The sequence below is a fragment of the Pseudophryne corroboree genome, chromosome 1 (genome assembly GCF_028390025.1).
Source record: "Pseudophryne corroboree isolate aPseCor3 chromosome 1, aPseCor3.hap2, whole genome shotgun sequence".
Classification (NCBI taxonomy): Eukaryota; Metazoa; Chordata; class Amphibia; order Anura; family Myobatrachidae; genus Pseudophryne; species Pseudophryne corroboree.
In genome coordinates, this window is record NC_086444.1 from 296,476,719 (window position 1) to 296,548,807 (window position 72,089).

The 72,089-nt window shown below is 46.2% G+C and overlaps 1 protein-coding gene across 1 annotated transcript; it reads right to left on the minus strand.

Annotated features, from left to right (window-relative positions):
• Nucleotides 1-476: 476 nt before the first annotated feature.
• MYL2 (myosin light chain 2) lies at nt 477-38,119 on the minus strand. The gene is made up of 7 exons (XM_063964371.1): nt 38,032-38,119; nt 19,989-20,078; nt 18,339-18,414; nt 17,282-17,386; nt 8,692-8,770; nt 8,560-8,608; nt 477-835 (listed from the first exon to the last, which is right to left on the minus strand). The coding sequence occupies exons 1-7, from the start codon at nt 38,032-38,034 to the stop codon at nt 734-736; spliced, it is 504 nt and encodes a 167-aa protein (XP_063820441.1). The 5' UTR covers nt 38,035-38,119; the 3' UTR covers nt 477-733.
• Nucleotides 38,120-72,089: the final 33,970 nt, after the last annotated feature.

Sequence of the window (72,089 nt, forward strand, 5' to 3'; positions counted from 1 at the left end):
CAAGCCCCTTGCGGGCTCGCTGCACTCGCCACGCTGCGGGCTCGGTGGCGACCTGCGGTCGCCACGGGTTCTATTCCCACTCTATGGGTGTCGTGGACACCCACGAGTGGAAATAGTCCCTGTTGGTCGGCATGCCGACCATCGGGATAGTGAGCCGTCGGGCTCACGGAGGAGGTCATGTGACTGTCGGTCAGCCGACCGGCGGTCACATGACTACCACCCCTTAGGCCACCCCTGCCTATATTCCATTTCTACCTTCCAGGAGATATTAAAGAGGAACTCCTGTTGGGAGGTGACAGGGCAGCCAATCTCGATATTGTGGCCCTGCTGCTTAATACTGACAATTGTGACATGAGCTGCAGAGAAATGGGCTACAGTGAGATAATGTCCCCGCAGTATCTGGGAGGCTGGTCTTCTCTCACAGGACTCTGAAATGTGTTTGTAGGTTATTATTACATAAAATATTGGCTAGCAAGTATAGAAATAACATTTATTATCATACATACATAGATATGCACATACTGTTTTTTTGAGTCATGAAGTCACTAACAGAATCGTGGGATGTTCCTTAAGAAAAAATGGTGTAGTAGTACAATGTAAAACACCAAATAATATGGAATTTTATGGTGATGCTTTGTCATAAGGGTTAATCTGAATAATACAAAGAATTGAGGCAAAAATAACTTTTTAATCTGATAAAATATCAGGAATTTCAGCAAATGTCAGGATCACTTTACTCCTCCTTCTCTTCTCCATGTGTGATGATGTGGACAAGGTTTTTGTAGTTCAAATTTCCTGTAACATCAGGTGGGAACGCTGTGAACATCTGGTCAACCTACAGTAGATAAAGGAAAAAGACACTAAAATGTCACACTACTACAAAATACACTTGCCTGTCTTTTTAGATTTCCTAACTTTTTTTAAAATCTTATTTTAGTGCCGTATTAAAGGTATTCTCTGCTCTAAATGTACATACTGGACTGGACTTGATTCTGGAATCAAGGCACCTAGAGTATCAGCATTTTTTTCACAGCACCGCTAGGATATGAGTTTTTCATTGACGAATTTCGGAAAAAATATTAAATTAAGTAAATTGTTCCTACCTGTCATCCCTAGGTTCTGTTATGTGGTAGTGCTCCAGTGTGTTTTTGATTGTCCACGTGTTTTATGATTGGCAGACATCAGCACTGGTTTTGTCTATCACTTTGACCATAAATAATTTGATTTGGTCCTAGACCACCAACCCTACAAGAGCCTCGTGGCACCGCACAAAGGCTTAGAAGGCACTGGCAAGTACCAGAGCCATATTTACACACAATATATGAGCCAAAGGGTTCATATGGGCATTATGCAAAGGTACAGCCAGTGTTTAAAGTAGTCCTGGAGAGGTGGTGGAACTCACCCGCCCCCGCTCTAAAGGGTATGTGCGCGCCGTAGGCGTGCATTGCAAAAAAGGTGCGTGGACTCAAAAAAAGAAAGGGGTGTGGTCACCCAATAGTATCCCCAATTTAAATTATGTAGAGATGCCCCCAGTAGAGCTGCCCACTGTAGTTATGCCCCCAGTAGAAGTTGCCCCCTGTAGTTATGCCCCCAGTACAGATGCCCCCTGTAGTTATGCCCCCAGTACAGATGCCCCCAGTAGAAGCTGCCCCCAGTAGTTATGACCCCAGCAGAAGCTGACCCCAGTACAGATGCCCCCTGTAGTTATGCCCGCAGTAGAAGCTGCCCCCAGTACAGATGCCCCCTGTAGAAGCTGCCCCCAGTAAAAGCTGCCCCATGTAGTTATGCCCCCCAGTACAGATGCCCCCTGTAGTTATGCCCCCAGTAGAAGCTGCCCCCAGTACAGATGCCCCTAGAAGCTACCCCTGTAGTTATGCCTCCAGTACAGATGCCCCCTGTAGTTATGCCCCCAGTAGAAGCAGCCCCAGTACAGATGCCCCCTGTAGTTATGCCCCCAGTAGAAGCTGTCCCCAGTACAGATGCCTCCTGTAGTTATGCCCCCAGTACAGATGCCCCCTGTAGATATTCCCCCAGTAGATGTTGCCCCCCTGTAGTTATGCCCCCAGTACAGATGTACCCTGTAGTTATGCCCCCAGTAGAAGCTACCCCCTGTACAGATGCCAATAGTAGAAGCTGTCCCCTGTAGTTATGCCCCCAGTAGAAGCTGCCCCCAGTACAGATGCCCCCTGTAGTTATTCCCCCAGTAGAAGCTGCCCCAGTAAAGATGCCCCCTGTAGTTTTGCCCCCAGTAGAAGCTGTCCCCAGTACAGATGCTTCCTGTAGTTATGCCCCCAATACAGATGCCCCCTGTAGATATGCCCCCAGTAGAAGTTGCCCCCCTGTAGTTATGCCCCCAGTACAGATGTGCCATGTAGTTATGCCCCTAGTAGAAGCTGCCCCCAGTACTGATGCCCCCAGTAGAAGCTGCCCCCCAGTACAGATGACCCCAATAGAATCTGCCCCCTGTAGTTATGCCCCCAGTACAGATGCCCCCAGTACAGATGCCCCCCGTACAGATGCCCTCAGTACAGATGCCCTCAGTACAGATGCCCCCCCCAGTAGAAGCTGCCACCTGTAGTTATGCCCCCAGTAGAAGCTACTCCTAGTACAGATGCTCCCTGTAGTTATGCCCCCAGTAGAAGCTGCCCTCAGTACAGATGCCCCCTGTAGTTGTGCCCCCATTAGAAGCTGCCCCCAGTACAGATGCCTCCTGTAGTTATGCCCCCAGTACAGCTGCCACCAGTAGAAGTTGCCTCCAAGTAGCGCTGCTTCACACACACAAAAAACAACAACACACACACACAATACTCACCAGCCCCGCTCCTGCTTCCAGACCACTGACCTCTGCCTGGCCGCTCGCTCCTTGGATCTATGGGAGAGACATCAGAACCTTCTCAGGAGACAGAAACAGCCATTGACTGTGTGTGTCCAGCAGTGCCCCCAGGTGCATCATGCCAGTTGATGAGCCACCCATGGGCTTGTAGGAAATTTTACGTCAGTTGTAGATGACTGAGGAGGACATCGTGGGACTTTGCAAGAATCAGCAAGTCGTCCAGATACGGCAGGATCCTGACTCCCTGACGATGGAGATGAGCCGTCATCATGGCCATTACCTTGGTGAAGATCCGAGGGGCCGTGGCCAGTCCAAACGGCAGAGCCTGGAATTGATAGTGAAGATTGCCAATAGCAAACCGCCGATATTGCTGATGCGATATGGCAATAGGTATTTGCAGGTAAGCATCTTGTATATCCAGGGATATCATATAGTCTCCGAGTTCCATGGCCAGTACAATTGAGTGCAGTGTTTCCATACGGAACTTGGACACTCTCACAAACTTGTTCAGTGATTTGAGGTTAAGTATAGGCCGGAAAGACTCATTGGGTTTCGGGACTAGAAACAGGGTTGAGTGGTAACCTCTGCCTCTCTGGGACAGTGGTACCGGCACTATTACTCCTGTATCCAGGAGGGAACGCACAACCAGTAGTAGAGCTTGCGCCTTCAATGGACCTGAAGGAATAACCGTTGTGCAGAACTGGTGAGGGGGACATCTCTTGAAAGAGACTGCGTACCCGTGAGAGACAGCTTCTCGCACCCATGCGTCTGAAGTGGTCTTTAACCAGACCTGGGTGAATCACAGAAGTCGGCCTCCCACCCTGGGGTCCCCCAGGGGGAGGCCCGCCCCGTAATGCAGCAGGCATGTCTGGTTTAGAAGCAGGCTGATGGGCAGCCCAGGATTGTTTTGCCTTGGGCTTAGTGGTTTTGGGAGCACGAGATTGTCTCGGTCTGCCTGACCTTTTGCTCTCGTGAGAAACGCAGTCTTAGCAGTCACTAAGTCAGTCACAATCTTATATCTTCCCCAAATAGGATGTCTCCCTTAAAAGGGAGTACCTCCAAGGTCTTTTTGGAGTCCAGGTCCACCTTCCACGACCTCAACCACAGAATACGGTGAGCCAGGATGGACGTAATTGATGCTTTGGCCGCCAACACACGTGCCTCAGAGGACGCCTCCTGAATGTAATAGGCGGCGGTGGTAATATGAGACCGGTATTGTCTGGCAGTGTCAGATATATCCTGAGGCAGCTCTTCCTCTAATGTCTGAACCCATGCTTCAGTTCCCTTTGCAGCCCAGGAGGCTGCTCTAGTGGGTCTATATACAGCACCTGTAAGGGAGTAAATAGACTTCAGGCAACCCTCCACATGCTTATCTGTCGGTTCCTTCAGTGAGGTGACAGTGGTGACAGGTAGGGTAGATGACACCGCGAGGCAGGTGACGTGAATCCACCGGGCAGTGAATTTTCCCATTTGTTACACAACTCAGAAGAGGGAGGATAATGAGCTACCATCTTTTTAGATAGGGAGAATTTCTTTCTTGGTGAAGACCGGGGTTCTTGACTTATGTCTACTAAATGGTCAGAATGCAGTAATAATGTTTTAGTTACCTTCGGACGTTTAAACTTATCAGGTTTCTTAGACACGGTAGTGGTATCCACATCATCATCTATTTGTAGGATTTGCTTAATAGCAACCACTAGGTCAGAGGCATCAACCTGAGTTGTAGATTTCTCATCAGAAGCAGCTGTATCAGTGTCTGACGGGTCAGTATACTCCCCATCCTCATCAGAAGAATCTTCCGAGAGATTAGTGGATTGTGAGGAGGAAGTGGGCCGCTTAGATGACCCCTTGACACGAGTGAGTTGGGGTAGGTTTATTTCTAACCAAAGATTGATTCAATTGCTGCAACTGGGTAGACAAATTATCCGCCCAAGGTGGGTTCACCATAGGGACAATATGTGGCTGCAATGGCACAGGAGGACCCATAGGGGGCGTAAGGCGTGCCACAAGCTTATAGAGCATAGTTGAGAACACCACCCAAGGTGGCTCCTGATTGGTTACAGGAGCTGCGGACTGACTGGGAGATGTATGGCACTTATTACACAGTGCATCATTCAAATCTTCCCCCTCAGGTAAATCCCTGGCACATGCACGCTGCATGATACAGGAGCATCCGTGGATTTCTCGCCCTTTGTGTTAGACATTTTTGTGAATGCAACCACAGAGCGTATGAGTACGATACAGACAGAGTACAATACCTGTGAATAAATCCCCTAGCATGTGACAGCGTACAAAGTACACAACACCAGCGTCTAAATACGGTATTATGTGACTGCGTACACAGTGCACAACACCAGTGAATAAATCCGGTATAATGTGACTGAGTACACAGTAGAATACGCTTAACGGTAAATACTGTGCAGCACTATATATGAGACCCTGACGCACCTAGTCCTAGGGTACAGAATATAGTGATAGATGTAGCTGGGATACACTAAGTGAAATTCACACAGCAGATACAGGCACACACAGTCACAGTGACAATGCAGATAATTATTTTAGTAAGACAATAAAACTGCACTGGACTAGTATGTGTATATATATATATATATATATATATATATAAATAAAACAATGTGCGGTCGGAGACCAGATGTATATATCAGAATACTCGTACAATATATTCTGGCACAGGTACACTTGTTCTTAACTAACGCTGTCTTATTATTGATATGTAGAATACTTAAGTGTCTGTAAAATCACAGCGCTGATGTACAGGGGGATTTACAGAGGAGACCTTGCCCTGCAGTCCCGGAGACCGGTCGCAGCTAATTATAGAAGATAGCGCCCAGTGTCTTAGTCAGCGAGTGAGGGAGAGTGTGAGGCAGCTCCAGGGTGGGAACACCAGCAGTAGATGGCGCCTGGAGCTGGGGGAGGGGCTATAGGTCAAGCGCCTTCCTTATGCTGGTCCTCACCACCTGTATTCCTATGCCCTGGTGTATATAGTGGGGTCCCTGCTCTTGTACAGTGTCCACGCCAGCATTGCAGTCCGTTTCCCTAGACTGCGACAGGAATGCAATTTCATTGCGGGTCCCGTCTGGGGGACCCTCTTACCTCCCTTCAGTAGCAGCCACGCGAACCTGGAGAGCGTCTGCGACCGTGTGCCTAGAGCCGGAGCGTCTCCGCGCAAGTACCCTGGAACAGAGCCAGCGAGAGTATGCGACGCCGCTGGGGAGGTGACGGAGCCGTAGCACAGAATGTCACCCTGACATGTAAGTGCTGCAGCCCTTGAAGTCTTCTAAAAGCTTTTTCAGGGTTGCCCTGTGCAACCCCCCTGTTAAGTCACCTGCGTCTGCAGGCACCAACTTGAAATTAAGCTCACAGTGCCTGGAGGCAGGGTTATTGAGGAAGCCCCAATGCATCCTGGGACAGTCTAAAGCTTTAGCCTGTTGGTGCCTGGATCAATATCCATCGCTACACCCCGATGTTTCCCTGTGGAAACCAATGTACCCCACTGCAGAAAAATATTTAATCGGTCACAGTGGAGGCCATACTCAGATGGAGAATCTGCACCTAACATAGAGCTGTGCCAGTTTTCGATGGTGCGATCAATAGTGGCGTCGAAAGACATACTAAGCAGTATTTCAGCATCTAAAGACGCTCAAAGTGGGTGTCTGAGTCCATGCACATTTGGGCGAAAGGCTTTACACCAGGAAGGGTTTTGTAGCAAGATGCAGGTACAGAGACGTGACTGTGTGTAACTGAGAATCAGCCCATCAGTCTTGAAAACTAAAATGGACTCAAAAGACTTCCATGTAACATTCACACATTATATATATCGGTGCCATTGCTTTTATGGAATGTTAGATATTGGCTGTTAAGGGAGGTACATACGAAGAGATCCGTGCTTAATTTCTAAGCAAATGAAGCAAGGATCTCTCCGTGTGTATGCCCACAGCGATGCGCTGCTCCGTGCCGGCTCTAGATTGTGCCTGAATGCATCTAGTCAGGTCGCTCACCTCATCGCTGTGTGAAGTGAGCACCCACCCCTTCCCCGTTCCCCCCACCGCTCATCACATATTGCGCACTGCTGAGTGGGGGGAGAGATGTGTGCTGAGCGGTCTGTGATAGATCGCTCAGCACACATCTGCCCGTGTGTACCCCCTTTACTTACTCCTACATTTGCTATGCTCTGTTATCTGCTACAGTATCTCAAGACTGATTTTGAAATATGATATGTATCCTGAAGTTCTAGTGACAAAACAACATACAGTAGGATCGAGACAAGGGGGGTCATTCCGAGTTGATCGTAGCTGGCTAAATTTAGCACAGCTACGATCATCTTCCCTGATATGCGGGGGGACGCCCAGCACAGGGCTAGTCCGCCCCGCATGTCAGTCCGCCCCCCCCCCCCCCCTCCTGCACAAATACAAAAGCATCGCACAGCGGCGATGCTTTTGTATTTGTGGAGTAACTCCCGGCCAGCGCAGCTCCTGTGGCTGGCCGGTAGTTAACTGTCGCTGCCACTGGCTGCACGCAGCCACCGCGGCCCACCCCCCCAATGGTCCGGCCACACCTGCGTTGGCCAGATTGCTCCCCCTAAACGGCTGCTTAACGCTGCTGTCCAGCCCCCTCATGCCCAGCGGCTGCCACTGTCTCAGAGGCAATCACTGGGCAACGACGGCTGCCATGCGCCGGCACACTGCGGCGCATGCGCAGCATCCTAGGATGTAGCACTGGATCACAAATGCATGCAGGCGGCATCTACTCATATCAGATGCCTTTTGCTGCATTGCCATTCTAGTGCATTGCTGCTGCTTCCAAGTAAGCAGTAGCGATGCACAATCCAACCATATCTGATTGGGTATGGGTCATTAGGTCGACCATTATTGGTCGACATGCATTAGGTCGACATGGTCATTAGGTTGACATGAACAAGGTCAACATGGAAAAAAAGGTCGACATGAGTTTTTTTTACTTTTTTTGGTGTAGTTTTCTGTGTAAAGTGACGGGGAACCCAAATTAGTGCACCATGTCTCCTCGCATGGCTCGCTTCACTCGCCATGGTTCGGGTAAGGGGTACCATTCCCAATTGTGGTCCACGTGGATCATAAAGTATGAAAAGTTATAAAAAAACAATTTTTTTTAAAGCTCAGGTTGTCCTTTTTCCATGTCGACCTTGTTCACGTCGACCTAATGACCATGTCGACCTAGTGACCAAGTCGACCTAATGCATGTCGACCAATAGTGGTCGATCTAATGACTGTCGACCTAAGTCTTGTCAACCTAATGACCGTAAGCCATCTGATTAAGGCCCAAAGTCAGAAATCTATTTAGCAACTAATAAATATCTATTTTAGTCACCTATGACATCCAACCCAGGCTTTGTTAACTCAGACAGTGTAAGGAGAAATAGATTACTGATTAATTGATTATTGTCAGTTACAAAAACTTGTACTGTATCTGTCCCTTTTCTTTGCTCCAGAATTGCAGTTCCATGAACCAGATCAGTAAATGGAAATGTCGGCTGCATGCCAACTACTGTATGTTGCTCTGAACAACACTGCAGATTGTATTGCTTACTGAATCATTTCCCCTTTTTCGTATCTCTCCTTCATTAAATCAACCACATTAGATGCATTTTAATAACACAAGGATCTGAAGAATATTACAGATAACGTTTACTCTGTCACTCTTAAGTGGAGTAGATGAGTTGGAAATTGTACCTCTTCATTTGAGAACCTCTCAGCCTGAGTCATGAGCATTTCTCTGATACTAGAAAGAAAACATAAAATGATCAGTCAAGAGCACCTTAAAATAGGAGCAAGCATAGCAATCATTCAGGCATGTCTACTTACTAATCTGATTTTAGGAGTCCACTGCCTTCCGGGTCAAACACTTTGAAAGCATTTAGAATTGTTTCTTCCGGATCAGCTCCTACAAGTTAAATCAAACAATCAAACACAATATAGTTTTGTAACTATATATATATATATATATATATATATATATATATATACAACACCAAAGAGAAACGGCACTGGAGGCAATAAATTTCCAAAAATAGTACTGTGTATTGAAAGCGACAGCTGTTTCAGGGCGATAGCCCTTTTCTCAAGCAATCACACCAAATGCTGGACAAATATACATACATATACATCCAACGGTGCCACTCGTTTCTAGAACAAAAGCACACTTTCAGTGGCGGAGTGCACAATCCCCAGCTCCAGAGTGCCGGAGCTGGGGATTTATATAAATGTGTGTGTGTGTATATATATATATATACGCAGAAATCCTGCACTCACATCAAATAGAACATATCAACTGCGGGGTGCTCCCAGTGGTATCCCACTTAACGGGATAGGTCCACAAATATATCTATCATGTCCAAATAAATTGGAGGCGCCAATGAAATTCTTACATGTAATGCAATATGACAAAGATTTAATTCAGTCCAAGTCGGGCTTATACAGGTCGACGTTTCGATCCAATTTTCTGGATCTTTTTCAAGACAAGCTTCCATGGTAGCAGAAAACATCCACAATGAATAACAATAGCAACCAGCAGCAACTAGTTCACAAATTGTTAGATGAGATTTCTAGGTGCTCCATTGATATAGAGTACATACATCTCATTTAAGTGAGTCAATGACCTCTAATTATCCAAGTAGGACAACGAAAGGAAAATATATAAACAGAATCGTAGATCACCACCTAGACCATACTGGAGCATAATAACAATGCAGCATTTCGGGCCACAGCGGGTCCCTTCATCAGGTTCTGCAAGTGCTCACAAAGGACAGACTGGGCAGGACGTCTATGTCTGTCCTTTGTGAGCACTTGCAGAACCTGATGAAGGGACCTGCTGTGGCCCGAAATGCTTGTGTTGTCACATACTACCATATTGCATGAGATGTATCCCTGAATTTGCCACCCTGGATATGTATGTATTCATGCTCTAATGTTGTGGACATAAAAGTGTTTATATACCAAGACCTGGAGTGCCGTGTCCGTTCTGAATGAGTTATTATTCTGAACCAGCTATGTGTGAAATATTGGCAAAAGGCACACAGGCGGATGTACTTGCTCTTTGAGTGCCGGATTTTGCAGTGACTATATATATGTATGTATATATATATATATAATAAGATTTTACTTACCGATAAATCTATTTCTCGTAGTCCGTAGTGGATGCTGGGGACTCCGTCAGGACCATGGGGATTAGCGGCTCCGCAGGAGACAGGGCACAAAAATAAAGCTTTAGGATCAGGTGGTGTGCACTGGCTCCTCCCCCTATGACCCTCCTCCAAGCCTCAGTTAGGATACTGTGCCCGGACGAGCGTACACAATAAGGAAGGATTTTGAATCCCGGGTAAGACTCATACCAGCCACACCAATCACACCGTACAACTTGTGATCTGAACCCAGTTAACAGTATGACAAACGTAGGAGCCTCTGAACAGACGGCTCACAACAATAACAACCCGATTTTTTTGTAACAATAACTATGTACAAGTATTGCAGACAATCCGCACTTGGGATGGGCGCCCAGCATCCACTACGGACTACGAGAAATAGATTTATCGGTAAGTAAAGTCTTATTTTCTCTGACGTCCTAGTGGATGCTGGGGACTCCGTCAGGACCATGGGGATTATACCAAAGCTCCCAAACGGGCGGGAGAGTGCGGATGACTCTGCAGCACCGAATGAGAGAACTCCAGGTCCTCTTTAGCCAGGGTATCAAATTTGTAGAATTTTACAAACGTGTTCTCCCCCGACCACGTAGCTGCTCGGCAGAGTTGTAATGCCGAGACCCCTCGGGCAGCCGCCCAGGATGAGCCCACCTTCCTTGTGGAATGGGCCTTGACAGATTTAGGCTGTGGCAGGCCTGCCACAGAATGTGCAAGTTGAATTGTGCTACAAATCCAACGAGCAATCGTCTGCTTAGAAGCAGGAGCACCCAGCTTGTTGGGTGCATACAGTATAAACAGCGAGTCAGATTTTCTGACTCCAGCCGTCCTTGAATATATATATTTTCAATGCCCGGACAACGTCCAGCAACTTGGAATCCTCCAAATCGCTAGTAGCCGCAGGCACCACAATAGGCTGGTTCAGGTGAAACGCTGACACCACCTTAGGCAGAAAATGAGGACGCGTCCGCAGTTCTGCCCTGTCCGAATGGAAAATCAGATATGGGCTTTTATACGATAAAGCCGCCAATTCTGATACTCTCCTGGCTGAAGCCAGGGCCAGTAGCATGGTTACTTTCCACGTAAGATATTTCAAATCCACCGATTTGAGTGGCTCAAACCAATGGGATTTGAGAAAATCCAAAACTACATTAAGGTCCCACGGAGCCACTGGGGGCACAACCGGGGGCTGTATATGTAGTACTCCTTTTACAAAAGTCTGGACTTCAGGAACTGAAGCCAATTCTTTCTGGAAGAAAATCAACAGGGCCGAAATTTGAACCTTAATGGACCCCAATTTGAGGCCCATAGACAATCCTGTTTGCAAGAAATGTAGGAATCGACCCAGTTGAAATTCCTCCGTGGGGGCCTTCCTGGCCTCACACCACGCAACATATTTTCTCCAAATGCGGTGATAATGTTGTGCAGTCACCTCCTTCCTGGCTTTTACCAGTGTAGGAATGACCTCTTCCGGAATGCCTTTTTCCCTTAGAATTCGGCGTTCAACCGCCATGCCGTCAAACGCAGCCGCGGTAAGTCTTGGAATAGACACGGTCCCTGCTGAAGCAGGTCCCGTCTTAGAGGTAGAGGCCACGGATCTTCCGTGAGCATCTCCTGAAGTTCCGGGTACCAAGTTCTTCTTGGCCAATCCGGAGCCACGAGTATCGTTCTTATTCCCCTTTGCCGTATAATTCTCAGTACTTTTGGTATGAGAGGCAGAGGAGGAAACACATACACTGACTGGAACACTCACGGTGTTACCAGAGCGTCCACAGCTATTGCCTGAGGGTCTCTTGACCTGGCGCAATACCTGTCCAGTTTTTTGTTGAGGCGAGACGCCATCATATCCACCTTTGGTTTTTCCCAACGGTTCACAATCATGTGGAAGACTTCTGGATGAAGTCCCCACTCTCCCGGGTGTAGATCGTGTCTGCTGAGGAAGTCTGCTTCCCAGTTGTCCACTCCCGGAATGAACACTGCTGACAGTGCTATCACATGATCTTCCGCCCAGCGAAGAATCCTTGCAGCTTCTGCCATTGCTCTCCTGCTTCTTGTGCCGCCCTGTCTGTTTACGTGGGCGACTGCCGTGATGTTGTCCGACTGGATCAACACCGGCTGACCCTGAAGCAGGGGTTTTGCCAGGCTTAGAGCATTGTAAATCGCTCTTAGCTCCAGTATGTTTATGTGGAGAGACATCTCCAGGCTTGACCATACTCCCTGGAAGTTTCTTCCCTGTGTGACCGCTCCCCAGCCTCTCAGACTGGCATCCGTGGTCACCAGGACCCAGTCCTGTATGCCGAATCTGCGGCCCTCTAACAGATGAGCACTCTGCAACCACCACAGAAGAGACACCCTTGTCCGTGGCGATAAGGTTATCCGCTGATGCATCTGCAGATGCGATCCGGACCATTTGTCCAGCAGATCCCACTGAAAAGTTCGTGCGTGGAATCTGCCGAATGGAATCGCTTCGTAAGAAGCCACCATCTTTCCCAGGATTCTTGTGCATTGATGCACAGACACTTTTCCTGGTTTTAGGAGGTTCCTGACAAGTTCGGATAACTCCCTGGCTTTCTCCTCCGGAAGAAACACCTTTTTCTGAACCGTGTCCAGAATCATTCCCAGGAACAGCAGACGTGTCGTCGGGTTCAATTGAGATTTTGGAAAATTCAGAATCCACCCGTGCTGTTGCAGCACTACTTGGGTTAGTGCTACTACGTCTTCCAGCTGTTCTCTGGACCTTGCCCTTATCAGGAGATCGTCCAAGTAAGGGATAATTAATACGCCTTTTCTTCGCAGAAGAAACATCATCTCGGCCATTACCTTGGTAAAGACCCGAGGTGCCGTGGACAATCCAAACGGCAGCGTCTGAAACTGATAATGACAGTTTTGCACCACGAACCTGAGGTACCCTTGGTGTGAAGGGCAAATTGGGACATGTAGGTAAGCATCCTTGATGTCCAGGGACACCATAAAGTCCCCTTCTTCCAGATTCGCTATCACTGCTCTGAGTGACTCCATCTTGAACTTGAATTTTTGTATGTACAGGTTCAAAGATTTCAGATTTAGAATAGGTCTTACCGAGCCGTCCGGCTTCGGTACCACAAATAGCGTGGAGTAATACCCCTTTCCCTGTTGTAGGAGGGGTACCTTGACTATCACCTGCTGAGAAAACAGCTTGTGAATGGCTTCCAATACCGTCGCCCTGTCTGAGGGAGACGTTGGCAAAGCAGACTTTAGGAACCGGCGAGGGGGAGACTTCTCGAATTCCAACCTGTAACCCTGAGATACTACCTGCAGGATCCAGGGGTCCACCTGTGAGCAAGCCCACTGCGCGCTGAAATTCTTGAGTCGACCCCCCACCGCTCCTGAGTCTGCTTGTAAAGCCCCAGCGTCATGCTGAGGGCTTTGCAGAACCCGGGGAGGGCTTCTGTTCTTGGGAAGGAGCTGCTTGCTGCCCTCTCTTACCCTTTCCTCTGCCTCGGGGCAGATATGACTGTCCTTTTGCCCGCTTGTTCTTATAGGACCGAAAGGACTGCGGCTGAAAAGACGGTGTCTTTTTCTGTTGGGAGGGGGTCTGAGGTAAAAAGGTGGATTTCCCGGCAGTAGCCGTGGCCACCAGATCCGATAGACCCACGCCAAATAATTCCTCCCCTTTATACGGCAATACTTCCATATGCCGTTTGGAATCCGCATCACCTGACCACTGTCGCGTCCATAAACTTCTTCTGGCAGATATGGACATCGCACTTACTCTCGATGCCAGAGTGCAAATATCCCTCTGAGCATCTCGCATATAAAGAAAAGCATCCTTTAATTGCTCTAAAGTCAATAAAATACTGTCCCTATCCAGGGTATCAATATTTTCAGTCAGGGAATCCGACCAGACCACCCCAGCACTGCACATCCAGGCTGAAGCGATGGCTGGTCGCAGTATAACACCAGTATGTGTGTATATACTTTTTAGGGTCGTTTCCAGCCTCCTATCAGCTGGATCCTTGAGGGCGGCCGTATCAGGAGACGGTAACGCCACTTGTTTTGATAAGCGTGTGAGCGCCTTATCCACCCTAGGGGGTGTTTCCCAGCGCGCCCTAACCTCTGGCGGGAAAGGGTATAATGCCAATAACTTTTTTGAAATTAGCACTTTTCTATCTGGGTTAACCCACGCTTCATCACATACATCATTCAATTCCTCTGATTCAGGAAAAACTACAGGTAGTTTTTTCACACCCCACATAATACCCCTTTTTGTGGTACTTGCAGTATCAGAGATATGTAAAGCCTCCTTCATTGCCGTGATCATATAACGTGTGGCCCTACTGGAAAATACGTTTGTTTCTTCACCGTCGACACTAGATTCAGTGTCCGTGTCTGGGTCTGTGTCGACCGACTGAGGTAAAGGGCGTTTTACAGCCCCTGACGGTGTCTGAGACGCCTGGGCAGGTACTAACTGGTCTGCCGGCCGTCTCATGTCGTCAACTGATTTTTGTAATGTGCTGACATTATCACGTAATTCCATAAACAAAGCCATCCATTCCGGTGTCGACTCCCTGGGGGGCGACATCACCATTACCGGCAATTGCTCTGCCTCCACACCAACATCGTCCTCATACATGTCGACACACACGTACCGACACACAGCAGACACACAGGGAATGCTCTATTGAAGACAGGACCCCACTAGCCCTTTGGGGAGACAGAGGGAGAGTTTGCCAGCACACACCCAAGCGCTATAATATATATGGGAACAACCCTATATAAGTGTTGTATCCTTATAGCAGCTTAAATATAATAATATCGCCAAAAAAAGTGCCCCCCCCTCTCTGTTTTACCCTGTTTCTGTAGTGCAGTGCAGGGGAGAGTCCTGGGAGCCTTCCTCACAGCGGAGCTGAGCAGGAAAATGGCGCTGTGTGCTGAGGAGAATAAGCCCCGCCCCCTATTTCGGCGGGCTCTTCTCCCGGAGTTTGTGAGATCTGGCAGGGGTTAAATACATCCATATAGCCTCAAGGGCTATATGTGATGTATTTTTAGCCATAAGAAAGGTATTATACATTGCTGCCCAGGGCGCCCCCCTCAGCGCCCTGCACCCTCAGTGACTGCTGTGTGAAGTGTGCTGACAACAATGGCGCACAGCTGCAGTGCTGTGCGCTACCTCATGAAGACTGAAAAGTCTTCTGCCGCCTGTTTCTGGACCTCTTCAATCTTCGGCATCTGCAAGGGGGGTCGGCGGCGCGGCTCCGGGACCGGACTCCATGGCTGGGCCTGTGTTCGATCCCTCTGGAGCTAATGGTGTCCAGTAGCCTAAGAAGCCAATCCATCCTGCACGCAGGTGAGTTCACTTCTCTCCCCTAAGTCCCTCGATGCAGTGAGCCTGTTGCCAGCAGGACTCACTGAAAATAAAAAACCTAAAAACTTTTTCTAAGCAGCTCTTTAGGAGAGCCACCTAGATTGCACCCTGCTCGGACGGGCACAAAAACCTAACTGAGGCTTGGAGGAGGGTCATAGGGGGAGGAGCCAGTGCACACCACCTGATCCTAAAGCTTTATTTTTGTGCCCTGTCTCCTGCGGAGCCGCTAATCCCCATGGTCCTGACGGAGTCCCCAGCATCCACTAGGACGTCAGAGAAATATATATATATATATATATATTGTCTAAGACTCTCAGACCCTTCCACATGCCCCTATACGCCATAAGATCTGAACATGAACCTTACATTTTATATGTCACCAACCCTTATATGCTGTAAGACCCCTTCACATGCCCTGAATGTGTCATCACACTATTCCGCATGCTCTTTATATGCCATCAGGCTTTTCTACATTCCCCTGATATGCCACCAGAATCCTCTACATGCACCATACAGTATATGCCATCAGACCATTCCACAAGCCCTTTACATGCCATTACACTACTCCACAAGCTCCTTATATACCTTATATGCCATCTCAACATGCCCCTTACATGCCATAAGAATCTTCTACATAGACTTTATATTGCCACCAGACCCCTCCTCATGCCCCTTATATGCCATCAGATGCCCTGTGTATTTCATCAGACACTTCCACATGCCCCTTTTATGCCATCAGACTCCTCATATATGCCATAAGACCCCAATAGGAACCTTACATTTTATGTCACCAACCTCTTTATACTGTCAGACCCCTCCACATACCTCTAAAAAGACATCAGTGCCCTCCACATGCACTTTACATGTAGTCACACTACTCCACAGGCCCCTTATATGCCATCAGAACCTCTACATGCCCCATATATGCCATCAGACCACTCCACATGCCCTTTACATGCCATAACACTACTCCACATGCCCTGCATATGCTATCAGACCCCTTAGAATGCACTTTACACCCCTCCACATGCCCCTTACATGCCATCAGAAAATTCTACATGGCCCTTATATGCCATCAGATCCCTCCATATGCCCCTTCTATACAATCAGACCTCTCCACATGCCCCTAATATGCAATCAGACTCCTCCACATGTTCCTTAGATGCCATCATACCTTTGTAAATGCCCCTTATATGCCATCACAATCCTCCACATGCCGTAATATGCAATCAGACTCCTTCACATATTCTTTAGATGCCATCATACTCCTCTGCATGCCGCTTATATGCCATCACACTCCTCCACATGCCCATAATATGACATCAGATCCATCCAGATGTCCCTTATAAGCCATCAGACCCCTGCAGATGCATTTATATATATATACCCTTTAGAATTCCCAATCATTTACCTTTGAGACTGGAGACCATGCATAGAGGTGAGACACACTTTCCTCCTCTGGCCCTCACTAGAGTGCACTGACTGTGAGTAGAGTTGGCCATTGATCATTGATGGTTTGCAACCATCAATGGTTCACTGACAATGCTCAATTATTATTATTTTTTTACATTGATAGGTAGGTCCAGTAATGGATATACCTGTAGGTGGTGGAGGTTTGATGGCAGAAGTTTGTGCATTTGTGGATGCAGTGTATGCATGTGTGGCTACAAACCATTGATGGTTCAAACATGGTTTTGCTATGATGGTTAGAGACCATTGATGGCAGATTCCATTCACAGAGTCTGGCAAATTTGGCAGGAGTTGCCAACACTTGCACAAGGCCATGATCCTGATCTACCATAGCTGTGCTTCTGATCATAACATGCGTGTTCTCTCCCTGTAACACTCCTGTTATGTGCTAAGACCTCCCACTTTGCTGAGAATCAGGGCTGATTAAAAATATGGTAATTCCCACCCTTAAGTTTCTCTCCAAACATTGTTAAGAACACAGTGAAGTTGATTGGTCCTGGAGCTTCTTTTAGCATTTCTTCCAATTCTTCATTTTTCACATTCAGACGACCTATTAATAGAAGAATGTGTACAATATACAATTATATTTAAGCATTCTTAGGAACTGAAAGCAGTGGTATGAATTTGCATATAAAATTAAACATGGGCTATTTTTATTCATTCTTAAGTTAGATGACAGCTGAACAATCTTCAGCGATAATAATGGCCTGTAAAGCCTACATGATTATGTGGATAATGTTACAGTTTCATGTATGACTATGTGAGTATAACATGTGCATTATTACACTAATGTATGCACCGAATGCCCATGATGTGATAATAGGGGATTGCATTCTACTTTCATCTCTACATGCCTACTAATAATACATCACAAGCATCTTGACTTTTCCTCAGGCATTTAGGGATTCAACAGTCCTAATCTATCATGCTTTCAAGTTAGATGTGAAACATGTCAGCCTCTTTAATCGATTTATGCAGTCATGTGAAATATTTGCTACATGCATAATTAATGAATTGTATTATTAGTAGCAGGATACTGCAGTTACTGTATGCATATGATGCATATCATATGGCAAGGGAAGAAACCATTTACACATTTTCTAAACAATCTACAGTATAAAGTGCAGGTAGTGCAAACGTTTTACTCTCTCCTTAGTGTTATTTAGCTAGTATATTATTGAATATCCTAAAGTGGAAGCAAAAGCTGGAAGCATGGCCTTACTTATCCCTACTTTATTATATTTAATCCATTGACATGACTGTAAAATAAAGTGAACCACACATAAAACACAAATAGTTTATTTGCTTAATAAATATATATTCAGACTTGGGGGTTTATCTACTACACGCCTCTATTATACACATTGCACATAATCTGAACACACCAGGAAGCAGTGACATTTGCAAACAGCAGCTTATAAAATAAGCCCTCTGGTGTTTCTAAAGCAGGCGAAAGTATGAACTATAGTATCTTGTAAACTTGCTTAATAAACTGATAGTACCTAGAGCGGCAAAGGTGTCTCTGAGGTCTTCTTTGTCAATGAAACCATCTCGATTCTGATCCATAATAGTGAATGCCTTAATCAAACAAAAATAAAAAAAACAATGTTAGTACACAGTACACTATGTATATTTGGCATCATTTTCTCCTTTGATTAATGTGCCTTTATGTTTAGCTTATCCTTGCTAAAAGGGAGCTAGCACACAATTTAAATATACAGAAGACTTAAATGTACCCCACATACAGCTGTAGTAATCTAATATAATTATTATTAATAATAATAATAATAATTGTATTTATATAGCGCTTTTTCTCCAATCGGACACAAGGAACTATTGCACTTTTGAATGACAAAGATCATATGAATGAAATCTGGACCAACCAAATCACCCAGAAAAGTTTGTATATTTGATTGACCAGTCATTATTACATTATTAGACTTCTGTGTGTATTGTGGTTTGGTAAATCAAGTCCAACGATCGTATTACTGTGTACGCGCTTTCGAATCAAACAGAAAATTTTTAAAAAAGTCTTTGACTATTTTCCAACAATAGTTTAATATTGTTGTGTGTGTGTTTTTTTTTTTTTTTTAAATATAAACTGTTTTTATTGGGTTATCAGCAGTGATATAACATGTGAATATGCGATTCAGGAGCTATTTTACTGTATTTTAGGTAATGTACAGGGTATCTAGAATTAAAGTTCACCTATTCCAAGCAGTCTACCGCAAAAACTACGTACCAGAATGTCACCAAATTTTGATGCCACAGGAAGGAAACTCAAGGCAAAAAAGCATAGTTAAAAAAATCACCACTAGGAGGCATTTTTCCCATTTGTAAGTTATCAGATATGCAAATTTCCGTTAGCATGTCACTCCTCTTATCACTATTCACAGTAAACAACACCCGCACAACCTTTTTTATCCTCATTTTGTATTTTATTCAAAATGACGTTAAAGTTATGAGAATGTGCATTCTTGGTCAGTCATTGAAAGAAGTAAAGTGTTTTTGATTTTATTTCCTTCCCATGGCCTCACTAAGAGGTACTGAAAATTTAGCGACATTCCGATATGTAGTTTTTGCTGTAGACTGCTTGGAACAGGTGAACTTTAATTACAAACATCCTGTATTCTCTTTTGCAACATATAGGGATATAGGATTAGGATATTTTGGTTTAATTTACAATATACAGTATTCTGTCCATTTATACTTATTCCATGCCAACAGTACAAATGAACATATCACTGCCTGTCTGGCCATCATAACCGGTCTCTACTGTCCGAGCAGCTATGAAATCATCACAATGATGGGTAGAGGCTCAATGAGATTTGCTGTTAATACGCCAAGGGAGTCTATTCCTTACAGTAACTCATCTCCAGTATTAGTTTTGTTTTTGGTATATTTATCTGATGTTTGCCAGCCAATATCGAATACTTAACAAAACAACACTGGGATGCCGAAATGTGCGGCTCAGCAGGTGGTAGTAGCGGAAAGAGCAAATTAATAACATACAACCTAAATTAACATTGAAAATATTGGCAGATACTGTCGAAATTACATGGAATCATTCTATTGAGGCCAATACAAAATAATAGTTCATTCTCCATATAATTCACAACACAACACTAAATTTCTAACCCAGTGTCACTCACCTCCTTAAACTCCTGAATCTGGGTTTGCTCAAACATTGAGAAGACATTGGAGTTGGCCCCATCTGATCGCTTCTTTGCTTTCTTTGGAGACTTGGAAGGAGGAAGGTTGATAGTTATAAAACTGTGTAAGTTGACAGATAAAACTCTATGGGGGAATAAAACTCCTTGCAGTAGCCATGAAGTGTCGCTGGAACATTCAGGCAAAGACAATTTGGGGTCAGTATCTTTACTAATTCCTCCTCACACCCAAGTCAGGGAAGATTGCCTACTGTAATAAATGGTCTGGTGGCACATTTTGTGGAATTGAAATCCCATGATTGATGCATTTCCAAATTAATGCATCCTCAATACCTTTAGGACGATATTGACATATACATATAAATACACAAGAATGGCAGCAGTATTTAATGTAATTGAATGAAATTATATACCAGGTTATGACAAGTTTTTCTTATTTGCATAATCTTTACTATCTTGTCTAATTAAGCAATCATTTATTTTTTTTAGTTTAATTTAAAATGTATTTTATTGTATGAGAATGTCAATGATGCATACATAAACAATCACAACAGATTGTACAGAAAAGAAATGATTGGTGTAATAGAGACAGTGATTTATTGGGAGCAATGTGCCATAATTAGTGAAGAGTAGATACTCCAAAAGTATATTATTGGTGTTGTGACCAGATTATAATTTTGGGATTGTGACTACATTATTAATTCTGGTGAGATCCAAATGATTCAGAATTGTGGCTGAATAGGGCTGTGTTTGAAGACCAAGATGAATTCCAGTAAGTTTGTATCATTTACAAGAAAACTACAGTATAGTTCACGACTAACTCTAATTGTATATATACAGTGTATTTTAGGAGCTCTGATAAAGATTCTTGTGACTCATCCAAGCTGATAACATTTATTGACATGCTGGTTGGGGAAATCACAGTGCAAAACTGCTAATGAAAGGTTCCTCAATGAAACTGCAACTTTTCACATACCAATCTACTTATTATTATTCTTTTATTTATACAGTGCCACAAGTGTTCCTTAGAACCAGGGCTATTTTTTGGCCAGAACGCTCTGGAACGCCGTTCCTGAAGGTGTTCTGAAAAATTACGTCACCTCGAACGGCATTCCGAAATGTCCTGGCCGCCACGCCAGTAAAGTTTGGAAGGGTGGGTGCGGGCTGTGAGTAAGCATGCCACAAGCCCCTGCAGCCCCCGCAGTGGATTGAGATGCGCCAGGGGCTGCGGAGGCACTTCCGTCTATAGAGGTGTAAAAAAAAAACACCAAAAAGTGGCCACCACTGAGGAGGAGACAGACGCTAGATGTCACATTTGACCTCTAGCGTCTGTCTCCTGAGCATTTTAAGAGTTTATTTTACACTACTACGGATGGAAGTGCTTTAGTAGCCCTCGGCACATCTCAATCTACTGTGGGGGCGGCGGGATCTAGTGGTTTGTTTACTCACAGTCCGCACCCATCCTCACCTGTGGCAATGAGCAGGAGACCCCTGGCAACACGCATGAAGCCCCTGGCAACACGCATGAAACCCCTGGCAACGTGCAGGAGACCCCTGGCAGCGCACAGGAGACCCCCTGACAACACGCATGAAACCCATAATAACGCACAGGAGACCCTTGGAAATGCACATGAAACCCCTGGCAATGATCATGAGACCCCTGGCAACAAGCATTGAACCCAGAACGTGAAACCCCTGACAACGTGTATGAAACCCTTGGCAACGAGCATGAGACCCCTGACAACTAGCAGGTAATTTAAAAGTAATTAGAAGCCTTACTCTGTGGCATAATTTGTAAGGGGCATTATTGTGTGTGTGGGGCATAAAATGGTGTCAGGGCCATAACTGTGTGTGGCATAATATGTAATGGGCGTTATGGTGTGTGGCATAACGCATAATGGGTGTTATGGTGTGTAGCATAATGTGTAACAGACATTACATGTGTGGCTTAATGTGTAATGGGCATTACAGTGTGTGGCATAATGCGTAATGGGCATTACGGTGTGTGGCATAATGCGTAATGAGCATGACGGTGTGTGGCATATTGCGTAATGGGAATTACGGTGTGTGGCATAATGTGTAATGAGCATTACGGTGTGGCATAATCTGTAATGGGCATTATGGTGTGTGGGGTAGGGTGCGCTTATGATTGCAATTTTTTCCCCCCAAGGTCTCTTATTCTAAGACCTATGTATGCCTACATGGAAAGAAATAAAGGGTTAAAGCCTTCAGTGTGCATGTAATATGGTCCTTTTAATATGGGACTACAGTTGCCAGTGGACCCTTAATGTTCGGACATGCTAGGACTGGTTACGGTCATGGCAGGGGGACCCCACACTGTGTGTCCTCCTGTTATAGCATCAGCTTCTGCAGTTAGTTCAGCTGGTGCTTATTATTGAAAAATATGGGCCACACCACAGTTTTTTCCACTTATTTTGTAGTACCAGCTCAGGCTGAGGGGGCTGTTCATTGATTTGGGAGGGGGACCTCACACATAATTTATTTTTTTAATTAACCCTTTTTTCCCCATGTATTTTTATTAAAGCAATGTATACATCAATGGACAATGAACATGGTACAATGGAATATGTGCAAATTCACTGTTAAGAAGGCCTAGTATGAAAGAATGCAAAAGACTGCAAAGAGGAAAGAAAACGGGAGGTGGTAGGCCTACACAGGTGACAAGACAAGTATGTGTAAAAGTTACAGTTACATCAGATTTGAAGTTAATAAAGTAAGATTAATGCCCATTCAGGGGTTAATGACATATAATTAAACAAATGTTCTTGGGAGTAAATTAGCACGTGTAGCCAAAGTCTACAAATTAGTGGACAGGACCATAAACAATAGAATAGATCGGCCTGGGACTGGCCACATTTAAAAGAGGAGTGCGTTGTAAAGACCAATCATGAATCTCCTATGTGGAGACAGGTAGGATCTACTGTATGTAATGTATTTAGAAACATCTCTAAATACATGGTAGAGGAAAGCATATGACTTGACCTAGTATGACCCTTTCAAAAATCAGCTACCTGAAGGCCCGGAAACTGTGAAATCCACAACTAAGGCCCCCCTTGGGAAACAGAATATTCTATAAGAAGTTGTAATTGTATATAGGCACATAAATGGCCCTTCTACTGTCTGGTGATTGCTGAAGAAATGTGTCTACAGGATTCAACCCGTCAGCTTGGGAAAAGTGGTGGATAGTCAAACTGCCATTATGTTGAGTCAAGAGATAAGCCACAGGATTTGCAGCCAATACAGGGAACTTATCAGTTGCCTCCTAGAACATGTGAAGCCATTGAGTTGATGTGCTGACCACAGAGCCAGCATTAATTACTCTGCCAGAACTCCAGATATAAAATGGTGCCTAGCCTGGCCACCCAGAAAATTAGGGTTAGCCATGAAATGGAGATAAAGAGATGTATATGCATTTAGATTGTGTTTGTGGTGCAGTGTGTGCCACAATTTTTACGGAGGTCAGAGTAACCTCACAGGAGTTGGGGCTTCCAGATCATGAAGGTATACAAACATTATTAGATCTTCCTCATCCAAAAATCCCCTCTCCAGGGATTTGTTGGAATAGACTTCTAAAAGAGTCACTTGTGAGTACCACTGTACATTAGGGAAATTAGTGCCACCATTTGATTTGGGTTGTTGTAATTTCACTAAGTCAATACGTGGCCTTTTCCCTTGCCAGATGAAATGCTGAAAGAGAAAGTTGAGTATGCGTGACATCTCTTTGAGGTAATGGCAACGGTAAGAACTGTATCAGGTTGATGAGGTTCGCCCTGCCAATGTATGAAATGGGCGTGGAATTTCCAGCTCTCCAGCTCAACAGGGATCCCGTGTAACTGATGGGTAAAATTAAGGTTATAAAGAAGACTTGAGCTTTGTGGGATTTTAACCCCCAGATAAGTAAAGTGATCTGTTCGCCAGTGTAGCAAGGCAGCATCCACTCCATATGGGCAGTTGTTGTCAGGATCCAAACGAACTGCAGTAGATTTGGCACAAATGACAGTGAAACCAGACACTTCCCCAAATGAATGCAATGTATTGATTAAGTGAACTAAAGAGTCAGAAGGGCTATAAATGTATAAGAAGATATCATCCGCAAAGGCGGTTAACTTTATTTCTTTGGAACCAATGGTGATTCCCCTAATGTGGGTGTCATTTGCAGTAAACAGAGAAGGGGATCAACAGCTATGTTGAATAGGAGTGAGAAGAGGGGACATCTGTGGCGGGTGCCACGAGACACAATTAGAGGATCACTGCAGTGTCCATTAAGTAAAAAGAGGTGTCCGGGAACATGTACAAATGGGTGGTCTTCCGTTTGCCGGCTGTCGGGGTCCTGGCGCACAGTATACCGACGCCGGAATCCCGACAGCCGGCATACCGATACCTTTTCTCCCTCTTGGGGGTCCACGACCCTCCTGGAGGGAGAATAGATAGCGTGGCGCACGTAGCGCGGCGAGAGCAGCGGCTCATTTGCGCTTGCCACGCTGTCTGTATGCTGATGGTCGGGATTCCGGCGCTGGTATGCTGTGCGCCGGGACCCCGACTGCCGGCATATCATACTACACTCGTACAAATATAGCATAAAATCTGTAAAAACAGGATGAAAGTTTCAAAGTGAGAGAATCGAGAACAAATGTTGCCATAGGAAAGTGTCGAACGCTTTGGTGGTATCTAAGCTGATTAAAGTGTTTTGTGTGCAGGCATCTTGAAGCAACCACAGCAGCGATAGCGGCCCTGACTCCCTTGATAGAGTGTCGATTGCACACAAAATCAAGTTGATAAATGGTAAAAACCTGGAGAAGTATAAGGTGGAGCCTGTCAGCCATAATTTTAGCTAGCAATTTAATATCTGTGTTGAGCAGTATAATGGGGCGGTATGATTTGAGCAGTTGGGGATCTTATTGGAGTTTAGGAAGCAAAATGGTATGAGCCGAATTAAAGTGTGGAAGGGAGTAAGGTTGTGGAGAATGTCATTAAATAATTCCACTAGAGTAAGGCAATATGGGGCTTTAATATTTTGTAATATTCATTGGACAAGCCATTATGTCCCCATGTTTTATGTAGCTGAAGTTGGGAGATTACTGCAGTAACATTGTCAAGTGTTGTAGCTTTGCCTAGTGCTTCCGATTGGGATTGAGAAAGGGGAGGCAAGTTTGCTTCCTGTATTCCGTTATCATGCTTAACTAGATCAAAGGGGATGGCAGAGAATAGGTTGGTGTAATAAGACTCAAAGAGTTATAAGATATCGGGGGAAATTGTGATAGGAGCCCGTGTCTGTGGATGTTTAATTGCTGTAATAAACCGGGGAGGTTTCCCTGATTTGGCCATTGTTGCCAATAAGCAACTAGTTTTGTTAACTCAATGAAAGTACTTAAATTTGGAAAATAACAAGTCCTTTTTTAGCCTAAGATAAAAGAAAATCCTTTAAAAGTTGTTTAGCTTGTGTGTAATTATGCAAAGAGTCATCAGACGGGGAAGCAAGATGGGCCTGTAGCGCATGTACTAAGGCATCATGCAAGGATTTGTACTTTGTAGCTGATTTATTTCTATGTCTAGATATACGAAGTCAATAATGTGGCTTCTAAGAACTGATTTGGATGCTCTCCAGAATACCACTGGCCTATCCCACACTCCAAGTTGTTGTCTAGATAGTTTGTCCACGATTAGGGAGAAATTCAATTGCTGTCCTAGAAGGTGAGTGATGTCTTGTAGAAATTCAGAGTTGGCAACATTGGGGGGATAAATGTTTACCAGGGTGTATTGAGCACCCCACACTTCTACATCAAGAATTAGATAGTGTCCTTTAAGGTCAGATACCAAATGAAGAATGCTATAATGGAGATCTTTATGAAACAAAATGGCCACTCCTCTAGCCTTCCTCTGAAAATCAGCAGAAATGCACTGGCCCAACCATAGTGCTCAGAGGACCCGCTGACTGATACCCACTGTGCAGTGTGTCTCCTGAAGAAAGACAGTCTGAGGACAAAACCGTTTCAGATGAGTAACCACTCTTTTTCATTTTGCCGGTGAGTTAAGGCTTCCCACATTCCAAGAGACAAGCTTGAAGTATGTATTAGGAGGAGGGCAACTAAATTAGAGGTCAGTGAGGGAATATCAGCCAATTCCCCTACAAGGGTGTTGAAGAAAGATCAGAGCAAACTCTTCAGTCACCAACCCCTTGTCCCAGTGAGTAGGAGAAAATAGGTTTAGAAAATACTGGCATGAGATAGCATTGTGGAGAAGAGAAGAAATACTGGCATGAGATAGCATAGTGGAGAAGTGAGCAAAACATAATAACACAAACATAAGGAAATACATTACTTCACATTACATTTTTAAAAATGTTTCCAGAACCATTAAGGTGAGAAAGTTTGTGATAGGCACACAAAAATGTTCTTTCATACAGAAACCGATACATTTTTCTATGACCAGCCTGGGTTTGGTAGCTGTATCAGGGCAGTCAGGGCCTATACGATGTGCTCATTCAATATGGTGAAGCAACAAGTCATCACATGCACTGAGGGCCCCAAAGATAGTGAAGAGAAACTCTGGTAACTGGGCATCTCTGATAGTCTTGGGAATCCCAATGAAATGTAGGTTGTTCCTTTTATACCTGGTCTCTAAGTCACCAATCGTGTAAGGCCTGAGAAGTGGCTTGATTGTCAGAGGAGTGTTAAATTGCTTGGACCTGGACTTCAGAGTCGCTGACCCTCTGTTCCAGAGAATTCAATCTGGAAGAGTTGGCATCAATTTTGGTCACTGTCGTATCAAAGAGAGTTCATATACTCTCCAGATTTTTCTCAATCAAGGGCATAATAATTTTAGAAATTTCCTGTGCCATTTCCATAGTGGAGGGATGGGATGGCCAGGCAAGACATTCTCAAATGGGAAATTAGATGAAGGAAGAGAGGGGGATGGGATTTCCCTGCAGTTTTATTAGCTCTGCTCATTTTGGTATTAGCAAAAGCAGGGCTGGTGGTAGGGTGTTCGGTGCCCCCTGCACACTATAAATTTGCCCCATCCCTCCCATACGTAATAAAGGGACAGTGCACAGTAGCACAATCTTATTCACAGTACACTATATGTAGTGCCCCTGATTCATATGGCACTACTAGTAGTGTGTCTTATTCACATTACAACACGCATTAAGCTACACAGTAGTGCCTGTTATACACTTTGTACTATACAGTAGTGCTTCTTATATACAATGCCCACAGTAGTGTCCCTTATACACATAATGTCCACAGTAGTATTGCCCCTCAAACATAATGCCCACAGTAGTAGTGGCCCTTACAAATAACACCCAGAGTAGTAGTGCCACAAATAATGCCCACAGTAGTACTGTCCCTTACACATAATGCCCACAGAAGTGGTGCCCTTACATATAATGCCCACAAAAGTAATGCCACATATAATGTACACAGTAGTAGTGCCCCTCAAACATAATGCCCACAGTAGTGTCCCTTCCAAATAACACCCAGAGTAGTAGTGCCACAAATAATGCCCACAGTAGTACTGCCCCTTACACATAATGCCCACAGAATTAGTGCCCGTACACATAATGCCCACAGAAGTAATGCCACATATAATGCCCACTGTAGGGCCATACATAATGCCCACAGTAGTAGTGCCACCCATAATGCCCACAGTGGTACTGCCCCTTACTCATGATGCCAACAGTAGTAGGGCCACACTTAATGCCCACAGAAGTAGTGGCTCTTACACATAATGTCCACAGTATTAGTGCCACATATAATGCCCACTGTAGTAGTGCTACACATAATGCCCAAAGTAGTACTGCACCTTACACTTAATGCTCACAGTAGTAGGGCCACACATAATACCCACAGTAGAAGTGCCACACATAATACCCACTGTAGTAGTAGTGCCACACATAATGCCCACAGTAGTAGTAATGCCCCTTAAACTAAATGCCCACAATAGTAGTGCTACACATAATGCCCACAATAGTAGTGCCACACATAATGCCCACAGTAGTAGTTGTTCTTACACTTAACATCCACAGTAGTAGTGCCATACATAATGCCCACAGAAGTAGTGGCCCTTACCTTACACATATGTTCACATGTGAGCAGAGAGGGGGGAGTGTGCGGTACTTACATGGAATCAGCTTGAAGCTGCTGGCACTGCTGGCTGTCATAGAGTTTATCAGGTGCAGCGGGGTGGAGAAAGGAGGAGGGAGCCAGAGAACTGCGCTGACACTGAGAGCCATGCTTCCCGCTACTGACGCGGCTGCCTGTCATACAGTGTGACAGGTGCACCGTCAGCAACAGCAGGGTAATAGAGTGGAGAGAGCAGCTGCCTCAGCCTGGCGCCTACCTGCACTGCAAACACTTGCTGAGCGGGTTGCGCCAGCTCTGAGCAGAAGGGTCGGATGATTTACTAGCTGAATGTTTGTGGATGTATTTGTCCATAACATGGTCCTCGGTAGTCGGTACACAATTTAGAGTTTGGGCAATGTAATGTATTGTAGTATACAAAGGGAATGAATACCCACTCTACAGCAGTATGGCTTTGTAACAAAGAAGGGGTAATGAAAGTATGGAGCTACTCAAATGGGCACAGCATTACATTGTTACAGATAAGTAATTCATCTTACAACAGTAACAAAATGAAAAGTACCGCAACAAAGGCAGCAAATTAGTTTAAAATACTGAGACGGCAGACTGGAATTAGTATGAAAAGAAAGTCACAGTTGCAAATGTAACCAGTAGGTGGTAGTGTTGTATTACAGAAGAGAAATCAGGCAGCTCATCCTCACACATATTTAAATGTGACCACTAGGTGGTGGCGTTGTAGTGCATGGAGTGGCGCAAGTAGTGATGGTGCTTAATTGAGGATCTGTGCCTAACTGACCTATAATAGAACAGCTAATGCAAGGAAGAGACAAAACAAAACACGTCCTAGTTGAAATAACTTACAGTAGAAAGTTGGTCACCTGAAAATGTGAAACAAGAGCAGTATGAGCCCCTGTCTAACTGCAAGTATTGTAAGGAACAAGCGATAATTATTCAGATGGCACCTACTCATGAATTCTCATATAATTACAAGTAACAATGAAGTGAATAAACCCACAGCTGGCACTGGGAAATGAACATGAAAATATTAAAGCAGCATGTAATGAGGTTAAACCACATAGCTGTGGTAAGTGAGCAATATGTGAATGACAGTACACTGCAAGCAGGTATAATCTCTCCTCAATGGTAGTGAAGACTATACAGTAAACTCCTGCTAAAGGTTGTTCCAAAAGCCAAATGGCTAGTAGATTCCACGGACCTTCCACAGATGCAATACTTGTATTGTGTGGTATGTAGTGTCCCATAAATCACCAAGTCCCCTCAAATGAACCCTTTATTTCAATTTTAACTAGAGATGTGCGGCGGGCACTTTTCGTGTTTTGGTTTTGGTTCTGGTTCCATGCTCGTGTTTTGTATCTGGCTTGGTTTTGCCAAAACCACCCTTTCGTGTTTTGGTTTTGGATCTGGATGATTTTTGAAAAAACATAAAACAGCTAAAATCACAGAATGTGGGGGTAATTTTGATCCTACGGTATTATTAACCTCAATAACATTCATTTCCAGTCTATTCTGAACACCTCACAATATTGTTTTTAGGCCAAAAGGTTGCACCGAGGTGGCTGTATGACTAAGCTAAGCGACACAAGTGTGCGTCACAAACACCTGGCCCATCTAGGAGTGGCACTGCAGTTGCAGACAGGATGGCACTTAAAAAAATTAGGCCCCAAACAGCACATCATGCAAAGAAGTAAAAGAGGTGCAATGAGGTAGCTGTATGACTAAGCTAAGCGACACAAGTGTGCGACACAAACAACATGGGACGTGCTGCAATTTGCCAAGATGTAATACACGCAAAATATTGGTGGCACAGGAGAGCGTACCCCTAAACCACACACACACACACACCCACACACACACCCACACACACACACAGAGCCTGTAAAATTAATTTGGATAATAATAACCCTTTTATTTGGAGCTATTATAATAATATGCAGCACAAGCGAGTGTACCCCTACACCACGCAGGGCAAACCCTGTAAAAATGATTTGGATTAAATATTAATAACCCCTTTAAATGGAGTAAATAATATACAGCACAGGACAGTACCACTGGACTTATACGGCAGTACCACTGGAATTATACGGCAGTATCACTGGAATTATACGGCAGTACCACTGGACTTATACTGCAGAACCACTGGACTGGATTTATACAGCAGTACCACTGGAATTATGCAGCAGTACCACTGGACTTATACGACAGTACCACTGGACTGGATTTATATGGCAGTATCACTGGACTTATACGCCAGTACCACTGGAATTTTACGACAGTATCACTGGAATTAAACGGCAGTACCACTGGACTTATACAGTAGTACCACTGGACTGGATTTATATGGCAGTATCACTGGATTTATATGCCAGTACCACTGGATTTATATGGCAGTATCACTGGAATTATACAGCAGTACCACTGAATTTATACAGCAGTACCACTGGACTGGATTTATACAGCAGTATCACTGGACTTATGCGCCAGTGCCACTGGAATTATACTGCAGTATCACTGAAATTATACGGCAGTACCACTGGAATTATATGGCAGTATCACTGGAATTATATGGCAGTACCACTGGATTTATACAGAAGTACCACTGGACTGGATTTATACGGCAGTACCACTGGAATTATATGGCAGTATCACTGGAATTATACGGCAGTACCACTGGACTTATACGGCAGTACCACTGGACTGGATTTATATGGCAGTATCACTGGACTTATACAGCAGCACAGGGACACCACCACTGGACTGATGCAGGACAACACAGCACCACTGCAATGGACTGGACTTATACAGCAGCACTGGACATATGGCAGCAGAGGACACCACCACTGTGACTGGACTGATGCAGCACAAGACACCACCACTGGACTGAAGCAGCACAACACACAACACTGCACCACTGGACTGGACTTATACAGCAGCACTGGACATATGGCAGCAGAGGACACCACCACTGTGACTGGACTGATGCAGCACAAGACACCACCACTGGACTGAAGCAGCACAACACACAACACTGCACCACTGGACTGGACTTATACAGCAGCACTGGACATATGGCAGCAGAGGACACCACCACTGTGACTGGACTGATGCAGCACAAGACACCACCACTGGACTGATGCAGCACAACACAGCACCACTGGACTGGAATTATACAGCTACACTGGACATATGGTAGCAGAGGACACCACCACTGTGACTGGACTGATGCAGCATAAGAGACTACACTGGACTGAGCAGTACAAGACAGCACTGGAATCGCCACCCCACTTTTCCTCCCGCACAGACACTGAGGACGGAGACATGTCCTCTCGTTACACTCTCCGGGACTGGAGTGAAAATGGCGGCGACGCGGGGCTCCTTATTTGGAATCCAAACCCCGCGAGAATCCGACTGCGGGATGATGACGTTTTGCCTCGTTCTGGTTTCCGAGTCAGTCAGGTAAACCTGAGCCGGGCTCGGATCCAGGCTTGGGTAGTGAAGTTCGGGGGGGGGGGTTCGGTTCTCAGGGAACTGAACCCGCTCATCTCTAATTTTAACCTAATGTAGCCTGCACAGGTCAAAGTGATCTGTGCAACGCTTCTATTTAAGGGGGAGGTTCCCATTATTTTTAACTTCCATTTGCCATCAGTTTTGAACTGAAACATCAAACTGACATTGACTTGGGTCTCAACTAAAGCTGAAACCCGATGCATGACAAATAGTGTTTTTTTTTGTGACAGCTAAACCCAGTTTATGGTTTTATTCGGTTTTGGTTTAGAACCTTCACTGAAGATTAGTAAATGTACCCCATGTATTGCATGAAGTTCCTAATTTGGCAAGTGAACTGAAAACATCCTTCGTGCTTCTGAAATAAAATATGACAGTAAATTATATCATAGCTTCCGTTTTTTGGGGACTGGACCACTGCCTCACCCTGCAGGCTGTAGTGTTGGGGGGATCACTGTTACCGTTACTCTATGCAGTGCATCGTGAGAACAGATGCCGTGCACTTCTATTCACAGTGCAGGGAGGGAGTGCTGGGTACCACCCCTCAGTAATGCAATTGGGGTTTCCCATGAGGTGCTACTCCCTTCCCAAAGAGGCCCCGTTCTGCACAATGCAAGGAGCTATGATATACAGGATCACCAAGTAAGAAAAGGCCTAGAAATATGTCTCCCCCTTAAGGACAACATTAAATTATAATTTATAGCTACATGATAAGTGACCGAGGCGATAATACGGGTGTGGATAAAAAAAACAACAAAACGTTTTACTCTCCAACTGGGCAAGGCACACTTGCCTAAATTTTTATATTTTCCCATGTGATTTATCTAATGGATTTATAAAGGAACACATTTACTTTCTGACAGGAGATTAGTATGAAATACCGATGGCTGGGATGCCAGCCGCCAGTATACCGACAGCGGTATCCCGGCCACCAGTATGCCGGTAGCAGGGCGAGCACTAGAATGCCCCTTGCGCGCTCGCTGCACTCACCATGCTGCGGAAACAGAAGCTTGCTGCGCTCTTCACAGGTTATATTCTCCCTCTATGAGTGTCGTGGAAACCCACAGAGAGAGACTAGCCTGTCTCGCCGGTATTCCAGCACCAGCGTAGTACCGTTGTGTGGGATTCCGGCGTCAGCATTGTGATAGCCTGGATCCCGTGCGGCGGTATCTTAACCGCTTCCCTCTGACAGTGCCTACTCAGGGCCGGTTCAGGGGCTTTTTGCGCCCTGGGCGGCAATAGGGGCGTGGATTCATACAGGGGGCGTGGTCAGTTACGCCCCCTGTACATTAGTAGCGATGCTGAAATGATGTGCGGTGCGTGATGATGTACCGCACATACTTTACTGTAATGATGTGCGGTGCGCGTTGACGTCATCGCGCACTGCACAGCAAAGGTCCTCTCCACGAAGGGAAACTAGACGCTACGCGTCTAGTTCCCTTCGTGGAGAGGACCTTTGCTGTGCGGTGCGCGATGACGTCAACGCGCACCGCACATCATTACAGTAAAGGTCCTCTCCACGAAGGGAAACTAGACGCGTAGCGTCTAGTTTCCCTTCACAGCGGGCAGCGGGACAGAGAGGGCAGCAGGGGGCACAGCAGCAGCAGATCTTGCCATGGTGCGGCGCCCTCCGGATGGCGCCGGCGCCCTCCGGAAGGCGGCGCCCCGGGCAAAAGTCCTGCTTGCCCGTGGCAAGATCCGCTACTGTGCCTACTGCTTGCTACATCCCATTTTAAAAATAAGAAAAAAGAGCAACATTGTCCTGTTGTTTTTCAAATAACTTTCTCCTATAACAATTTTGCCTCCACACTAACAGTTCTACCTTTACACTACCTGTGCACTACTGCCGGGTCTACTACATTTTTCCGGTGCTTGGGATCCCGGCGCCCAGCATACGAGCCCCGGGATCCTGACTGCCGGCATGCAGGCAGTGGGGTGAGCGCAAAAGAGCCCCTTGTGGGCACGGTGCCGCGCTACGAGTGACACGCTATTTATTCTCCCTCCAGGGGTGTCGTGGACACCCCAAGAGGGAGAATAGTTGTCTGTATGCAGGCTGTCGGGATCCTGGCGCCTGTATGGTGAGTTGCCGGGATCCTAACAGCCGGCATATCAAATGCCTCCCCTACTGCCCTTCCCTCATCCAGGGAAGGGCAGGGAGAGGCTCACTAGGGCAGACAGCAGAAAGAGCCACAAGGTCCACTCGCTGCTGCCCTTTCAGTGTAATTAAATCCTGTCTCCCACAGAGGTCTATTCTATCTAAGCATAAAAAAATTTACATGAATATTTTGCTGCACATAATACATAAGAATAAAATATGACAATAAAACAAACATATATAAATATCTAATTAGGTGTTGATTTCAGGAAGACTCCAAAGGGGAGATTCAATTAAGCACGTTACAAAGCACATTACAAGCTGCTTTGTACATAGGGGGTAATTCCAAGTTGATCGCAGCAGGATTTTTGATAGCAACTGGGCAAAACCATGTGCGCTGCAGGGGAGGCAGATATAACATGTGCAGAAAGAGTTAGATTTGGGTGGGTTATATTGTTTCTGTGCAGGGTAATTACTGGCTGCTTTATTTTTACACTGCAAATTAGATTGCAGATTGAACACACCACACCCAAATCTACTCTCTCTGCACATGTTATATCTGCCTCCCCTGCAGTGTACATGGTTTTGCCCAGTTGCTATCAAAAATCCTGCTGCGATCAACTTGGAATTACCCCCATAGTGTTATCCTGACTAAAGTTCTAGGACCAAATCAGTTATTAGCTGTGTGATGAGCATCAGGCCTGGAATAAGTTAAGTGGGTACTCGCACTTAATTGAGTCTCCTCCTCCCCCAACTGTTGCACATACACAACCAGGGCACCCTATAACAGATTCTGGGACCACACTTGGGGTTCATATCTACAGGATGCTTACCAATGCTCTAACACATTAACACCAATAAGAAATACAAACAAAAAGGAAACTTGTACTGGGTGACAAGCAGAATTATTATTATTATTATTATTATTATTATTATTATCCTTAATTTACATGGCACCACAAGGGATCTGCAGCACCCAATTACAGAGTACATAAACAAATACTGTAAGTAAAACAGAGACAATATAGGACAAGTACAGGGTACATAAACATAGCTGCATCAGCAGACGACACTGACATAAGTATCAGGGTGGCAGAAAACTGTGTGATTTTGTGCTGTCGAAGATGTTTAAGTAAGAATAGGAAAAGTACATGAGGGAAGAGGGACCTGCTCATGAGACCTTACAGTTTATACTGTATGTAACTCATGTTGTGTTATTGATTAGGTATGTGAGTGGATGAGAAAGACTTTTTATTATTGCATCCAGGATGATAATGGAGTAAAGGCGCATACACACGGTGCGATGTGTGCTTACGATTTTGATTATATAGTCAAAATTGTAAGAAAAGTTAGCACATATCGCACATTGGGGGTAATTCCAAGTTGATCGCAGCAGGAATTCTGTTAGCAATTGGGCAAAACCATGTGCACTGCAGGGGAGGCAGATATAACATGTGCAGAGAGAGTAATGCGCCCTACACATTAGGCGATGTGCCGCCGAAGTGCCCGACGGCCGATACGTCCGACGGGCGACCCGGCGGCGGGGGGGCAGTGACGGGGGGAGTGAAGTTTCTTCACTCCCCCCGTCACCCGGCTCCATAGACGTGCAGGCAAATATGGACGATCTCGTCCATATTGGCCTGCATGCACAGCCGACATGTCACCAGCGATGAACGAGCGCGGGGCCGCGCATCTTTCATCGCTGGTGACTCCACACTGCACGAGATGAACATTATCTCGTTCATTAATGAACGAGATCGTTCATATCGTGCAGTAATATCGGCATGTGTGTAGGGCCCATTAGATTTGGGTGTGGTGTGTTCAATCTGCAATCTAATTTGCAGTGTAAAAATAAAGCAGCCAGTATTTACCCTGCACAGAAATAAAATAACCCACCCAAATCTAACTCTCTCTGCACATGTTATATCTGCCACAACTGCAGTGCACATGGAGGGTAATTCCAAGTTGATCTCAGCAGGAATTTAGTTAGCAATTTGGCAAAACCATGTGCACTGCAGGGAAGGCAGATATAACATGTGCAGAGAGAGTTAGATTTGGGTGGGGTGTGTTCAATCTGCAATCTAATTTGCAGTGTAAAAATAAAGCAGCCAGTATTTACCCTGCACAGAAATAAAATAACCCACCCAAATCTAACTCTCTCTGCACATGTTAAATCTGCCTCCCCTGCAGTGCACATGGTTTTGCCCAACTGCTAAAAAATTTCCCGCTGCGCTCAACTTGGAATTACCCCCCTTGTGTATACAACTTGCGATACCGATGCACGCTCCCTAGTGGTCGGTATCGCAAGAAACAATAGTCTGTGCAGGCAAGGCAATTTTGACTATATTGTGTACAATCTAGTTTCTAGTATAGTCAAAATTGTACATAGTTGAAAAAATCGCTGGTTCTGGGCCCCGGGGAGTTCAAGGGAAATCGCATAGTAAAAATTGGCACTTAGTCAAATTCTCGCCGTGTGTATGCACCTTAAGACTGTTTTTCTTACATTTTGAAACAATATTTGAGAACTAAAAGAAGCAATACAGGTTTTAGCAACTACATTTTTTAATAAATTACTAAGAAACAATAGTATATAGCCGTCGATATATGCACATACTATACAAATATACATTTCCAAAAAGAATTGGCTGAAATAATAGGCAATGTATTCAGAGGATAACATCAGCCACATATAGTCATGTAAATTACTCTTTTTTTTTTAATAAGAAATCTGCTAAATCCAAATAATTTTGCTACATCTGTAATGAATGTATGATATAAATACACTCTGAACACAATAAATGAAGCGGCGCCATATATTGCTTTTTTATATCCCAGATAATGCTTTGAATCATTATGGGGGTGATTCAGACCTGAACGATCAGCTTCCCTGACATGCGGGGGGACGCCCAGCACAGGGCTAGTACACCCCGCATGTCAGGCCCTACTCCGCCATACAAGTACAAAAGCATCGCACAGCGACGATGCTTTTGTACTTTAGGAGTAGCTCTCTACCAGCGCAGCCCCTGCGCGCTGGCAGGGAGCTACTCGTTGCTTCCCGGGTCGCAACAGCTGCGTATGACATCACGCAGCCACCGTGGCCCATCCCCTCAAAGGTCCCGGGCACACCTGCGTTGCCCGGACTGCGCCCCCTAAACGTCATATTAATGCCACCGTCCCGCCCCCTCTCGCCCAACGACCACATCTGCCTGTCAATCAGATAGAGGCGATCGCTGGGCTACGACAGTCGTCGGCTGTCTGGCATGCGGCGGCGCATGCGCAGTTCAGACCTGATCGCTGCTGTGCAAAAACGCACAGCACCGATCAGGTCTGAATCATCCCCTATGTACTGTGGCAAATAATGGAGAACATTGTAAACTTACTGACTAGTCCAGTCCAAAAACGTTCACTGCCGCACCCACACCTTATACATATGGTAGCAAAGAGCAGTAGCAGTAGTACACAACAAGTACAGGAGATATGGTATCATTTATACAAAGTCATGGATGTATTAAATATGTTGATACATTAATATTTAGTGTCAAAGTCCATTACAGGACAGGGTATGTATTAAGAAGTGCATAAAGTGGGAGAAAGCTGCAATAGTAGCATTTGCTTCCACTATATTGCTGGTAAGTGCACACTGATGAGTGTCCACCTATTCTTCAAATATTGGGGTAGATGTATTAACCTGGAGAAGGCATAAGGAAGTTATAAACCAGTGATAAAGCAGTGTTAAGTGCAAGGTAATAATGCACTAGCCAATCAGCTCCTAACTGATAATTTACATATGGGAGCTGGTTGGCTGGTGTGTTTATCACCTTGCATTTATCACTGGTTTATCACTTTCTTATGCCCTCTCTGGGTTAATACATCTGCCCCATTGTTTTATATCTATAAATTGAATCCTAATATGACTGTTGATGCTCTATAACTACAAGAAATATACTTATTGTTACATTGTCACAGCCATCACTAATGAAGTGGTGGAATCTCGGGTGCGGCAAGCATACGACGCAGCCTTGTCACCAGGTTGTACCAATATTATGATGATAAAGAAAGTGGGTGTGGGACTCTTTAGGCGCTAAACACTTATTGAGCAATATAAATGTTCTCAATAGCCCCTAGATTTCAAAATATAAGCATTGGGAATATAGGTTATTTATTGATCCAACATCCTTAATTCTTATTTTATTATGCATCCACCACTGTTCCCCCCCCCCCCCACCCCCCCCCCCCCCACCCCAGTCCCTGATATATGCTTCTTCGTGTTCTCTGCCTGTGAGTACTGATGTTACAGAATTTTACTTACCATTGTTGTGCTGGTTGGGGGGATGTTACTGCCAGTGAACTTCCAGGACCAGATCCTAGATCTCTGTCCAGTCAGACAATAAATATCCCCCCAAACTAGTTATAAATAAACTCATGACCACTTTTGGCAGTGTTAGGTAAGTTAGCCCCATCCTCTTCCAAGCCTTTCCCTTGTCTCCAATCTAGACATAGTTGTGCGGGCTGATGATATGTGAGACAAAAGAAGATCTGAAGGTTACAGAAACCCAATGCAGCTACATCCCATGTGTGATCTTATTTAAAGTAACAATGCAACAGCAGATGGCCAAGAGCACTGCTTATAACAATCGCTGCTGATGTTCCACTGATGGCAGAGGGCCAACTTTTTATTTTTGTGTCATCATTGTTTTATTAATGGCCAGTTCTCTTTCTTTTGACTTGCGGCCTCAGTTTTGGGCAAACAAAGAACATTTTTTATTATTAGATAACTGGAGATAACTGCTCAGTGTCTCCTGACATATGACAAAGCACGTAGTATTCTAGGACATACTTGCCTACTTTTGAAAAAGCATTTCAGGGAGATTATGAAAGTAACACCTATCAGCGCGGGCGCGTACTGCTACATCGGAGAGGCGTGCCATGAAAATGACTTACATCCAAATGTAAATGAGCTCCAAAGTTAGTAAGATCTATTTGTTGAAGAAAAGACATTGATATTTTGCAGGATTTGTTTGTGTATTGTGTTTTACAAGAGGTTCCATACACTGTAAGTGGCCATAGTGATCATTCATTGTGCCTTATACCCAACTCAGGGAAATGGCACTAATGATCCAATTTGAATTTATGTATCTCTGATTTATTTCCCCCCCAAGAATGTAATAGCTGCATAATGGGGGTAAGCTACATTCAGGGAGATTGCTGGACTATTCAGGGAGTGAGGGAGATTGCTGCTATTTCAGGGAGTCTCCTGCAGAATGAGGGAGGGTAGGCAACTATGCCTAGGAGTTTGTTCAGATCCTCATAATATCACTGTGGTGTAACACTGTAAAATAGGGTTATTTCTTTCCTTCCATGCAATGTACAGCAAAATCAAACTGAGAAACAAACAAATGCCACAGCTTGAAGAATAAGGGCCATATTCAATTAGCAGTGATAACGGACTTTTCACGTGAAAAGTACGGTTTTCGGGTGAAAAACCGGACTTTTCACGTGAAATGCAATTACAGCCTATTCAATTATCCTGGAAAATTTATCGGTGATCATGTTTTCACTAATTTCACTTCACCTTCTCTGAAGCAGGTGAAAAGTTGGGAAAAGTCACTATTTTAAGGTAAAAATGTTTGGATATGGTACAGAACTCCTGGGACACCCCCCTTTATGACTAATTAGGCACGTTGAAGTTTTTAATTATTTTTAATTGGCCAATAATGACATGTCATTTTTGGGGTGAAAAAGTAAAAAGTGATGGAAATTGGGGTTCAAGGTATGGGACAGGTATATTGGGGTGCTTTATGAGTGGGACGGGTGTTTTTTAGGCTTGCAGATGGGAGTAATCGGCCTGTTTCCACTTTTTTTTAAAGTACCCTAAAATGACCCAAATATATACTTATACCCATTTTCATGTACCCCAAATTTATTAGTGAGAGCATTTATTTTGCTCAAAAAAACTTGCTTTCTATCATTTTTTTGCATTTAAAAAAAAATGCATATAACCGCCATTTCACACAATTTAAGTCCCCAAAAACTCTCTAATGTGATCTCTAACACACTTCTCTTCTGTTTTCCTATGTTAGTTTAGCATTTTTTGGGGTACAGGCTGATTTCCCCATTTTCACCTGCACTTTTCACTGCAAGAATTTTCACGTGAAACCCGGTCGGAATTGAATAGGTCGAAAAATTGAGCGTTTTCGCGGCAATTTTCGGCCGATTGCCGCGAAAAAATTTCGGGCGAAAAATTGCCGCGAATTTGCGAAAAATTGAAAAACGGAGCGTTTTCGCGGCAATTTTCGGCCGATTGCCGCGAAAAATTGCCGCGAATTTGTGGATAATTGAATACCCTAGTAAGTGTCTCAGGGATTCAGGACACAGATATCTTAACAGTGACATTCAGCGACTTGCTAACATCTGACGCTGGTGCAGATTCCAGTTAGAGATGAGCGGGTTCGGTTCCTCTGAATCCGAACCCGCCCGAACTTCATGTTTTTTTTCACGGGTCCGAGCGACTCGGATCTTCCCGCCTTGCTCGGTTAACCCGAGCGCGCCCGAACGTCATCATCCCGCTGTCGGATTCTCGCGAGGCTCAGATTCTATCGCGAGACTCGGATTCTATATAAGGAGCCGCGCGTCGCCGCCATTTTCACACGTGCATTGAGAGTCATAGGGAGAGGACGTGGCTGGCGTCCTCTCCGTTTAGAGAAGAGAGAGACACAGTAGAGACGAGAGAGACACAGTAGTAGTAATTTTGGGGAGCATTATTAGGAGGAGTACTACTATACTACTATACTACTTGCTGAAGTGATATAGATTAGATAGTGTGACTGTAAGTGTATTGTATTATCTGACTTGTGGGGGAGACACTGACAGTGGGGAGCAGTTAGAGTCTGAGAGCAGGACTCAGGAGTACATATAACGTACAGTGCACACTTTTGCTGCCAGAGTCAGTGCCACACTGCCATTGTTGTGACCACACTGACCACCAGTATAATAATATATTTTGTGATTGTCTGCTTAGGACTCGGAGTACTAGTTGCAAGTTGCAACGTGAGTGACCTGACCACCAGTTTAATAATCAATCACCACCAGTTTAATATATATATATATAATTGTATATAATATATATATATATATATATATATATATATATATAATATTGTATACCACCTACCCGTGGTTTTTTTTTTTCATTCTTCTTTATACATACTACTATAGTAGCTTACTGTAGCAGTCTGCGGTGCTGCTGAGCTGACAGTGTCCAGCAGGTCCGTCATCAGTCATTACATAATAAATATATCTACCTGTCCGGCTGCAGTACTAGTGTGATATTATATATATATATATATATTGATTTCATCTCATTATCATCCAGTCTATATTAGCAGCAGACACAGTACGGTAGTCCACGGCTGTAGCTACCTCTGTGTCGGCAGTCGCTGGTCCATCCATAATTGTATACCACCTACCCGTGTTTTTTTTTTTTTTTTCTTTCTTCTTTATACATACTACTATAGTAGCTTACTGTAGCAGTCTGCGGTGCTGCTGAGCTGACAGTGTCCAGCAGGTCCGTCATCAGTCATTACATAATAAATATATATTATATACCTATCCGGCTGCAGTACTAGTGATATTATATATATATTGATTTCATCTCATTATCATCCAGTCTATATTAGCAGCAGACACAGTACGGTAGTCCACGGCTGTAGCTACCTCTGTGTCGGCAGTCGCTCGTCCATCCATAAGTATACTAGTATCCATCCATCTCCATTGTTTACCTGAGGTGCCTTTCAGTTGTGCCTATTAAAATATGGAGAACAAAAATGTTGAGGTTCCAAAATTAGGGAAAGATCAAGATTCACTTCCACCTCGTGCTGAAGCTGCTGCCACTAGTCATGGCCGAGACGATGAAATGCCAGCAACGTCGTCTGCCAAGGCCGATGCCCAATGTCATAGTACAGAGCATGTAAAATCCAAAACACCAAATATCAGTAAAAAAAGGACTCCAAAATCTAAAATAAAATTGTCGGAGGAGAAGCGTAAACTTGCCAATATGCCATTTACCACACGGAGTGGCAAGGAACGGCTGAGGCCCTGGCCTATGTTCATGGCTAGTGGTTCAGCTTCACATGAGGATGGAAGCACTCAGCCTCTTGCTAGAAAAATGAAAAGACTCAAGCTGGCAAAAGCACCGCAAAGAACTGTGCGTTCTTCGAAATCCCAAATCCACAAGGAGAGTCCAATTGTGTCGGTTGCGATGCCTGACCTTCCCAACACTGGACGTGAAGAGCATGCGCCTTCCACCATTTGCACGCCCCCTGCAAGTGCTGGAAGGAGCACCCGCAGTCCAGTTCCTGATAGTCAGATTGAAGATGTCAGTGTTGAAGTACACCAGGATGAGGAGGATATGGGTGTTGCTGGCGCTGGGGAGGAAATTGACAAGGATGATTCTGATGGTGAGGTGGTTTGTTTAAGTCAGGCACCCGGGGAGACACCTGTTGTCCGTGGGAGGAATATGACCGTTGACATGCCTGGTGAAAATACCAAAAAAATCAGCTCTTCGGTGTGGAAGTATTTCAACAGAAATGCGGACAACATTTGTCAAGCCGTGTGTTGCCTTTGTCAAGCTGTAATAAGTAGGGGTAAGGACGTTAACCACCTCGGAACATCCTCCCTTATACGTCACCTGCAGCGCATTCATAATAAGTCAGTGACAAGTTCAAAAACTTTGGGCGACAGCGGAAGCAGTCCACTGACCAGTAAATCCCTTCCTCTTGTAACCAAGCTCACGCAAACCACCCCACCAACTCCCTCAGTGTCAATTTCCTCCTTCCCCAGGAATGCCAATAGTCCTGCAGGCCATGTCACTGGCAATTCTGACGAGTCCTCTCCTGCCTGGGATTCCTCCGATGCATCCTTGCGTGTAACGCCTACTGCTGCTGGCGCTGCTGTTGTTGCTGCTGGGAGTCGATGGTCATCCCAGAGGGGAAGTCGTACTCGTAAGCCCACTTTTACTACTTCCACCAAGCAATTGACTGTCCAACAGTCCTTTGCGAGGAAGATGAAATATCACAGCAGTCATCCTGCTGCAAAGCGGATAACTGAGGCCTTGGCATCCTGGGTGGTGAGAAACGTGGTTCCGGTATCCATCATTACTGCAGAGCCAACTAGAGACTTGTTGGAGGTACTGTGTCCCCGGTACCAAATACCATCTAGGTTCCATTTCTCTAGGCAGGCGATACCGAAAATGTACACAGACCTCAGAAAAAGAGTCACCAGTGTCCTAAAAAATGCAGCTGTACCCAATGTCCACTTAACCACGGACATGTGGACAAGTGGAGCAGGGCAGGGTCAGGACTATATGACTGTGACAGCCCACTGGGTAGATGTATGGACTCCCGCCGCAAGAACAGCAGCGGCGGCACCAGTAGCAGCATCTCGCAAACGCCAACTCTTTCCTAGGCAGGCTACGCTTTGTATCACCGGTTTCCAGAATACGCACACAGCTGAAAACCTCTTACGGCAACTGAGGAAGATCATCGCGGAATGGCTTACCCCAATTGGACTCTCCTGTGGATTTGTGGCATCGGACAACGCCAGCAATATTGTGTGCGCATTAAATCTGGGCAAATTCCAGCACGTCCCATGTTTTGCACATACCTTGAATTTGGTGGTGCAGAATTTTTAAAAAAACGACAGGGGCGTGCAAGAGATGCTGTCGGTGGCCAGAAGAATTGCGGGACACTTTCGGCGTACAGGCACCACGTACAGAAGACTGGAGCAACACCAAAAACGCCTGAACCTGCCCTGCCATCATCTGAAGCAAGAAGTGGTAACGAGGTGGAATTCAACCCTATATATGCTTCAGAGGTTGGAGGAGCAGCAAAAGGCCATTCAAGCCTATACAATTCAGCACGATATAGGAGGTGGAATGCACCTGTCTCAAGCGCAGTGGAGAATGATTTCAACGTTGTGCAAGGTTCTGCTGCCCTTTGAACTTGCCACACGTGAAGTCAGTTCAGACACTGCCAGCCTGAGTCAGGTCATTCCCCTCATCAGGCTTTTGCAGAAGAAGCTGGAGACATTGAAGGAGGAGCTAACACGGAGCGATTCCGCTAGGCATGTGGGACTTGTGGATGGAGCCCTTAATTCGCTTAACAAGGATTCACGGGTGGTCAATCTGTTGAAATCAGAGCACTACATTTTGGCCACCGTGCTCGATCCTAGATTTAAAACCTACCTTGGATCTCTCTTTCCGGCAGACACAAGTCTGCTGGGGTTCAAAGACCTGCTGGTGAGAAAATTGTCAAGTCAAGCGGAACGCGACCTGTCAACATCTCCTCCTTCACATTCTCCCGCAACTGGGGGTGCGAGGAAAAGGCTCAGAATTCCGAGCCCACCCGCTGGCGGTGATGCAGGGCAGTCTGGAGCGACTGCTGATGCTGACATCTGGTCCAGACTGAAGGACCTGTCAACGATTACGGACATGTCGTCTACTGTCACTGCATATGATTCTCTCCCCATTGAAAGAATGGTGGAGGATTATATGAGTGACCGCATCCAAGTAGGCACGTCACACAGTCCGTACTTATACTGGCAGGAAAAAGAGGCAATTTGGAGGCCCTTGCACAAACTGGCTTTATTCTACCTAAGTTGCCCTCCCACAAGTGTGTACTCCGAAAGAGTGTTTAGTGCCGCCGCTCACCTTGTCAGCAATCGGCGTACGAGGTTACTTCCAGAAAATGTGGAGAAGATGATGTTCATTAAAATGAATTATAAGGGGGGCGTGGCCTGGATGCAGAAGGCAGCAGACGTACTTCACATGGGCTCCTGCTGCTGAAAGTTTTATAAGCCTATTATAAGGTTCTTTCCTACCTCTACTGCTAAATAAACAGAACCTAAGCCCCTTATATCCCTGCTGGTGTACCCCTGTTAGAACCGCGGAATCGGGGAGCACCTTTTGGAGCTCCCGCGGATTGCGGCCTACAGACACCTCTCAGACCGGGGCCTCAATTCCAGCATCAACCCGGAAGGCCTTCCGAGACCGGAGGGACCGGAGTAACTTTACCGCAGACCCTACCATCATAGCCGAACACAGACATCAACAAACTGCGGCCGGAGCCGTCGGAGGAGAGCCGGAGCTGTGCGGCGTTTGGCGGCCGGACGGGAGGGAGACATCGCTCCAGGCCTGGAGCTTAGACCCGCGCGCCACTGAGGGGACGGAGCGCGTACGCAGCACGGAGCTGTGCCGTCGGGTGGGAAGTCGGTGCTCCGAATCTGCATTTCCTAGAAGATTGCCCCGCTACCCTGGGCCTACCCTCCGTCCGGAAGCCAGGACCTAAAGCCAACAGGTGAGCCCCAGCGCTGTAGTGCGGCCACGGCGGTGCTCCCTGACGACCTGCACACACATACACCCCTCTCTCTGAATTGCCTGCACCGTCCCTCCCGCACGCTCCTACCTACCCTGGTGCTCTTAGGAGGCCCCCGCTGCTACTGTGGGCGACCATCACACCCCCCTGACCTCTAGGGAGGCTATCCTGTGGGGCTATAAGCTGTGGGGACCCCTGAGAGTGGAGGAAGAGTGTGAGACTCACACAAACAGAGAGCTGCAGCGGCCATCTTGGATTTTACAGGATTTTACAGGGGAAGCTGCTGCAAGCTGCAGAACACACTGAAGTCCCTGGACCCTGTGACGGAGGGGTGCCTGGGAAGGAGGGTACCACGTCTATCCACCTCTATCCCACAGCATTTATTTAATAGACCCGCTGGTCCAGAGGCGTGTGCCTGGCTCCCCAACCCCCTCTCCCAGCTGGGAACCTCTCACCTCCCATCTGGGCCCCGCAAGATGGAGATTAACCTCTGCTTCGCCATGTGTCATACCGGTCTTCTGATGTAGCGCAGACCACCTACCCGCCACCACCCGTGTCTTTTATGCTTACCTAAATCTTCACTATATTCTGCGTGATCCTGAGCTTCTTCATTATTATCTACATCCCGTCTGCGGAACTTCACTCCACTGGAATGCCTTCTAAAAAGGTCAAAGGGGTGCTGCCCCCGAGAGTATCTTTCCCACCTCAGAAGTCGTCATCTGCCGCCTCTTCTCTACGGAAGTCCCCGGCTGCCGCCTCTCCGCAAACTACCCCCAGCAGCCCTACCTCCCCGCCGGGGTTTGACCCTGATTCTGATGCACCTCTCACAGTTAAAACCCTGTACCAGGCCCTCTCAACATTTAAATCTGAGTTGACGCAGGACCTCACCGCAGCCCTTCGGGAGGTTAAGACGGAGCTGCACGCTATAGGAGACCGTACGGACCATCTAGAGAGGAAAGTAGAGGAATTGGTCTCGTCTCATAATGACCTCATAACGGCGCACGACCAGCAGCAAAGTGACCTTGAGACGTTTAAACTCAAGATTGCAGATATAGAGGACAGATCCCGGCGGAATAATATTAAGATCCGAGGCATCCCCGACTCCGTGCAGAACTCCGAGTTGGAAAATTACGCTACTGTCCTGTTCCAGAAGCTGCTACCTAGAGCTGATGCTAGAGAGCTGCTTATAGACCGGATCCATAGACTGCCTAAACCACGCTCAGTTGCCCCCTCGCTCCCGAGAGATACACTCCTGAGGGTGCATTTTTTCACAATCAAGGAACGCATCTTGAAAGCAGCCAGAGAGGCGGGCGACTCCGACCCGAATGCCCTCGGCGGTTTACAACTGTTCCCGGACTTCTCCGCCCTAACCCTGGCCAAACGACGAGCATTCCTCCCCGTCACTTTAGCACTTCGCGACCAAGACATCTCGTACAGATGGGGCTTTCCAGTGAAGCTTGTCATCTCGCATGAAAACAAGTCTTACACAGTGACTTCACTGGAGACGGGAGTCAAATTATTGGCGGAGTGGGATATCTCTGTTGTACTACCCCCTGGATCCAAGAAACAACCCACCATCCGCTCGGAATGGGTCACCGCATGACGTTGATATATCCAGCTGGGGTTCTCAAGTTGAACTGTTTATCATACCGTTACTACAGATTTGACTGCGCCATTGTTCATGATAAGGTCACGTGAGTGGTCCTATGTGATGTCGTGATAATGATGTACCAGCTTCTCATTTTATGTCTGAGTTTATGTATATCTGTTTTTGTTTTTTTTTTAATCTACTTTATATAATTTTCCATGTGCTCTCATGTGTACTGTTGGTAAGCATATTTACTTCTGCTTACTCTTGTTTTGTTTTTTTTCTCTGTTCAGTTTCATGGGTGGTGGCGCTAGGCGCTAGACGCTAGGCCACATGTTCCCCCCTGGTAATATACTACTGCACTTTTTTACCTCCCTTGCAGTGGTTATGCCGACCCGATATACTGGGTCGTTTTGGTTTTTCCCTCCCCCCCCACCTCCCTGTACCCCCCCTCCCCCCACCCACCCCCAGTTTTATGATGTAGGTACTCGCTGCTCAAAACAATTCTATTTGGATAAGCGCCAAGACCCTTCGCCTCTCACAACGTACATTAGCTTGCTCCGATGGTTCGGGTATTATCCATGAATGTTAAGGGGCTGAATTCCCCCAATAAGCGTAGACTGGCTCTGGGTAATTTTGCTAAGAATAAAGCTGATATTGTTGCCCTGCAGGAGACACACTTTTCATCTATTGCACCCCCTATTTTCAAAGATCGCAAATTCCCTCGAGGTTATTTCGCCAATGGCCCTTTTAAGAGAAACGGTGTGGCCATATTATTTAGAGACTCTATCTCCTTCACTCTACACTCTCAGATAGCGGATAAAAACGGCCGGTATCTCATACTGAGCGGCCTTTTAAATGAAAAACCGGTAACTCTGGTCTCTGCATATGCCCCGAACTCACACCAAGTTGCCTTTATCCGAAAGTTATGTGTAACTATTCATAAGATTCGTAAGGGCTCCCTTTTGCTCATGGGGGATTTTAATTTAGTCCTTGACCCTAAGCTGGACAGGTCTCCCAGGACCTCCCCCGCCACTTCAGCCCCCCCCAACGCCCCTTCCTTAGCCTTTCGTAACCTCTTGGCTGAATTTGATCTTTATGACATTTGGCGAGGGCAAAACCCCACAGGACGGGAGTACACTTACTATTCCCCTGTCCACAACTCTTACTCCCGTATTGATTTTATATTCTCGGACAAATGGACTCTCCAGTTCGCCAGATCTTTAGATATTCTCCCTATAACTTGGTCAGACCACGCCCCGCTGATTCTTAATTGGAGTCTAGCCAGCCAACACTGCCCCCCCCCGTCCTTGGAGACTCTCTCCTTATTTACTGTCCAACCCAGTTTCAAAAAAAATCATAGCTGATAGTATATCATCCTATCTGGAGTTTAATTCTCCGTCAGACACGTCCACCCTGAACTTCTGGTGCGCACTTAAAGCTGTCATCCGGGGAGCGGCGATTCAGGCGGGAGCACAGCTCAAGAAACTTAATTCACAACGCCAGACCGATTTGGAACTCAAACTAAAGGACTTAGAGGACAAAAACCAATCCAGACCTACGAAATCTTTACAGAAGCAGTTAGTAGATATTAGGTCCCAACTTCAGACAATGCTAACGGCGCGCACCCAGGCTTCACTAAATAGGATACGTCAGAAGTTTTACCTAGCGGGGAACAGGCCGGGGAAAATGCTTGCCCGGAAGCTTAGGGCTCAGCAAGCTAGGAATAGAATCAAGCTCATTATATCCCCCACAGGCACCAAAATTTCTAACCCAAGGGAGATAGCGAATCAGTTTGCTAACTACTACTCCCATCTCTACAACCTCTCGGCAGATCCTGACACCCCACAACCTACCCCTTCCTCTATCAACTCCTTCTTAGCGGATTTAACCCTCTCAAAAATTTCAGATGATCAATTAGCATTACTGAATGCCCCATGGTCCTTATCAGAAACCCTCCAAGTGATCAAGTCCCTACCTCAGGGTAAGGCACCCGGCCCAGATGGCTTTATTAATGATTTTTATGTTTCATTCCAGGACCTTCTAGCTCCCTATTTAGTGGCGGTTTACACCGATATTACCTCGCAGGGCACCCTCCCTCAGGAGATGCTCGAGGCACGTATTGTCACGATCCCTAAACCGGGCAAAGATGTGACCTCCTGCCAAAATTATCGTCCCATTGCGTTACTGAATGGGGATATTAAAATATACGCTAAATTAATAGCCTCTCGGCTGAACACCCTCCTTCCCTCCCTGATATATCCGGACCAAGTTGGTTTTATCCCGGGAATACAGGCGTCCGATAATACACGCCGGGTCTTCAATCTTGTTGATTCCCTAAACTCCGAGCAAGGTCTCCTTCTGCTATCTTTGGATGCAGAGAAGGCCTTTGATCGTTTAAACTGGTCTTATATGCGAGAAGTCCTAGCCAAATTCGGCCTGCGCGATCGCATTCTCTCCTCGATACTAGCCCTGTATAGCTCCCCGACGGCCCGGGTATTCAGTAATGGTTTTTTATCCCACCCTTTCCCAATCTACAATGGCACCCGCCAAGGCTGCCCCCTCTCCCCTCTTATATTCGTGCTAGCCATTGAACCACTGGCAGCTAGGCTACGAGCGGACCCACAGTTCCCTGGACTGCGATTAGGCACCACATCACATAAACTATGTCTGTTCGCAGACGATGTTCTCCTATTCGTAACAGACCCAGCCACAACTCTCCCTCATCTGCATACTGTTTTAGATAGCTACTCTGCAGCATCGTATTATAAACTAAACGCCTCTAAGACGGATGCTTTGCCCATTAACCTCTCTAACTCCTTGCCCCTATTACGCACTAAGTATCCGTATAACTGGAAAACATCCTCGATACGATACCTGGGTATTCTAATTCCCCCATCTACCTCCTCTGTATTTGAGGCCAATCTCCCTCCTCTGCTGTCTTCCCTCCAGATGTTCACCAAATCATGGCTCAACTATGAAGTTTCTTGGTTGGGCCGCCTGGCCGCCTTTAAAATGTCGCTGCTTCCTAAATTAATGTTCTTGTTCCGAACTATCCCTTTTATCTTCCCTAAAAAGTACCTAGATAAGGCCACTACAATCCTCACTAACTATATATGGTCTTCGCGCCCGCCTAAACTTGCTCGCGCAAGGATGTCTCTACCAAGGAGAGCCGGTGGCCTAGATATGCCTAACCTATCACTGTACCAAGAGGCCTCCCTTCTTGCCCAGATTAAAGAATTTCACAAAGATGTATGTCCGGAGTGGACGTGTCTGGAGGAGGCTGCCTGCCCCCGTTTTCCCCTGAAGGATCTTTTTTGGATTCCTAGGCCCTTACGCCCACAGTGCTTAAATATCCTCCCCTCTACCCGTGCCACACTCCAGGTTTGGGACAAACTGACTGCGGCCATATCCCCTTCCTATCATAATCTCTCTCTAATTTCGCTACGAACTGTAGCTGCTCTAGTCCCTAATCTTGGCCTGGCGGGCTGGAGGTCCAGAGGGATAGAGGTCCTGGGGGACTTGTTTAATGGGTTCGTACTCGCCTCTTTTGCTGATATCCAGAGGCGCTTCTCTCTACCAGACACTGAGAGGCTTCGATATTATCAAATACAGCACTGGTGGACCAGCCTCCACCTCTCCCCCTCCCTACCATCACATGATACCCTGCAAGTCACAGGCCGATTTTCTAACGCAACTTCCAGAGGGGAGATTTCCTTCTGGTATAAAACATTACTCTCACTACTCCCTGTTGCTAAATCTAGAGCCCAAGTCAGGTGGGAGGCGGATGTGGGATGTGTTCTCCAAGATTTTCAGTGGCAACACATTTTTATGTCATCCTTCACTATGTCTAAATGCCTGAATCACTCCGAAATGCACGTTAAGCTACTCCACAGACTGTACCTCACACCGGAAAGGCTACATACGATCTGGCCGGCATGTTCGAAGTTTTGTTGGCGCCTATGCGGAGAGGTTGGCCACCTCTTCCATATTTTTTGGTCTTGCCCCCATATTCAAGGGTATTGGACAGAGATATTCGGCCTTATCAACAAAGTCCTGAACCTCGACCTCTCCCCCTCCCCGCTTATAGCTCTATTGAATATATACCCGCGAAGCATGGGGGTACATCTACACTATGTCCTAGGCCATATCTGCCTCGCCGCACGTGCGGCTTTAGCCCAAAACTGGAAACAACCCACACCGCCTCCAGTGTTGAAGGTAATACACAAAATACAGCTGCACTTCTCGATGGAGACTGAACACATCCCATACTCCTTCACTGCTAAATCTCCATTCGTGCGCTGGATGCCTTGGCATCTATTTATCACGGAGGGTGAGGGTGCTGCATTGATACTACCTCCCCGAACCCCTGTACAATCACCCCCCAGCACATCGGCTGATGTGACCCCATCCCCCCCCCCCCTAAAAAAGCAAGGACCCAATATTTGTATTTGTATTTGTGTTATATTTACTTCAAGCCCATTGCCGCCCTACCACCTCCATTAATTATTATTTTTTTTGTTTGCCTTACAATGTATTGGTGTGATCGATTTTGAATTGTCTGCATATGTCTGTTAAAGCGTTTTCTCATATGCGTATGTACCTACTTCCCCCCTCCTTTCCTTTTTCCTTTTTGTACCCCTGTTTGCAATGCAAAAAATTTCAATAAAAAACTATTGATGGAAAAAAAAAAAAAATGAATTATAATCAATTCCTCCGTGGAGACATTGACCAGCAGCAATTGCCTCCACAAAGTACACAGGGAGCTGAGATGGTGGATTCCAGTGGGGACGAATTGATAATCTGTGAGGAGGGGGATGTACACGGTGATATATCGGAGGATGATGATGAGGTGGACATCTTGCCTCTGTAGAGCCAGTTTGTGCAAGGAGAGATTAATTGCTTCTTTTTTGGTGGGGGTCCAAACCAACCCATCATTTCAGTCACAGTCGTGTGGCAGACCCTGTCACTGAAATGATGGGTTGGTTAAAGTGTGCATGTCCTGTTTATACAACATAAGGGTGGCTGGGAGGGCCCAAGGACAATTCCATCTTGCACCTCTTTTTTCTTTAATTTTTCTTTGCGTCATGTGCTGTTTGGGGAGTGTTTTTTGGAAGGGCCATCCTGCGTGACACTGCAGTGCCACTCCTAGATGGGCCCGGTGTTTGTGTCGGCCACTAGGGTCGCTTATCTTACTCACACAGCTACCTCATTGCGCCTCTTTTTTTCTTTGCGTCATGTGCTGTTTGGGGAGTGTTTTTTGGAAGGGCCATCCTGCGTGACACTGCAGTGCCACTCCTAGATGGGCCCGGTGTTTGTGTCGGCCACTAGGGTCGCTTATCTTACTCACACAGCTACCTCATTGCGCCTCTTTTTTTCTTTGCGTCATGTGCTGTTTGGGGAGTGTTTTTTGGAAGGGCCATCCTGCGTGACACTGCAGTGCCACTCCTAGATGGGCCCGGTGTTTGTGTCGGCCACTAGGGTCGCTTATCTTACTCACACAGCTACCTCATTGCGCCTCTTTTTTTCTTTGCGTCATGTGCTGTTTGGGGAGTGTTTTTTGGAAGGGCCATCCTGCGTGACACTGCAGTGCCACTCCTAGATGGGCCCGGTGTTTGTGTCGGCCACTAGGGTCGCTTATCTTACTCACACAGCTACCTCATTGCGCCTCTTTTTTTCTTTGCGTCATGTGCTGTTTGGGGAGTGTTTTTTGGAAGGGCCATCCTGCGTGACACTGCAGTGCCACTCCTAGATGGGCCCGGTGTTTGTGTCGGCCACTAGGGTCGCTTATCTTACTCACACAGCTACCTCATTGCGCCTCTTTTTTTCTTTGCGTCATGTGCTGTTTGGGGAGTGTTTTTTGGAAGGGCCATCCTGCGTGACACTGCAGTGCCACTCCTAGATGGGCCCGGTGTTTGTGTCGGCCACTAGGGTCGCTTATCTTACTCACACAGCTACCTCATTGCGCCTCTTTTTTTCTTTGCGTCATGTGCTGTTTGGGGAGTGTTTTTTGGAAGGGCCATCCTGCGTGACACTGCAGTGCCACTCCTAGATGGGCCCGGTGTTTGTGTCGGCCACTAGGGTCGCTTATCTTACTCACACAGCTACCTCATTGCGCCTCTTTTTTTCTTTGCGTCATGTGCTGTTTGGGGAGTGTTTTTTGGAAGGGCCATCCTGCGTGACACTGCAGTGCCACTCCTAGATGGGCCCGGTGTTTGTGTCGGCCACTAGGGTCGCTTATCTTACTCACACAGCTACCTCATTGCGCCTCTTTTTTTCTTTGCGTCATGTGCTGTTTGGGGAGTGTTTTTTGGAAGGGCCATCCTGCGTGACACTGCAGTGCCACTCCTAGATGGGCCCGGTGTTTGTGTCGGCCACTAGGGTCGCTTATCTTACTCACACAGCTACCTCATTGCGCCTCTTTTTTTCTTTGCGTCATGTGCTGTTTGGGGAGTGTTTTTTGGAAGGGCCATCCTGCGTGACACTGCAGTGCCACTCCTAGATGGGCCCGGTGTTTGTGTCGGCCACTAGGGTCGCTTATCTTACTCACACAGCTACCTCATTGCGCCTCTTTTTTTCTTTGCGTCATGTGCTGTTTGGGGAGTGTTTTTTGGAAGGGCCATCCTGCGTGACACTGCAGTGCCACTCCTAGATGGGCCCGGTGTTTGTGTCGGCCACTAGGGTCGCTTATCTTACTCACACAGCTACCTCATTGCGCCTCTTTTTTTCTTTGCGTCATGTGCTGTTTGGGGAGTGTTTTTTGGAAGGGCCATCCTGCGTGACACTGCAGTGCCACTCCTAGATGGGCCCGGTGTTTGTGTCGGCCACTAGGGTCGCTTATCTTACTCACACAGCTACCTCATTGCGCCTCTTTTTTTCTTTGCGTCATGTGCTGTTTGGGGAGTGTTTTTTGGAAGGGCCATCCTGCGTGACACTGCAGTGCCACTCCTAGATGGGCCCGGTGTTTGTGTCGGCCACTAGGGTCGCTTAGCTTAGTCATCCAGCGACCTCGGTGCAAATTTTAGGACTAAAAATAATATTGTGAGGTGTGAGGTATTCAGAATAGACTGAAAATGAGTGGAAATAATGGTTATTGAGGTTAATAATACTTTGGGATCAAAATGACCCCCAAATTCTATGATTTAAGCTGTTTTTTAGGGTTTTTTGAAAAAAACACCCGAATCCAAAACACACCCGAATCCGACAAAAAAAATTCGGTGAGGTTTTGCCAAAACGCGGTCGAACCCAAAACACGGCCGCGGAACCGAACCCAAAACCAAAACACAAAACCCGAAAAATTTCAAGTGCACATCTCTAATTCCAGTATCTGCTGTTTTAGGCAATTTAAGGGGTTGATTTTCATTGGTTTCAGAGTGATTCCAAAACTATAATTCCTTATTGGCACATATTGCAGTAATATGAAATGTATCTGCTTAATAACAAACTTTTACCAGGACAGCTGCGCTGATAAGAGTAGGCAGTAAGGTGATAGCAATCACTTTATGAACGGGTTTTGACCCTGCACAGCCACAGCAAAGCTTTCTCTATAGTGTTAGAATTGCTAATGCCACCTGAAGATGTTGTTATCTATTGGTGCTAAGCTCTGCAAAACAAAACTTTTATGTTGCTTGGTAAACTGGACCAAACTGCAGTCCCCGCTGACAGAGGCATGAAAGAGGGCTATGCCCCCCTCGGGTGTTACCCTTCCAGGGGGTGATACCAAAATGCAGACTCCTCAGCAGTGACAGGAGCCAGGTGCTGCAGTGTGACATTATCCTGCAGCACTTGGGTTATGTCACTGAGGAGGAGCTGGCAGTGCAGTCAGAGTCTCTAGGGGCAGCTCTGCATCTGTAGGGATGCTGGACATGCCCCCATACTGAGGTAATTGGGGGCTTCACTTGAGGTCACGCCCTCTATGTTTATGTCAATGGGGGCCCAGTGAGGACCCATCACCTACCGAGGAAGCCTTAGCCTCACCAGGTATCACCGACCCCAGTACCGCCATTGCCTGCTGAGACCAATGGGGGACTGTATTTTGAAGTATTCATTTGTCTAACACAGATGATTCAGACTTATTTGCTTTTAACTTCTTGTCTCTGGAAGAAGTTTGAAAACAGGAAGGGGGCAGAGTGCAGGTGTGAGCTGTGAGGACAAATCATCATGACCCCACCCCATGTGCAAAATGCTGTTATTCACATTGGAATACCTGGGCTGGGAACATGATTATTTGTTATCGCTGTCTGACTTCCAAAAGTTTGACCGACATCGCCATCTCGGCTGCCAGAATGCCGGCAGCGGGGGGAACGCTAAGAGTCCCCATGTGGGCTCAGTGGCCCGCTGCGTTCGCCACAGGTTCTATTCTTACTCTATGGGTGTCGTGGACATCCACGTGTGGGAATAGCCACAGTTAGCCAGGATTCCGGCTGCCGGCATTATCATCGGTCAGGATTCCGGCGTCGGTATCCTGACTGCCGGGATTCCGAGTGCCGGCATCCTAACTGCATCCCCTGAAAAGAAAAACAGGAACAAGGTTACGAGAGATAAAGGAAGGAAAGAGTAAGTAAAAGGGGGAGAGAGAGAAATTATTATATATGGGGTGATTCAAATATTTAATGGGCACACATAATTGCATATCACCTGCAATTGTTTGGGCACCCATTATTTTTGCGCACTGATCATGCACAGAAGTACTGGGTTTACTAGCACAAAATGGCTAATCTAAAGTACTAAAGTACTGTCCCAACACAAAGTGCCGTTTGTGCACCCAAATGGCACACTTCTGCTCGCCATCTCAGGAGGATGTGAGCAGAAATTATATTAGTGCACCCATCGGTGGGACACACAGGTATAAGGGATGGCAATTATAATTCAATCACCCTCATAGAGAGAGCGAGAGCAAAGGAAGGAAAAGAATGAGAGAAAAGGGGTAGAGAGAGAACAGCTTTCTGGATTCAGGGCCATATGGCCCTGAAAATAATCAATGGCTATTGTGAGAAGTGGAGGAGGTGTGATTGGTGCTGTATGTGGAAGCTTGGAGCTGTATTCCCATCAACCTCATTGTTAATCTGTACCTGAGTGGAGGAGAAAAAAATGTATAGAGAAAAAAAGGGAGGGAGAGAGAAATGGTGGGGTGGGGGATAAAAGGGAAGAAAGAAAGAAAGAAAGAAAGAAAGAAAGAAAGAAAGAAAGAAAGAAAGAAAGAAAGAAAGAAAGAAAGAAAGAAAAAGAAACAGAACGTACGTACGAATGAATGAATGAAAGAAAGAAAAAAAAGAAAGAAAAAGAATTAATGAATGAAAGAAAAGAAGGGAGAAGTGAAACAGGTGGGGGGACACGGGAAAGAAGAAGCAAGAAGGGGTTTGGTATGAACTAAGTAAGTATTTTAAGCCCCCCCCCCCCCCCCCACACACACACACACACACTTCCCCTACCCTAACCTTAACCCTCCTGGGCTGGCGGCTAGAACTAACCCTCGGGTGATGGCTAGGGCTATCTCCCCCTCTCCTCCCCCCCCCCCACTCAGTGCCTAATCCTAACCTCCTTAGCTCTTAACCCTAACCCTCCCCCGCGGTACTTAGCGTTGGGCTGTTGGCTATCGGTGTTCACTTCCTGCGCAGGGTCGGGATTGCATCATTGGTCACTTGACCACTGGCATCCCGACTGCTGGGATGCAAAAAGAATGGGGTGACTTTAGCAAGAGGAGACAGGAGACAAAGGGCCTAATTCAGACCTGATCGTAGCAGCAAATTTGTTATTACATGGGCAAAACCGTGTGCACTACAGGGGGAAGCAGATATAACATGTGCAGAGAGAGTTAGATTTGGGTGGGTTATATTGTTTCTGTGCGGAGTAAGTACTGGCTGTGTTATTTTTACACTGCAATTTAGGTTTCAGTTTTAACACAACCCACCCAAATCTAACTCTCTCTGCACATGTTATATGCCCCCCCCCCCCCCCCCCCCCTGCAGTGCACATGGTTTTGCCCATCTGCTAACAAATTTGCTGCTACAATCAGGTCTGAATTAGGCCCATAGAGAGGAAGGGAACAGAAAGACGGGGGAAAAGGACAGGAGGGAGATGCTGTAAAAGTGGGGCAGAGAGATAGAGAGATGGCTAGGTGGGGGAAGTGAGAGGAGAAAAATCCCAAGCAGCAATGTGCAAAATAATAAACAACCTAGCAAATGACCGGTCCAAAAATACTAGTAACTAATATTACTTTCAACTCTACATTGGGCCATATAATTGGACTTATTTGGACTAAAATGTGGACATTGCATATGATTAGGGGGGAATTCAATTAGCTGCAGTAATTTACCATGGCTAACTGACCCACCCAAGGCTATTCAAATGTCCCCGAAGCCGGCAGTCATCATGGATTTATTTTTCACCTTCCTGAGAGAGGCGAAAAGATAATCAGCCCCATTTTCATGGCCTCTATAATGAAAATACATAGGTCCGTGAACTTATCACAGATTCTATGTGTTTTCACCCCAAAACTGAAAATTTTATGGGCGTAAAAAATGGGGTATAATTGAATAGGGAGGAAAAAAATTGTGAAACAAAAAAAATAAAAAATCGCTGAAAACTCCTGTTTATCAAGCCCAAAAAGGTTTCAGTACTAATAAATTTCCCCTTAATATGGATTGTCATCCGTACACCTAAATGTTTGCCAACACTCTCAGAACATGGCCAGATTGAAGGGTACATGATAAAATAGTGCAATAGTAGTAGTTTCCAGCATGTCACTGACAGCTGTGGGGGGCCCAGTGATGGTGGCATGCACTGTATGCAGCATAATGCACCTGAGCGACCACTGCACTTCTTTTCTGTTTGGCTGTAGGCTGCTCTGTCACTGATAACATTCTAATGCCAGAATTGGTCTAGTGTTATGTAGAATATTTTAGATGTATGATCGGCTACAGCAGGGGTGGCCAACCAGTCAGAGACAAAGAGCCAACAAATCTTGTTAGGTAAGTCAAAGAGCCGACATCGAGCAGAAGGCGCGTGTGCAAAAATGGATAGCATTGTACCTGATAGGCCACGCCCATGCTATAAAATACATTGAAAAAGCCAGAGCCAAATTAAATACATTTTAAAACCAGAACCAACATAAAATACATTGAAAAAGCCAGATCCACATAAAGTATATTGAAAAAGCCAGATTCACATAATACACTTTAGCTCCACCATGTGTCACTCCAGCCAGCTCCCCCATGTGTCACTCCAGCCAGCTCCCCCATGTGTTACTCCTGCCAGCTCCCCCATGTGTCACTCCTGCCAGCACCCTCCTGTGTCACTCCTGCCAGCTCCTCCATGTGCTACTCCTGCCAGCACCCTCCTGTGTCACTCCAACCAGCTCCCCCATGTGTCAATATGTCACTCCTGCCAGCACCCTCCTGTTACTCCAGCCAGCTCCTCCATGTGCCACTCCTGCCAGCACCCTCCTGTGTCAATCCAGTCAGTTCCCCCATTGTCTCTCCTGCCAAGACCCTCTTAGGTCACTCCAGCCAGCTCCCCCTTGTGTCACTGCAGCACACCCTCATGTCACTAATACCCCTTTCACATCGCACAAATAACCCGGTATCGACACGGCATATTGCCGTGTCGACACGGGTCAGTGTGCGATGTGAAAGCACCTACGATGAATTAGCGGGTCGCCTGACCCGGTAATTCAACCCGGTATAAAAGATGGATTATACCCGGGTTGAATACCGGGTCAGGCGCAGTGTGAATGGGAGCCACGTCGATGCGACACGGTTCCCATTCACAGCATAGGGAGAGGCGGCGCAGGAGATGAGCTCATCTCCCAGCACCGCCTCCACCCCGCCCCTGCTGCTGCTGCGCCCCCCCCCCCCCCCGCTGCTATGGCAACCGACCCGGTATATTGCCGGGTCGGAAAGCCATCAAAGGAGACCAAATGCCGGATCCCACCCGGTAAGGACACGTTTCTCTTACCGGGTGGGATCCGGCATTTGCGATGTGAAAGCGGTATAATGCTGCCCCCCAACTCGTGCCATTGCAGCAGCCCCTTATATGTCCTCTGTTTGCGGTGTCTCCATCAGTTCTTCGTCTCCGTAGTGTTGCTGCGTGTCTGGCTGGCATGCAGCAGTTTCCAGATGTGGCAATGTGACTGAGTGTCAGGAGCCACATCTGAATAAAGAATGAGCCGCATGTGGCTCAAGAGCCACGGGTTGGCCACTGCTGGGCTACAGCATAATCTGCCCATGTGAGTGTTCTAATTAAAAATGTAGGGAGATGGTTATTTATAAAAATAAAAACAGCAAATATCAATCTAGTACCATAACAGGGGATGTAGTCATAATGTTGGTATTCATAATGTTGACAGGTATGATGTTGATATTGTTGAAATGTCAGCATTGAACATAACGGCATCTGAAGAATTTTGACACATCATAATGTCAACATCTGAAATGTTAACATTCTGCACAGACCAGGCTATGGGAGGAGAGGGTTAGGGTTAGGCATGCCAATCATGTCGGCGTGCTACATGTCAACATTATGACCATGTCTACTTTACAGTATGAATGTCGACTTAATGTCAACAAAATATACCACACCGCCATAACAGAATGGGGGGCTCTGAACAGATCATGATTATAATAGCTAACAATACCTCCTCTTCGCTACCTCTTTCAGTTGGAGTACCGCAAGGCTCAGTCTTGGGTCCTCTGCTTTTCTCTATCTATACCTCATCTCTTGGTAAACTAATCAGCTCTTTTGGTTTTCAGTATCATCTGTACGCAGATGATACTCAAATCTACCTATCCTCCCCTGACTTTTCCCTATCTGTACTGGACCGTGTCACTGAATGCCTTTCTGCCATTTCATCCTGGATGACATCTCGCCACCTCAAACTGAATATTTCAAAGACAGAGTTAATTATATTTCCACCGGCTAATAGTAGGTACCAACCTGATATCTCTATCACTGTTGAAAACTCGACTATCTACTAGAGATGAGCGCCGGAAATTTTTCGGGTTTTGTGTTTTGGTTTTGGGTTCGGTTCCGCGGCCGTGTTTTGGGTTCGACCGCGTTTTGGCAAAACCTAACCGAATTTTTTTTGTCGGATTCGGGTGTGTTTTGGATTCGGGTGTTTTTTTCCAAAAAACCTAAAAAACAGCTTAAATCATAGAATTTGGGGGTCATTTTGATCCCAAAGTATTATTAACCTCAAAAACCATCATTTCCACTCATTTTCAGTCTATTCTGAATACCTCACACCTCACAATATTATTTTTAGTCCTAAAATTTGCACCGAGGTCGCTGGATGACTAAGCTAAGCGACCCTAGTGGCCGACACAAACACCTGGCCCATCTAGGAGTGTCACTGCAGTGTCACGCAGGATGTCCCTTCCAAAAAACCCTCCCCAAACAGCACATGACGCAAAGAAAAAAAGAGGCGCAATGAGGTAGCTGTGTGAGTAAGATAAGCGACCCTAGTGGCCGACACAAACACCGGGCCCATCTAGGAGTGTCACTGCAGTGTCACGCAGGATGTCCCTTCCAAAAAACCCTCCCCAAACAGCACATGACGCAAAGAAAAATTAAAGAAAAAAGAGGTGCAAGATGGAATTGTCCTTGGGCCCTCCCACCCACCCTTATGTTGTATAAACAGGACATGCACACTTTAACCAACCCATCATTTCAGTGACAGGGTCTGCCACACGACTGTGACTGATATGACGGGTTGGTTTGGACCCCCACCAAAAAAGAAGCAATTAATCTCTCCTTGCACAAACTGGCTCTACAGAGGCAAGATGTCCACCTCATCATCATCCTCCGATATATCACCGTGTACATCCCCCTCCTCACAGATTATCAATTCGTCCCCACTGGAATCCACCATCTCAGCTCCCTGTGTACTTTGTGGAGGCAATTGCTGCTGGTCAATGTCTCCGCGGAGGAAATGATTATAATTCATTTTAATGAACATCATCTTCTCCACATTTTCTGGATGTAACCTCGTACGCCGATTGCTGACAAGGTGAGCGGCGGCACTAAACACTCTTTCGGAGTACACACTTGTGGGAGGGCAACTTAGGTAGAATAAAGCCAGTTTGTGCAAGGGCCTCCAAATTGCCTCTTTTTCCTGCCAGTATAAGTACGGACTGTGTGACGTGCCTACTTGGATGCGGTCACTCATATAATCCTCCACCATTCTTTCAATGGTGAGAGAATCATATGCAGTGACAGTAGACGACATGTCCGTAATCGTTGTCAGGTCCTTCAGTCCGGACCAGATGTCAGCATCAGCAGTCGCTCCAGACTGCCCTGCATCACCGCCAGCGGGTGGGCTCGGAATTCTGAGCCTTTTCCTCGCACCCCCAGTTGCGGGAGAATGTGAAGGAGGAGATGTTGACAGGTCGCGTTCCGCTTGACTTGACAATTTTCTCACCAGCAGGTCTTTCAACAACAGCAGACTTGTGTCTGCCGGAAAGAGAGATCCAAGGTAGGCTTTAAATCTAGGATCGAGCACGGTGGCCAAAATGTAGTGCTCTGATTTCAACAGATTGACCACCCGTGAATCCTTGTTAAGCGAATTAAGGGCTCCATCCACAAGTCCCACATGCCTGGCGGAATCGCTCCGTGTTAGCTCCTCCTTCAATGTCTCCAGCTTCTTCTGCAAAAGCCTGATGAGGGGAATGACCTGACTCAGGCTGGCAGTGTCTGAACTGACTTCACGTGTGGCAAGTTCAAAGGGCATCAGAACCTTGCACAACGTTGAAATCATTCTCCACTGCGCTTGAGACAGGTGCATTCCACCTCCTATATCGTGCTCAATTGTATAGGCTTGAATGGCCTTTTGCTGCTCCTCCAACCTCTGAAGCATATAGAGGGTTGAATTTCACCTCGTTACCACTTCTTGCTTCAGATGATGGCAGGGCAGGTTCAGTAGTTTTTGGTGGTGCTCCAGTCTTCTGTACGTGGTGCCTGTACGCCGAAAGTGTCCCGCAATTCTTCTGGCCACCGACAGCATCTCTTGCACGCCCCTGTCGTTTTTTAAAAAATTCTGCACCACCAAATTCAAGGTATGTGCAAAACATGGGACGTGCTGGAATTTGCCCATATTTAATGCACACACAATATTGCTGGCGTTGTCCGATGCCACAAATCCACAGGAGAGTCCAATTGGGGTAAGCCATTCCGCGATGATCTTCCTCAGTTGCCGTAAGAGGTTTTCAGCTGTGTGCGTATTCTGGAAAGCGGTGATACAAAGCGTAGCCTGCCTAGGAAAGAGTTGGCGTTTGCGAGATGCTGCTACTGGTGCCGCCGCTGCTGTTCTTGCGGCGGGAGTCCATACATCTACCCAGTGGGCTGTCACAGTCATATAGTCCTGACCCTGCCCTGCTCCACTTGTCCACATGTCCGTGGTTAAGTGGACATTGGGTACAACTGCATTTTTTAGGACACTGGTGAGTCTTTTTCTGACGTCCGTGTACATTCTCGGTATCGCCTGCCTAGAGAAGTGGAACCTAGATGGTATTTGGTAACGGGGGCACACTGCCTCAATAAATTGTCTAGTTCCCTGTGAACTAACGGCGGATACCGGACGCACGTCTAACACCAACATAGTTGTCAAGGCCTCAGTTATCCGCTTTGCAGCAGGATGACTGCTGTGATATTTCATCTTCCTCGCAAAGGACTGTTGGACAGTCAATTGCTTACTGGAAGTAGTACAAGTGGGCTTACGACTTCCCCTCTGGGATGACCATCGACTCCCAGCAGCAACAACAGCAGCGCCAGCAGCAGTAGGCGTTACACGCAAGGATGCATCGGAGGAATCCCAGGCAGGAGAGGACTCGTCAGAATTGCCAGTGACATGGCCTGCAGGACTATTGGCATTCCTGGGGAAGGAGGAAATTGACACTGAGGGAGTTGGTGGGGTGGTTTGCGTGAGCTTGGTTACAAGAGGAAGGGATTTACTGGTCAGTGGACTGCTTCCGCTGTCGCCCAAAGTTTTTGAACTTGTCACTGACTTATTATGAATGCGCTGCAGGTGACGTATAAGGGAGGATGTTCCGAGGTGGTTAACGTCCTTACCCCTACTTATTACAGCTTGACAAAGGCAACACACGGCTTGACACCTGTTGTCCGCTTTTCTGTTGAAATACCTCCACACTGAAGAGCTGATTTTTTTGGTATTTTCACCAGGCATGTCAACGGCCATATTCCTCCCACGGACAACAGGTGTCTCCCCGGGTGCCTGACTTAAACAAACCACCTCACCATCAGAATCCTCCTGGTCAATTTCCTCCCCAGCGCCAGCAACACCCATATCCTCCTCATCCTGGTGTACTTCAACACTGACATCTTCAATCTGACTATCAGGAACTGGACTGCGGGTGCTCCTTCCAGCACTTGCAGGGGCGTGCAAATGGTGGAAGGCGCATGCTCTTCACGTCCAGTGTTGGGAAGGTCAGGCATCGCAACCGACACAATTGGACTCTCCTTGTGGATTTGGGATTTCGAAGAACGCACAGTTCTTTGCGGTGCTTTTGCCAGCTTGAGTCTTTTCAGTTTTCTAGCGAGAGGCTGAGTGCTTCCATCCTCATGTGAAGCTGAACCACTAGCCATGAACATAGGCCAGGGCCTCAGCCGTTCCTTGCCACTCCGTGTGGTAAATGGCATATTGGCAAGTTTACGCTTCTCCTCCGACAATTTTATTTTAGGTTTTGGAGTCCTTTTTTTACTGATATTTGGTGTTTTGGATTTGACATGCTCTGTACTATGACATTGGGCATCGGCCTTGGCAGACGACGTTGCTGGCATTTCATCGTCTCGGCCATGACTAGTGGCAGCAGCTTCAGCACGAGGTGGAAGTGGATCTTGATCTTTCCCTAATTTTGGAACCTCAACATTTTTGTTCTCCATATTTTAATAGGCACAACTAAAAGGCACCTCAGGTAAACAATGGAGATGGATGGATACTAGTATACAATTATGGATGGACTGCCGAGTGCCGACACAGAGGTAGCTACAGCCGTGGACTACCGTACTGTACTGTGTCTGCTGCTAATATAGACTGGTTGATAATGAGATGTAGTATGTATAAAGAAGAAAGAAAAAAAAAACCACGGGTAGGTGGTATACAATTATGGATGGACTGCCGAGTGCCGACACAGAGGTAGCTACAGCCGTGAACTACCGTACTGTGTCTGCTGCTAATATAGACTGGTTGATAATGAGATGTAGTATGTATAAAGAAGAAAGAAAAAAAAAAACCACGGGTAGGTGGTATACAATTATGGATGGACTGCCGAGTGCCGACACAGAGATAGCTACAGCCGTGGACTACCGTACTGTACTGTGTCTGCTGCTAATATAGACTGGATGATAATGAGATGTAGTATGTATAAAGAAGAAAGAAAAAAAAAAAACAACCACGGGTAGGTGGTATACAATTATGGATGGACTGCCGAGTGCCGACACAGAGGTAGCTACAGCCGTGGACTACCGTACTGTACTGTGTCTGCTGCTAATATAGACTGGATGATAATGAGATGTAGTATGTATAAAGAAGAAAGAAAAAAAAACCACGGGTAGGTGGTATACAATTATGGATGGACTGCCGAGTGCCGACACAGAGATAGCTACAGCCGTGGACTACCGTACTGTACTGTGTCTGCTGCTAATATAGACTGGATGATAATGAGATGTAGTATGTATAAAGAAGAAAGAAAAAAAAAACAACCACGGGTAGGTGGTATACAATTATGGATGGACTGCCGAGTGCCGACACAGAGGTAGCTACAGCCGTGGACTACCGTACTGTACTGTGTCTGCTGCTAATATAGACTGGATGATAATGAGATGTAGTATGTATAAAGAAGAAAGAAAAAAAAAACACGGTAGGTGGTATACAATTATGGATGGACTGCCGAGTGCCGACACAGAGGTAGCTACAGCCGTGGACTACCGTACTGTACTGTGTCTGCTGCTAATATAGACTGGTTGATAATGAGATGTAGTATGTATAAAGAAGAAAGAAAAAAAAAACCACGGGTAGGTGGTATACAATTATGGATGGACTGCCGAGTGCCGACACAGAGGTAGCTACAGCCGTGGACTACCGTACTGTACTGTGTCTGCTGCTAATATAGACTGGATGATAATGAGATGTAGTATGTATAAAGAAGAAAGAAAAAAAAAACCACGGGTAGGTGGTATACAATTATGGATGGACTGCCGAGTGCCGACACAGAGGTAGCTACAGCCGTGGACTACCGTACTGTACTGTGTCTGCTGCTAATATAGACTGGATGATAATGAGATGTAGTATGTATGTATAAAGAAGAAAGAAAAAAAAAACCACGGGTAGGTGGTATACAATTATGGATGGACTGCCGAGTGCCGACACAGAGGTAGCTACAGCCGTGAACTACCGTACTGTGTCTGCTGCTAGTATAGACTGGATGATAAATAATGATATAAAAAATATATATATATCACTACTGCAGCCGGACAGGTATATATTATATAATGACGGACCTGCTGGACACTGTCTGTCAGCAGAATGAGTTTTTTAATTTTTATAGAATAAAAAAACACCACACAAGTCACACGACGAGTGTACTTTTTCAGGCAGACATTCAATCACAATATATATACTATACTGGTGGTCAGTGTGGTCAGGTCACTGGTCACAGTGGTCAGTGGTCAGTCACACTGGCAGTGGCACTCTGGCAGCAAAAGTGTGCACTGTTTAATATGTACTCCTGGCTCCTGCTATAACCTATAACTGCTCCCCAGTCTCCCCCACAATTAAGCTGTGTGAGCACAGTCAGATATTATACATAGATGATGCAGCACACTGGGCTGAGCACAGATATGGTATGTGAGTGTGACTGAGTCACTGTGTATCGTTTTTTTCAGGCAGAGAACAAGAACAGAACGGATTATTAAATAATAATAAATTATAAAACTGCACTGGTGGTCAGGTCACTGGTCATCAGTCACTAGTATAACTCCTCCTAAGCTCCAGTAAGTAAATGAAGTGTCTCACTCTCACTCTCCTATCTATTTTAATTTCTAAACGGAGAGGACGCCAGCCACGTCCTCTCCCTATCAATCTCAATGCACGTGTGAAAATGGCCGCGACGCGCGGCTCCTTATATAGAATCCGAGTCTCGCGATAGAATCCGAGCCTCGCGAGAATCCGACAGCGTGATGATGACGTTCGGGCGCGCTCGGGTTAACCGAGCAAGGCGGGAAGATCCGAGTCGCTCGGACCCGTGTAAAAAAACATGAAGTTCGGGCGGGTTCGGATTCAGGGAAACCGAACCCGCTCATCTCTACTATCTACCCTACCCCACAAGCTCGCTGCCTAGGTGTCATCCATGACTCTGATCTGTCCTTTGTTCCCAACATTCAATCTGTCTCAAGATCATGTTACATGCATCTAAAAATATATATCCAAAACACTACCATACCTTACACAAGACACTGCTAAAACTCTTATACACGTTCTCATTATCTCCCGCATTTATTAATCCTAACTGGTCTTCCCAAAACGAAACTCTCACCACTACAATCCATTCTGAATGCAGTGGCGAGGCTAATCTTCCTCGCTAGACGTTCATCGTCTGCAGATCCACTCTGTCAGTCCCTCCATTGGTTACCTGTATGCTACTGTATTCAATATAAAATACTTTTACTCACACACAAGGCCATTAACCAAACTACACCAACGTACATCACATCGCTTATCTCAAAATATCTCCCAACCCGACCTCTTCGCTCTTCACAAGACCTGTGTCTCTCATCCACACTCATTACTCGCTCCCACTCACGATTGCAGGACTTTCATCGGGCTGCACCCACTCTGTGAAATGCCCTACCACACACAATAAGACTCTCCTCTAGTCTCCAAACCTTCAATCATTCCCTGAAAACTCACCTTTTTAGGCAAGCATATCAAATTCCAGAACCGCCCACATAACTTTCATAAACCTTCCGATCAAATTGCATCCACTCTACACAGTCCACACATATCCTCACGTCTTCTCATTCTTCACTTTACCTTCCTCTCGAACCCGGTTCATCATTGCTGTATGACCATATCATACAGCCCACCAAGAACCTTTGCAATCTGGCGAACAACTATGCAATAGATAGCACCTTCCCTTGTATATACATGCCTATTTCCCTATAGATTGTAAGCTTGCGAGCAGGGTATTCCTACCGCTATGACTGTTTGTTATTACCCAGTTTTGTTATATCATTGTAATTTCCAATTGTAAAGCGCAATGGAATTTGCTGCGCTATATAAGAAATTGTTAATAAATAATAAATAAATAATACATGCTGCTACTTTTTCCATCTTTGGAACCAACTTAGAAGAACATTTCTAACATTTAACACTACCATTTTAATAGTTTTATTGAAAGCAAAACTTGATAATTAAGGGGCTAATTCAAACCTGTTTGCTGTCTAGGGTTTTTTTGCAGTCCTGCGTTCGCATAGTCGCCTCTCATAGGGGAGTGTATTTTCGCTTTGCAAGTGTGCGAACGCATGTGTAGCAGAGCTGTACAAACAGATTTTCTGCAGTCTCTTAGTAGGCCAAGACTTACTCAGCCGTTGCGATCACATCAGCCTGTCCGGGACCGGAATTAACGTCAGGAACTTTCCCTGCAAATGCTTGGACATGCCTGCGTTTTTCCAAACACTCCCCAAAAATGGTGAGTTGACACCCACAAATGCCTTCTATCTGTCAATCTACTTAAGAACGCCCGTGCGAATGGATCCGTCACACAAACCCATTGCTGAGCGGCGATCCGCGTTGTAGCTGTGCGACGCGCCTGCGCATTGCGGTGCATACGCATGTGCAGTTTAGACCTGATCGCCCGCTGTATGAAAACGCAACCTAGCGATCAGGTCTGAATTACATGTCAACAAGTTCCAAAAAAATGAAGAAAGCCGCTATATTCCTACTCTCTCTTATGTCTTCTATTTCTCATCTCCCTGTGTCTTCCTTTTGCACACAGTGTAATATACAATAGAATTCTCCTCCAGTAATCAGTTCATGTTGCAACAATGCTCCGCAGCCTCAGCTGTTTCTGAATGCAGGGCATGGAGAGCAGCTGTTGTGGTTGCCTGGTGCCCCTCAGTTATCATGGCATTGTAATAACTGAACCTGTTTCTCCATTTCACTCTTACAGGCTATATAAAGCTAAAACCTTTCTAGTCACACTTTTGCATGTTACATTGACAAGTGGACACAATCCATTGTGTCATGGCTTACTCCTAAAAATAAGAATTTACTCACCGGTAATTCTATTTCTCGTAGTCCGTAGTGGATGCTGGGAACTCCGTAAGGACCATGGGGAATAGACGGGCTCCGCAGGAGACTGGGCACTCTAAGAAAAGATTAGGTACTATCTGGTGTGCACTGGCTCCTCCCTCTATGCCCCTCCTCCAGACCTCAGTTAGGGAAACTGTGCCCGGAAGAGCTGACACAATAAGGAAAGGATTTGGAATCCCGGGTAAGACTCATACCAGCCACACCAATCACACCGTACAACTCGTGATAACTATACCCAGTAAACAGTATGAATAACAACTGAGCCTCACTGAACAGATGGCTCATAACAATAACCCTTTAGTTAGTCAATAACTATATACAAGTTTTGCAGACAATCCGCACTTGGGATGGGCGCCAAGCATCCACTACGGACTACGAGAAATAGAATTACCAATGAGTAAATTCTTATTTTCTCTGACGTCCTAGTGGATGCTGGGAACTCCGTAAGGACCATGGGGATTATACCAAAGCTCCCAAACGGGCGGGAGAGTGCGGATGACTCTGCAGCACCGAATGAGCAAACTCAAGGTCCTCCTCAGCCAGGGTATCAAACTTGTAGAATTTTGCAAACGTGCTTGAACCCGACCAGGTAGCAGCTCGGCAAAGTTGTAAAGCCGAGACCCCTGGGCAGCCGCCCAAGAAGAGCCCACCTTCCTCGTGGAATGGGCTTTGACTGATTTAGGATGCGGCAGTCCAGCCGCAGAATGTGCAAGTTGAATCGTGGAGCAGATCCAGCGAACAATAGTCTGCTTAGAAGCAGGAGCACCCAGCTTGTTGGGTGCATGCAGGATAAACAGCGAGTCAGTCTTTCTGACTCTAGCCGTCCTGAAAACATAGATTTTCAGGGCCCGGACTACATCCAGCAACTTGAAGGCCTCCAAGTCCCCAGTAGCCGCAGGCACCACAATAGGTTGGTTCAAATGAAACGCTGATACCACTTTAGGGAGGAATTGGGGACGCGTCCTCAATTCTGCTCTGTCTATATGGAAGATCAGATAGGGGCTTTTACAGGACAAAGCCGCCAATTCTGACACCCGCCTAGCCGAAGCCAAGGCCAAAAGCATGACCACTTTCCACGTGAGATATTTTAATTCCACGGTCTGAAGTGGCTCAAACCAATGCGATTTTAGGAAATCCAACACAACGTTGAGATCCCAAGGTGCCACCGGGGGCACAAAAGGGGGCTGAATGTGCAGTACTCCCTTAACAAACGTCTGAACTTCAGGCAGTGAAGCCAGTTCTTTTTGAAAAAAAATAGACAGGGCCGAAATCTGGACTTTAATGGAACCCAATTTTAGGCCCATAGTCAGTCCTGACTGTAGGAAGTGCAGAAAACGACCCAGCTGAAATTCTTCTGTGGGGGCCTTCATAGCCTCACACCAAGCAACATATTTTCGCCATATGCGGTGATAATGCTTTGCTGTCACATCTTTCCTAGCTTTTATCAGCGTAGGAATGACTTCAACCGGAATGCCCTTTTCCATCAGGATCCGGCGTTCAACCGCCATGCCGTCAAACGCAGCCGCGGTAAGTCTTGGAACAGACAGGGCCCCTGCTGTAGCAGGTCCTGTCTGAGAGGCAGAGGCCAAGGGTCCTCTGAGATCATTTCTTGCAGTTCCGGGTACCAAGTCCGTCTTGGCCAATCCGGAACGATGAGTATTGGCCCTCATTCCGAGTTGATCGCTCGCAAGGCGATTATAGCAGAGTTACACACGCTAAGCCGCCGCCTACTGGGAGTGAATCTAAACATCTTAAATGTGCGACCGATGTATTCGCAATATTGCGATCAAAACCGAGTTAGCAGTTTCTGAGTAACTCCAGACTTACTCTGCCTGTGCGATCAATTCAGTGCTTTTCGGTCCCGGCTGACGTCATAAACACACCCAGCGTTCGCCCAAGCACTCCCACCGTTTCTCCAGACACGCCTGCGTTTTTTCCGGAAACGGTAGCGTTTCCAGCCACACGCCCCTAAAACGCCGTACATCCGCCCAGTAACACCCATTTCCTGTCAATCACAATGCGTTCTCCGGAGCGACGAAAAAGCCGTGAGTAAAATTACTTTCTTCTTAGTAAAGTTACTTGACGCATGCGCAGTGCGAACATTACGCATGCGCACTAAGAGAATTCTCACTGCGATGCGATGAAAAATACCGAGCGAACAACTCGGAATGAGGGCCATAGTTCTTACTCCTCTCTTTCTTATTATCCTCAGCACCTTTGGTATGAGAGGAAGAGGAGGGAACACATAAACCGACTGGTACACCCACGGTGTCACTAGAGCGTCCACAGCTATTGCTTGAGGGTCCCTTGACCTGGCGCAATATCTTTTTAGCTTTTTGTTTAGGCGGGATGCCATCATGTCCACCTGTGGCCTTTCCCAACGGTTGACAATCAGTTGGAAGACTTCTGGATGAAGTCCCCACTCTCCCGGGTGGAGGTCGTGCCTGCTGAGGAAGTCTGCTTCCCAGTTGTCGACTCCCGGAATAAACACTGCTGACAGTGCTATCACGTGATTTTCCGCCCATCGGAGAATCCTTGTGGCTTCTGCCATCGCCATCCTGCTTCTTGTGCCGCCCTGTCTGTTTACATGGGCGACCGCCGTGATGTTGTCTGACTGAATCAGCACCGGCTGATTTTGAAGCAGGGGTCTTGCCTGACTTAGGGCATTGTAAATGGCCCTTAGTTCCAGAATATTTAAGTGTAGGGAAGCCTCCTGACTCGACCATTGTCCTTGGAAGTTTCTTCCCTGAGTGACTGCCCCCCAACCTCGGAGGCTTGCATCTGTGGTCACCAGGACCCAGTCCTGTATGCCGAATCTGCGGCCCTCTAGAAGATGAGCACTCTGCAGCCACCACAGCAGAGACACCCTGGCCCTCGGGGACAGGGTGATCAGCCAATGCATCTGAAGATGTAATCCGGACCATTTGTCTAACAGATCCCACTGAAAGATCCTTGCATGGAATCTGCCGAATGGAAGTGCCTCGTAAGAAGCTACCATCTTTCCCAGGACTCGCGTGCAGTGATGCACCGACACCTGTTTTGGTTTTAGGAGGTCTCTGACCAGAGATGACAACTCCTTGGCCTTCTCCTCCGGGAGAAACACCTTTTTCTGTTCTGTGTCCAGAATCATACCCAGGAACAGCAGACGCGTCGTAGGAACCAGCTGCGACTTCGGAATATTCAGAATCCAGCCGTGCTGTTGTAGCACTTCCTGAGATAGTGCTACTCCGACCAACAACTGCTCCCTGGGGGTGTGGTTCGTTTTATCGGCATTCGTTTGTGCGACAATGTTTTGATCGACCACGATAGTTCGAACAATACAACTCATCGACTGTCTGTATATCGGCAGTATCTTTAGTTCGACATGTATTTGTTCGACCATAACAAATGATCGACAGCTACTTTATCGAATAGTTTACTTAGACATGGATTAAGATCGACAGTAGTTTGTTCGACAACTGCGTTAGACCGACAGTAACTAGTTCGACATTAAATAGGCCGACTGCCATTAGTTCGAACATCTTTTAGTTCGAAATTTGTTAGACCGACCGCTAATTTGGTAGACAAAACGTAGATCGACACTCAAAAGGCTCGACAGGTAATAGGTCGACATACACAAAATCGACAAAAGTAAGGGCGACAAAACTTAGATCGACACTTAAAAGGTTCGAAAGGTAATAGGTCGACATACACAAGATCGACAAAACTAAGGGCGACAAAACTTAGATCGACACTTAAAAGGCTCGACAGGTAATAGGTCGACATACACAAGATCGACAAAAGTAAGATCGACACTAATTACTTTGACAGATAATATATCTAAGATATCTACATATAAATATAGGCCAATACAGTTTCAGTGCATGCTGGGATGTGTAGTTTCTCCACACCTGGAGTGCCGCAGTTTGGACATGCCTGACATACACAATACCCTGACCTGCTGCACATCTGCAACGCTGACACCCCCCCCCCCGCTATTCCCCACGATACCCGTCCAAAGTTAGACGCCGCCTCCATCCCCCCTAGTCACCCGCTGCCCGTCTACATTTACACGCCTAGCTACACCCCACTACATTACGCGCCCCATG

Bases quoted from the DNA above. Each gene is read 5' to 3' on its own strand.
- MYL2 (XM_063964371.1), bottom strand. The intron at 18,415-19,988 runs GTGAGTGACACT...TGTTTGATTAAG, and splicing joins AGATTCAGGAGTTTAAGGAG to GCATTCACTATTATGGATCA. The intron at 836-8,559 runs GTACAATTTCCA...TATCTACTGTAG, and splicing joins AGAGGTTCTCAAATGAAGAG to GTTGACCAGATGTTCACAGC.